This window comes from Aphelocoma coerulescens, chromosome 1 (genome assembly GCF_041296385.1).
Source record: "Aphelocoma coerulescens isolate FSJ_1873_10779 chromosome 1, UR_Acoe_1.0, whole genome shotgun sequence".
Lineage (NCBI taxonomy): Eukaryota > Metazoa > Chordata > Aves > Passeriformes > Corvidae > Aphelocoma > Aphelocoma coerulescens.
Genome location: NC_091013.1, coordinates 116698460 through 116770548, shown reverse-complemented (window position 1 = coordinate 116770548; position 72089 = coordinate 116698460).

Genomic DNA, 72089 nt, shown 5'->3' with positions numbered 1-72089 from the left:
TGAGCACCTCTAATTACACATCCTAGGTGGGGGAGGGGGAGTTTCTTATCTCTAGAGCTCTAATTTCCACATGCCACACATGTCTTTTGTGAATTGAAGTGACGAATATACATAATTATAAAATTCTCTCTGCAAATTAATATAGTTAAGGCTGAAAATCCAGTAATCAAAGGGTGTTCTTTAACAGACAGAATCAGCACTATTTTCCCATTCCAAAGGCTGTACAACAACATCCAAAATTTTACCAGTGTTGGGAGAAGTAAGATACATTAAAATACAGACAATATTCAGTGCACACAGAGGTTTTGGCAAAGTAACCCTGAGGTGACACAAGAAATGATGCCAAGAAGACCAGGAGAGACAGCAGGAATTTCCTTAGTTTTTGCTAGTTTTTCTTTTTTCTCTCCTGGAAACTAAATAAATCTCCCCCATAGTTAAAGGACATTGAATTTGAAATATAGAAGTTTTATTTTGCATCAGTGTGCCATCACAAGTTTCTAAATTACTTGCTGCCTTCATTCTTTCTCAGATATTTTGAAAAGTCACATCACGTTGTCTAGCAGAGAGCAGAGATCACAGATATCAAAAAAGTGCAAACCAGAACACACTGAACACAGAACTGAATTTGAACAATATCAGTAACTTTGTTCTTTTTCCCCTTTAAAGGGGAGAACACTTTTTCCAGTACAGGTGCCTGATGATCATCCAAAATTCTGCTCTTAGCTCAAAAGGAGGCAAGTCACTGTATCTCCTTTCCTCTGGCATTATCTGACTTCTAGAACTAATCCTCTTATTTGGCACACAATCACATTTTTAATCTAAAACCACCTTATCTAGACCCCCAAGATTTTGGTTTTCAGGGGAAGCTGATTTTCTTCATTGAGATAATACATTGCTGAATTATAAGCTCCACGCAGCTGTCACTGTCTGCCAAACATTCAGAAACATAAATGAACTCTGACAAGTCATTTATCTGGTAATTCAGTGTCAAAGTGTAATAATATCACTGGGCTTTGTGCATTATCAGTGTTAAAGCAGAGCTGAAGTTAAAATGCAAATTGAAAGCACGAGAATAAAAAGTACTGCAGTTGGTGCCCATCCTGTTAATCCTTTAGATTCTCAATAAGGTAAGAATAAAAATGTGTGGATAAACCCAAATGTTACACTCATTAAACCAGGAATTAAATGCTTAATGAATGCAGTGACACCTGTAGTTATTACACTGGCTTTAAGTCTTCAAGAAGGAATACCTGCATCTTGACTCAAATCCCCAGGGAGCTCACATTCCCATCACGAGAGCAGAGTGCCACAGAAGTAAGTACAGTGTCCAGCAGAATAAAAATTCCGAGCACATCTACTGAATTTTCTGGTTTTGCTAAGTAAAGGCCACCCTGCAAGAATTGCCACAATCCTTTCCTCACTCAGTCCTTGCTCAGACAGTTACAAAACACATTGTGAGATGCAGGAAAGCAGAGGCTCATCTTCTGCATGTTCATTCAGCCAAAGAGTTTCCATCTCATCTCCTGCTGTTATAAGCAAACACCAAAATGTCGTGGTTTGGTTTGCCTTTTTTTTGGTGATTCATGTTTTTGTCTGGTTGGGGTTTTGTTCAATTGGTTGAGGGGTTTTTTTCTCCTGGATGTTAAGCAATTGGTAAATATTCCCTTCTCTCCCAAAGGGGTTATAAATTGGAATAAAACAGTGAAATGTATTCCTCATGTTCCTCTCTTGGCTAGTGTTACCAGTTGATCCACCTCAAGACCACCAAGTGGAAACTTGTTTTGATCACTCTGGTATAGTTTATATAATGGGGTAGTACCATTTCAACACAGCCCACAGCATTCCCTGCCAGGCTGAGTAAATTTCTCCTATGCAAAGCCTCTCTGTTGTTCTGTCCAGTCTCACTTGTGATGAATTCAGCCTCCCTTGTTTTACAACACAAGATCAGAGTTTACAGAAATGTTGTTTGTTTCCAGCTGATTAAGATAGGATTGAGACAATCACAGAATATCCTGAGTTTGAAGGGATCCACAAGGGCCATCAAAGTCCAGCTCCTGGCCCTGCACAGGACTCCCCAAAAATCACACCCTGTGCCTGAATGTCCAAAGGCTTCTCTGTCAGGCTTGGTGCTGTGACCATTCCCTGGGGAGCTGTTCCAGGGCACAAACACCCTCTGGGGGAAGAACCTTTACCTAATACCCAACCTAAACCTCCCCTGAGACAATTTCAGGCCTGTTGGGTCCTTTCACAGCCACACAGAGCAGAGATCAGTGCCTGCCCCTCCTCTTCCCCTCACAAGGAAGCTGTAACTGTGTGGGGTCTCCCCCTCAGTCTCTTCTCCAGCTGACCTTGGCCACTCCTTGTATGACTTCCTCACCATTCCTTCACAATCCTTGTATCCCTCCTTTGGATGTTCTCTAACAGCTTTACATCCTTTTTATATCATGGCACTCAAAACCCCACATATAAGGTACTAAAATTCAGCTGGAAAAGGGCCATTATGGATTTAACTGAGGCTAAACCTTAAACAAAAGAAGAAAACAGGACAATAACATGATCTATTTTTTCTGTCATGAAGTTTTTAAGTTAAGTAACAAAGCTGAATGAGAGGTGGTGCAACAGAGCAAGAATCTTACTCTGGGGAAGATGAGGTAGAAAAGATTAAAAAACACCCCAAACCAATAACAGAAACAGCCCAAGCTGTAAGCTATGAGTTTTACATACTATAAATAAGGCATCTACACTGCAGACAAAGAAAAGATTCTCCTTGACATGTCCCAACTCTTCTATTATGTATAATTAAAATTATCAAGATTTATCCTTTTTTCTTTTAACCAGAATCCTGCACTGATATTTTGCTTTGTTACTTCTGCCCGTTAAATTGCTGCGAAGGTCAACAGCTGACAGATGGATTATCTGGAGAAGGTGGAGAGAGTCTCATAAAAGGAGAGCATGAAAACAAAATTATTTCTTTTAGAAGGGAGGGTTATCAGGAGAGGGAAGTATGTGAAACAACATGTAGAGGATGTAAACCCAAGGAGCCTCTTTCTCTTCCTATCTTGACCCCAATAATACCTGGTCTGCCCCCTGATGATACCCAAAAGGTGATACAGCAAAACACACCAGTCAAAAATTAAAGGTAATATCTTACTAGCAAGTTATTCCTGTATTTTATTTTCATCCCCTCCTACTTCAGAAACACCTTCTATATGTCATTACACCCCCATTTCTTGTACAAGTCTAAATGGAAACATTAAATAGAATTTCCCTCCTCTCCTACTCACGTTTTTAACACAGCCCATTGGTGAATTTCCTTCAGCTTGTTTTCACCATGCCATATCAATATCAATCTGCAATTTCTTCAACTCAGCTAATTATCATCTATGCAGTACTTGATACCAGACAGTTTAAAATCCCTAAGATTTCCCATGTCTCAAAAAAAAGAGAGGGTTTATTACATCCACTTCTCAGGTTTTTTTACAAAGATTTGTGTTTAATAAACTGGGGCAGCTTTTTATCCCTTTTCCAAGCCTCCTTCAAAAAAAGACACTCAAGCCTTTCTTGCTGCAGTTGACTAATGGCTATAATCACCTGAGGCAATTTCCCAGATCCTTTAAAAAAACAAATAAATAAATAAATCATAGCCTCTACATTTTCTGTTCTTGAGTTTGATAAAAAAATTAATTCTAACAACAGAAAGTTTAAAGTTCACCAAATGTACAACTACACATTCATGAACCAGAACTGTCCACAAGGAAGAAAACTCTTCCCCACACCAGATTTCTAACCTTTTTTGCCATACCTGCCCCAAAGTAAGCTGAGCTTGCAGAGAGGTTGTCCATAAAGGAGGCATTGATGACTACAAGTCATGTAAAGATCATTCTCCTGCCCTGGGCCAGAAGTGGCCAGCAACAATTTGAGCCTTGTGAAAACTTTACAAGATGTAAAGCATAGCCTGGAATATAGTAACAATAAAGACACTAACATAGGCTTAGTTTAAATTCACCTGGAATTGTGAAGAGCCATGTAAAACTCACATTGAAAGTAGGCTGCTGGTGAATTTAATCCAAAATGGCAGTGTTTTTCAAAAACTAAAAATTAGTGCTGGCAGTCACTCTTTTGGGACACTGTTGTATCTCAATCCTGCATTTCATTAGGCCAAGTATTTTCTAAACCCCTGGCATGATTTAGATATTTACCAAACATCTTTATCACATCAAAAGTCACATTGCACTGGGTGCTTTTTCTAAACACTCTTTTGTATTTTTTACTGACGAAACCCACACAATAAAGCGGCTGTTTTCCCTTCTCTATCTGTGGACACCATTATCATCACATCCTGAGACACCATTAAAAGAATTGACTAGAAATTAAGGATTAGAAATGAGCAAACCACATGGAGAAAAAATTTGGAAAGGAAAGAAAAAGAAAGAATAATTTTAAGACCCCAAGACTCAGAAAACCAATTCTGGAGAAAACAGGTGCTGCCAGATAGAACAAAATCAGGTGCAGACAAACGTCTCAGAGCATGGTTTAGAAATATGGCTTGGCTAGAAACAGGGGGTCTTCAATAATTGCACCAGAACAATTGTATTAAGGTACATTCAAAAGATGCAAACTTGTTTGTCTTTCAGAATTTAAAAGGGCATTGATCCTTGAACCTCTGACACTTGCAGACATTAAAAGAACCCAAAAAACACCCACCCTCCCCCAGTAAATCTGAATACAAAGCTAACTTCTGTAGAAACAAGAGTCAGAGATCTACAGACAAGAACTGGCCCAAATTTACAACAGTTAGACCATAAACCTTTGATCCATATTCTTTCCTAAATAGGCTATTGAACACTGTGCTGAAATACTCTTGAACACTGCTCTTCATAAAGCCTCTCACTGACACTAAAAAGGGGCAGAAGTTGTTTTTCAGGATCTTTATTTCCTACAAGACAGAAAGTATTTAACAGATATATTTTATTTTATTTTATTTTATTTTATTTTATTTTATTTTATTTTATTTTATTTTATTTTATTTTATTTGCAAAGATTTTGAGTAGAAGCAAAACCTTTGCATTTTCAAAAATGTTTGTTTTCAGTTATCTTCACATCAAACACAGCCCTGGAACCTTTTCCTAAAGCAATATTCCCATCCAGCTCTCTGCCCTCTCAGCAACACCAGAATCCACCAAGCCAAGTGCAAAGTGACACACCATCCATCCTCCTACCAGGGGGTGAGGAAAGGCTGCAGGGCTCTCCAAAAATGAGATAAGAAGGCGAAAGTGCAGCACACAGATGGCTCTAGGCTCAAAATGTGGCTACTTTCCCTCGACATTCAGGCTATACTGACATTATCAGTTTATCCAAGATCATCAAGTCCCTGTTTACGTTTCTGAATCTTCATGGCTTTTCAGGTTCTTCTCAGGAAGAATTAAGATAATTAATGGAAACAGGTTTGTGGTCAAAACATTTCTTTTCATCCAAGAAGCTGAATTGAGAAAATGGTGTCCACATAAAACCAAAGTTCATAGACTATATAACTCTCTCCTTTTAAACATGTATCTCTCCTCCCAAGAGGACAGGAATATGTAATGTGTATTTATGAACAACGCTGATATTATAAAATTCCAGGACATAAAGAACAAATAGGGTTGATAATCTTTCCATACTAAACAAACAGGGCAGGCAAGCTTAGGAAAGCTTCCTGGGCAAATCCGTGACACAGCTTTGTAGGGATGGTTGTTTATCACATGAAAGACCAAGGAACTTTAATAAATTCCCTCCTGAAATTTCCTCTCTGTCCCTAAGGATGACTCATTTAAGTGTACATGCGGACTTCCCAAAATCTCTTCCTCTAACTTCATGTATTCCATTGTAGTATCCTCAAACACGGTCAGTTTGCTCTGGAAAGAAACTATTTCAAAGCTCCTGTGGGATCCCATATGCCATGAGATGCTGATATTTTTCTAGTTTACTATCATTTCATATGATTTTATTCCTTCCTCCCAAGAGACAGCATTTTCCTGAAAGGCATTTTCCTCATAGTTTGAAAATACTGCTCTCCAGAGGTTTAAAAAATATCCTTCGAGCAGTAGGGTTTTTTTTCTAAATTTACCCTTCTGAAACTTTTCACACAACCAGCAAATGAAGCACACACTGGGACATGTCTGAAATGCAAAGTGATACAGGTGATGTGCCTGGCTTGTTCCAGAAGCAATGACAAGCCTCATTTATTTTTAACTAGGTATATTAAAAGAATGTGTGTTGTTGAACAAAACAAATTAGAATTGTATGGTCATAGTGGTTTGAGTTCAGAAAGCAAGTTCTGCTGCAACACTGTTGGTTGAATCAGGTTGTGTAGGTGGATGTCAGTAAATAGTGGTTTCAAATCACAATAGAATGGTTTTTCAAATGGAACATGCACATTTCCTGCCAAAATGTTGTATGAGCCTTTTGATTGGAAATTTGTATTACTCTTCTAAATGCTAGACAGATAACTGTGTCACATGTAGTTTAAATTACAGCAGCTCACAGTCCTGAGGAACAAAAGAAATGTGTTCAAATAATTCACAGCAGCCACTGAAAATGGGATGTGTTTCAAGGCAGAGAAACCTGCGGGGTCAATACCCTGTCAAAAGCACTGTTTGGGGCTGGGGGCTTTATACAGCATGAGGTGTCTGGTTTGGGGTCCAGTCCACAGGTCACAGGCTGTGACAAGGAGGTGCAGGCAAAGCCAGACACAGATGGATTAAAAGATGAAATGCATGAGGTCCAAGATCGACATGTTCAGGTGGCCAGAAAGACAAACCTCCAAGTTCTCCATACTGAGGCCTCTTCAAGTTACCCCTCAAAAGCCCCAGGCCTGCAAAAGATACTTGCCAGGCAGGGAGGAAACATAAAAGATATCCCTGGCTGAACAAAACACCCTGGGGACACAGTGACAACTAAAAGGTAGATAGAGGCAAATGTCCACACATTAACCCATGAAGGCTTTACTCAACCAGTTTGTGTAATTAATGTAAATTTGAAATCAGGAAAAGGAGAAGAGAGCACTCTGACCCTGTAGGTGCAGGGGTGAAGACATGACCTGGCTCCAGGTAGGTCTACATTTTACTTTAAAAACAGCTTTAGAGCTTTAGCAGATGTTCTGAGCGTCTCCTCAGCCAACTAAACCAACTAACAAGTTGATTCACAACTGTGCAGAGCACCAGACAATGAGTCTCAGTGTAGTCCACAAGACCTTAAAGAAACTACCTGACAAACTCCACACTTTTTGGAGCCATGCTGGTATCGATCCCTGAGGTAACTGCTTTAAATGAAACACCAAAAAGCCTTATTCACCATTTGCAACCTGTGTTGGTTCACAAATCTCTCAAAGCTTCAGTAGCAGTTCCACAAGTAAATTTTGTGAGTTCTTTCTTTACTGGTTAAATTAACAGAGCAATTACTTAACAGGATTTAAACTAATGCTTCTTAATAGATGCCATAAAAGCATGGGAAAAAGCATAACAAGTTTGAGTTAAAACAGGTATTTAATGACTTCATTTCTCCAAGGGGTCTAGAATATTAACAGATCTCCTGAATCACACTGCATCTTGATTGTAACTTTTTCCTTCTTCCTGTCATTACCAGCCATTTATCCTTGAAAAATATTTTTACACAAGCTTGTGATTTTCATCAGTTAAAAAAAAGAAACAAAGATGCCATACAATTTTTTTTCTGCCAATCACCCCCAAGCTCTGTCAGCAGGTTGATATGAATAGATACAGTGAATTACTGAGTTTTCTGATCATGAAATAATCTGCAATAAAATTTCCTAAGACAACCCCAATAAAGGTTCAAATGACTGCATTTTGGAAACAAACCCACAAATTTCTGAACAGCAACAACAAAAAAAGATTTCTGCTTTAAATATTAACTGTGACTACAAGGTAATACATTATATTGCCAAGGTAACATATTAACACAAGGTGTCACAAAACACAGTATTGCACAGAGCAACACATGCCTAGACAAATACTTGTAAGGAATGTGGAATAAACTGTAGCTTGAGCTCGACAAACCAAACTCTATTTTGATGAAAGACAAGCCTTAGGTTATACAGGAAATATTTAGTAACCTAAAAATGTAACAGATTTTGTCATTTTGAAAAAAACAAAAAAGAGAATTCCTGGTGATTAGCGCCTTCAAGGGATACACAGGACCTAGGACTGTAACATTTCCACAGGTGAGGTGCATCACACAAGAATTTAGGTTCTCCATTTCACTTCTGAGAAGGACAAGGCGGCCTTTAACCTCCTGTTTGCCACTAGAGTGCTGAAAAAGCAGTGCCCTGCCCCCTGCACTCAGCACTGGTGTACGTGACAGGCCCAAAGAGAAAGCAGATGCAGAAGGCAGATAAATAACAAGGGCTTCTCTTGGTACTGTTCAGTGGAACTACTACGTGTCTGCATCAAAGAGAAACAGAGAGATTAACGGTGAAACCCAAGCAGGCAGCCAGAAAAAGGACTGAGAAAAGTCTTTCTACCTCTTCCCCTCCTCTCGTGACTTCCCTGAAGGAGAGCTTTGAACAAAAGTACTGAGGAGAAAAGAGTATGGAGTTCCTGTTTGATGGTGGCAGTGTTCAGGGGTGCTGTGAGAATTCTCTGCACATTCTCCACTGCTGAGGCTTTGCCCTTCCAACCGATTTGCACTTCATACATCCCTCACAGAAAATTCCACAATGACAACATTATCTTCTCCTAGCAAACAATCATTTGTGCCTTATGTTTCAAAACGAAGGCAGGTGTAATGCTACAAAAGCTCTTCACCATTGGTCAAAATAGAAAAGCACAGCATTTAGAAGCTGTGGTCTCCAAAACGGCACGTCAGAGAATTTTATGTCCTTTTAACACACTTAATTCCTATTAAGAGTAATAGGAGCTAAGCATGAGCCAAAGGACACCATGATTCAAGATTTAACACCGATTTGCCATTATGGATACAGATACTACATGAAACAACTGTCAGCTCCTAGATTTGTTCCAGAGTATAAATCTTTTCTGTTAGTATGCATAAGGCATAGCTAAATGTGTCTGCTCAAACAGAAAAGAACAGGCCTAATCAGAGACAGTGAGACTGTTTCTCATAAAATGCAGGGGACCCTTTGGATTTTGCCAGCTATCTCAGACTCGAGATTTTTTTTTAAACAGGCAAGATATAAGTCTATTGTAGACATCCCATGCAACTGTTATCTCACTTTCTTTTCATTGATTTAAAATAAAATAGTAGGCTTTGGTTTTATCCTCACAGCAGTTCTAAAAATAATAAGTCAGAATAGGAAACCCAAATAATTTTATCTTCTATCTAGTTTTGTTACACAGAAAAAGAATGACAATAGCCTCTCAAACACTAAAAAAGGGTCAGGGATTGTTTATATGTTTTCAAAATTATTTTCAGAACATCGCAGTGACTCTGAAACCCTCAATACCCTCAACATCAGTTTATTTCCCACATCCTTAATCCTTTACTTTGGAGAATGCATCTAAGTATGAGCAAGGAAAGTGGGGCACAGCTTTGCTCCTCACAGGTTATACAAGTGTTGCTGTGCCCTCACTGTTCCCGTGTTCATCTCCAGGGATAAGCATAGCCCGTGGTTCTTGCTGTCTGAGACATTTTGGGAATTTTTGTTCAGCAGTTCAAGTTATGCAAGATAAAACTTTTTACTCACAGGGAGGCCATTCTTTATCTCTGAGAGGTCTGTTACCTTGCCTACACTCTGCTCATTAGTTCTGCTGTGATATTATGACATGGATTTATATCTTCCTTCCTTAAAAATATTTGAGTTTCATTTCCTTCCATTGCTGTAGTTTCTTCCTCAATCCTTCCTATGGTTCTGTGATCCTTCCAGATCCACTTAGGATGTTTTTCATTTAATCAAGTACTGAGATCTAAATTTCTTTGAGAGTAAATTATTTTTCCTTTGTGTGTAGCCTCTTTAGTAGCAATTGATTGCTAGATGCAGCAATTTTAATCATCTAAAGACTTCAGTCTAAGTGGTCTCAAATTGCACTATATGAATTAAGGAGATGGGATCAAAATCTCTATAAGCAAGTTAGTGCATAAATGCAGAAATAACTGGATTTTATTTTGAAGGGAATGTTTCTATTGGGGAAAGGTTTTAAAAATACATAAACATATTACAAAGGAAGTGTAGAGATGGTGAACTGGGAACCAGTGCACACCATTTCTCCCAAATCAATTTCAGGGAACATTTTATGAATGCTAAAAAGTTCAACCAGAGATTTTGATTTTCTCCTTTGCTCCTACCCGAGGTAACGTGTCCAACAATCACTTGCTGATTATATTATAATTAATCCATTAAAAACTCCCAGTAAACCACATGACAAAATAGACAAAATTTCTTTAAATAGAAAAACTTTACAAACTTGGGCCATCAGAATGCCACCAGAAAATGGAAGCTAAAGTTATTAAGGTGATTATTTTTTTACCTGTCTCCTGTTATCTCAGGGAACACGTTTGCACCGTGCTTCAGCCTGCTAGGATTTGAAATTGCTGTGAAATTTAGCCAGGCTGTATAATTAAAGCAGCAATTAACCATGCTTTTGAATAACTCAAGAATTATATTTTGATCAAGAGGCATACAGCAAATCTCTGCTTCCAGTACCTTTTCTTCTCATTGAGGAGATCATGCCATAGTTATTGAAATTTTTGATAACCTGGTCCATTCTGCTTGGAAGTATCTGCCTACCTGCTACAATCCTACAGCTCCAACCTGGGAATTAAATGCTGTGGATCTGGGCACAGAACATAGCAGAAATAATGATAACTGTTTTAGGGCTGATCAATTTTGCAAAAAATCACAGTCACGAGAACCATTTGTGAGCAGATCATGAACAGTTCCATGTTCCTTATTCATAACTCCTGGTTAAACAGCATCAGACAGCCAGTGACCAAACAGACTCATCTGGAAAATTAACTGAGTGCTCAGAAGAACCCAACCACATGTTCTGAGTGAAAGAAAAACCTGGTGTGAGGCTGATGCTCAAACCAATGCACAGATCTTTGTAATGAATAAATAAAATAGGAACTAACAAGTGAACAGGTCTCAAAACATTCTCTAAGCAAGTGACGCAACAATGACTTTACCAGGTGGGAAGAAATTTTTGGTTCCCATCTGTACTGTCATTCACTGAGAACTTGACACATTAGACAGTAAAATCAAGAGCTTGTAATGAAGTCTTGATTTTATTCTGAACTGAAGTAAAAATCTATGCATAGTAAGGACTAATTTGTGGCACAGCACTCACCTGCTAATTAACAAAGGCAACTAAGCTACATGAAAGCTCTTACGCCCTGTTATGAAGGTTTTGCCCATTTCAACTCAACTTTAAAATGGCTTTATTTTGCTATGCTGTGTAATGTCTGGAAATTATCTCCAAGTCAGAACTGATGGGCTGTAAAGAAGGCTCAGGGAAGGGAAAGACAATGGATCAGACACATCCACAGTAATATGTTGAACAAATTTCAGTAACAATCCTCATCATGGAGTTGGACCCATGATGGATCTAATGGAGATAGTGAGCACATGACATGTACCCAAACTAATTTTGCTCCTTTTCCATCAACTTATTTCACTGTCATTTTCAAACAGAACCATGGAGTCACTTTGCTCTCAAGCTCCACTTTCTTGTACACTACCCACAAAAAAAGTTTCTTTTCTTTTTAATGCAAAGAGATCACTTTCTTGGCCACCTTAAAACACATACTAATAAGATTAACAAACCTCAGAACAGCCTCCAGTTGCTTGCAGGCTGAAAATTCCCCCCCCAAGACATCAGTTTTGTGTGCAGCAGTGTGGCAGAATTCAGTGGTCTGAGCCTCACTGGGTGGATAGCGTGCCAGGAACCAAAGTTAAGAGCTGATGTAGGAGAAAGCTTCTTCCACAGAATTCCTAAGAGTCTGAAAAGCCAAAGTGCAGCCGAAGGTTATCGCAGAGGAGCAGTGTGTTGCAAGGACTAAGAGCTACAAATAACACACAAAAGAAACTGTTTTACATTTGTTTGGTTTTGAGCACACATACAAGAGATGGATTAGAGGTTTTTCTTGTGTAACACATCAGATTAATTCAACAACCCCTTTGCCAAAGAATGCTCTTATGGGACTACATGTTCCTCTCCTTCCAGGACTCCTGTTTCCTTTGTTCAAAATAAGACTATTTAACAAAAGTTTGACTTCTGAGATCACACCTTTTGCTTTTGACTCTTGATAAGTCTCTAGCTGCTCCCTGAATCATTGTTCTCTCTCAAAATGAATCCAAACCTCTTTACTCCTCCTTCCTCCTTGCTGCCTATAGGGCTTCACTCAGCAAGCCATTCCCTCTGGAGCACAACATACAACACCTTCTATCCCTTTTACTTTCCTATGCCCTTTCCTTGTCATTTTTTTCAGCAGCTCTCTCCCCATGCTGTCCTTCAGAAAGAACAGGCAATCTTAAAACACCACCTGAATTTTAGCTCCACACCACCACGTGTAACAACTTCAAGAGCAAAACCACAACTTCCATAAGAAAGAGAACCATTTAAAGCAGCCCACTTAAATTGCAGCCCTGGCTGGAGGGAAAAGAAACGAGGACCAAATCAATGCTGTTTTTCAGAGGGAACAAGAGCAGCAGCCTCCTTGCTGACTGTGCTGGACCTACACCAGCCACGACTTCAGCAAAGTGTGTGACCACCAGAAACCTGGGACACTGAATCCCTGCAGTTTGCTCTCAAATCCATCCTTACATGAACCATCTTGATGGGCTCCTGCCTACTCAAACAGTTTAAAACCAGCAATATGCAAACAATTTTTCTTCTTCCTTGCATATTATTAGTTTAACATTTTAATAGTCTCTGACCTGCAAGATCAGAAACTAATTCTATTTCACTTCCCTGGTAACCCCTACCTATCTTGTGGCAATGTCCCATTTTTAGTACATATCTGATGCTCTTATTACCCAAGTAATAAAGCTCATCCATGGCAAAAACTTCACAGAGAAAAAGAATATGTATGAGTGAAATCTAATGGCAGTGGATGCAGAATCCTGGCAGCAGGAACCAGCCATTTTTGCCAGTAATGGCAAAAGATTTTACCTGCCAAAAAGGAAAAACCAGCAAAGTCTACTCAGAAGATGTTTTCTGTGGTACAGCAAATGATGAGTGCCATTGCTCAACCATGATTAAAATTATCACCAAGGTATCACATTAAGATTGAATTAAAATTTGGATTGCATTAGAGCACACAGTCTGCATACTGTTGGCTAGAGCAGCTGTATCCAAAATTTGTGTATAAGACAAATTGTTAATGCTGCTAGAAACTTCTGTTAAAAGCACTACCAGGCTAAGCTCAAAAAGTGCCCACAATTTGTCCTTGTTTCTGAGATAACAGCTCTTACATTTGCAAATGTTAAAGTAGAATATGTTGCATATCACAAACCAACAGCCTTATGACTGTCTTCTGTTAAAGGGGAAGAAAAAAACCCCAACATTTCCATATGCATATATTTTATCAGGATATCTTGCTGTCCCAGCTGTCTGTGAGAGGAGTGGAAATCCTGAAGGGCTCCTCATCAGCACGTGTGGGTATCAGACATCCCTGATCAGAAACCTGCTGGGGTGCCAGCAGTAGCCAAGGGGCCTGCATGATCCGCCCATATGCTCCCTCTTTACACAACAGATTGATGCCAAAGCAAAGCAGTTCAAATGTTTTCAGTGCTCCTTCATCACGGCCAGCAATCTGCAAACAATCTAAATTTGCTTTATTTAGTCACGCTACAAATGCAGGTTTTAGCTTGAAGCACAGCTCCCCATTCAGACACGAAGTGCTTCCACAGAGCTGAAGATCTTCCGTGCTTTGAGGAAGCCTGGATGGGAATCTGGGATTGAATTTTTCAACAACCTTTCAGCATTAAGGGTAAAAAACAGGCAGTAGAAATTAAACCAAATAAAAATGCTGATTAGCTCTTATTTAGAGAAGCTATTAATCAAATATTATGTTTGTAATGACGGTGAGAAAGGATTGAACATGCACTGGGGACCAAAACTAGATCCTGGTACCAGAAAAATCCAATAGCATATAACATCTTGAGACTCCAGTTTTTAGTGTATATGCTGAAATCAAACATCAGGCACTTGGAAATATTCTTTAAAAAATTGAAAATCAAAGCCTATTTCTCAGTATAAAACCCTTCACAGAAATGTATACAATACTCAACAGCAGTAAAATGAAACAAAGTGTAGCTGGAGAAGAAAAAGAGCTCAAAGTTCAAACTTCATAATCTGACCTAACTTTTCTTTGTCAGAAGGCTACTAAAATATTTCTCAGGCTAAGGAAAACTTCCTTAATTCAAGATACAGCCTCCTTGTATTCAGACCACCAAAAGTTCCATCACATCAAATATATCCCAGTTTATTCTTTACCTTCAATAGGCTGGATCTCAAACTTGCTAATGTTTGTAAGTGTTGTAGGTTTTTTTTCCAAACTGCAAGTGAAGTAAGTGAGGTCAGCAAGGCTGCTTTGAAAATTGGAAAATCCACTTGCCAATAATCAATCAATCAAACATCAAACAATCAATTTATGGCTTTTACCCGTACAGTCTGACATTATTTCAGAAGTGGGATCCTAACATTATTCCAGTTTATCATAACACTATTTTGGTGTCAAAAGTGAGAACATAACATAGCAATATAAAGAAGTTTTAAATCGCTGAAATATACCCAATAGGAAAATACTGCTGCCAGAAATAAGTGTGGTGATAGAAAGGACAAACTAATAATCAAAACCAGTTAATGAAGAATTTATATGCCCTTACATCCTATTTTGGCAATTTTCTGATCATCAGGGAAGCAACCACTGATCTTGATCTACTTTTGGTTAAAAAAAAAAAAAAAAAAATAGTTAAAAAATACTGTGCTTCTCATTTGTGGTTTCTGCAGTAACATTTTGCTGTAGCTAAATTTTGGGAATGTCATTTTACATAATAGAGTTGTTTGCCTGGTTTAAAACCTTATTTATTATTGATAATTGACAATTGCTTCAGATTTCCCTAGGGCTACACTGTATCACTTAATGGGCCCTAACAGAAAATAAAAGAAAAACCTTTCTAAATTGAAGAAGCTGAGTTCAAAGCAAGAAAATTCCACAGAAGACAGAAATTTTCTGTCCACTTTGGAGTGGCCGTTTCTGTGGGAAACTCTGGCTGAGAAGTCCTTTTCACTTTGATTTAGGATAAGCTGAGATTGCCTTACTCACATTTCCGTGGGTTACAGTAAAAACCTAAATTATTGAAACCTAACAAAGCTACAGTGGTTTTATTTGTCCCCCAAATACAGTAAAGAACTACATTACAGAACACTTTTCCACAGCTGTTCTGGCAGCAACACTCATAAATCACACCCAGCAAATATAACTGATTGCAGAGATGAATGTATCAACTTCTACAGGATTTTTTTTCCATGCAAGCCTTTCTGAAAACTTTTTGCTACAAGAGACACGCTGTAATTAAAAAAGCAGCAATGAAATCCCAAACAATATAAAGAATTATAGCACCAATTAATTACGGTGCTTTCAAGCTGAAAAAAAGCAATTTGCTAATGAAAACCACGATTGCTTAACAGCAGCGTTAACAGCAAAAAAAATTGTTGCAATAAATCACTCTTCATAAACATGGACTTATATTGGAAATCTTCCTAATCCAAACATGTTACACTCAGCAAATTAGCCAAGATGTTCACTCCTCCAGGATCCACTGTCCATATCCAAAAAAAAAAAAATGGTGACATAAGCACAAGCAATTGCTGAGGGTAGGAGATGCTCTGCAACAAAACCATTCTCGAGAGAGGACAGCAGGTACCTGAGGGCTCCCAGTACTCCACTGGAGAGGAAAGGGCTGGGAACACTGGCTGGTTTCAGGATAACAGGATTACAGCAGAAACACCTCTGCAGGAAAAGTCACAGGTCTTGAAGAGCAGAAGGAACCACAGGTTTCCCAGAGAGGTAGTGGAGTCACTGTTTCTGAAGATCTTCAAGAACCATCTGGATGCACTTCTGAGTAGTGTCCTCAATGGAACACTGCTTGGACAGGAAGGTTGGAGGAGCTCCAGTGGCTCCTTCCAACCTCACCCATTCTGTGATTCCATGATCTATATCTGGGGATAAATGGCTGAACAGTCAATGTAGTCCCTGAAACAGCAAAAGAACCCTTATCATGTGTCACACATGAAATCTGCAACACAAAAAAAAGCAGTTTATTTCTTAGCTACTATGTTTAAAGCAGATGATGGGTGACACAATATGGGGATGTCCAGTTCCAGAAAATGCCAGACAAGTCCATTAAAGCATCAACAATTATATTGAATAATTTGTATCTTCTGGGCACTGGCTAAAGGTGATATCCTAATTGGTCTAATATCCCATGGAGCAAAAAACACACAAAGTAAATAAAACAATATAAACAACACAAAGATCTGCAAGGAAAGAGATAGTTCAACTGCATATTTTTTTTTTTTAGTGGACAATTATACAGCTACATTTTACAAAATCTCAGGGGAAAAGAAGAAATCACATGTCTAGATACCAAACAATCTATGCAAAAAAACCCTTTTTAACTGAAAGCCTCCTCAAAGCAATCCTGGGGCACAACTTCAGTTTCCCTCACAGAGAAGAGTTTGTGGGTTTGGTTTCAGTGAAGGGCTGAGGCAGTGTGTGATCTGTGGAAAGCAATATACATTTAACATAAAGTGCAATTTAAACTATTCCCATACACAGTAAAGGTCCACAGATGAACTACTTAAAAGGCTTCAGCTGCAGAACACTTCTGGAGTTCAGTGCTGATCTTGACCCTCTTTATCCAAGTATGAGTATGCATTGCTTTTATTACCTGCATTTACCTCTTGTGTATTTATTTAATCTTGGCCCTATTTTTTGTCTTCTATTTCCAAAGCAAACATAACAATTTCTGGAAATCTAACTGACCTTGTTCAGCCAGGCACATTTTGCATACATATCTTCATGGATTATTTTTCTGTTCAAAGTTTCAGAAAAATGGCTGAAATTCCTGTTTCTTTAGCTTTGTGAGTCTTTACCCAATTAAAAAGTCAAAATCACTGCTGAGGAGTGCCATGGTGCTTTCACCAGCCATGGATTTTTTCTACATTAAAAAATTAATCTGGTTGTCTTGAGTGTTTATCAACTGTTACTCCCTCAAAAACACACGTTATAGATCCCTGAGACAAGATTCATGATATGGATTAGAGCATATTGTTTACAGTCCATACACACTTTTTATTATAGTTTCATCATAAGGTAATTCCATTCTGGGGAGTAAATTAACATATTTTCCAGGGCTCATTAATCCTCATTTAATCACTCTGTGAACATGAACCAAACCCATTAAAAGGAAAATCAAGACATGAACTCTAATTTAAGCCACTATTTTAACTAATTGCATTTATCTTTAGGAAATCCTTATATATAATACTAAAACTAGTTTCCCCTTCTTTATATTTAGTGTATAAAAAGTTCTTGGGATATAAAGCATCCTCTAAAAACCCTATTCTCCCTGTTCCTTGATTGCCAACAGTGCCAGTGGATTTGTAGGAGTCAAACCAGGATTGCTCTGTGTATAACAAATTTATTTTCTTATGGAACAGCCACAAAGTACGTGAGAAAGGATTTTTTTGCATGTTCAAAATACCCAAGCTATAAACAGGGCTCCATTGTGTGAGTTTCTCATGCTGTTACAGACAAATCCCACTGAGAACTTCCAGGAGAATAAATGGACAATGGGCACACACAGAGTGATGCATGGGGAGCACCAGAAAGAAACTCAGTGCTGGAGTCACCAGAAGAGCACATGAGAAGATGTCACAACCACTGTGAATTTTTCAGGCATCAAAAGGAAGGAGGTTTAAGAGGAGCAAAGACTGAGGGAGAGAAAGAGGAGTAATGGGAAGATGAATTGAAAAGTGACCTGAAGCACAGCCCCGGAAGAGCCGAACTCCCCGACAAATCCTTTTGCTGCTGATGATGTACGTTCCTCACTCTCACCTCTCCTTCAGGTACTGGGAAAAATTTGCAACCATTTTGAATTCAGCTGCCCCCCAAACCCAAACAAATATAATTCCCTCTCTAATTTAAAGAGGAAACAGAGAAGTTTGAGCATACCAGCTCACACACCACCTTTCATGAGCTCTGCCCAACCTGCTTCCATCACAATTCCTCTTTAAACATTTTTCCAGGCTTAAAGTTGAAATCTTACAAGAAACAATAAAACAATGAACAAGAAGTACAAGCAGTACCTTGAAACTTGTGCTGAGTAATACAAAAGAAATAGCAAATATTCAAGGACGGAGAACCAAATATTTCCATAATTTCCCAAGGTAAATATACAATTCCACTTGAGATTGGCAGGAAGAGAGCACAGACAACCCAAGATTTTTATTTATTTTGGTTATAAACCCTTCCTTACATCTAGAAAACCTGGGATGGAAACTGAAGAGGTTCAACCAGATTCCTCTGACTTTTCCAGCTGTCCCACTCATTTCAAACAACAAGTTAAAGGCCAGTGATGACAAAACAGATGTCAAAAGAAACTGTATAAAGAAACATAAAGTGTTGCTGAAGAGGGCTGCTTACTCTGATAATTCTGCAACACCTCAAACACACCAAAGTTGCATTGGTAACTGGCTGGTTTCGTTGTAAAACAGCAAGGAATCATTACCATGCCGAAAGTGAGGATTGCAGCTATCGGTTAAGAAGTCGCTTGTGTGGAGTATTTCAACAGCTGCTAATTATAAAATTTAAAAAAAAAAAAAAAAAAAAAAAAAAGGAAAAGCCACAAGCTGCTTCTGGACAGCTAAAAAGAAAGTAAATTAATTAGTTTTTCACACACACTTTAAAAATGTTTTAGTATTTAAGGTTTCTGTGCTATTAAGAGGCCAGTACACAATGCAGAATGAGAGAATTAATTCACTCTCTTCTAGCCAAAGGCAAATATAAATAACTACCAAATAATAAATTAAATGAGGTCTAAAATGGGATCTATAATTAATGACATTTCTGCTGACCGTTTCAGTGACAGGATTATTTTAAAAGCTGCTTTCACAGAATGTCAGCCTCTAAGATAAGATACATTAAGTATGAAGTTAATTGCACAAGAATATAAATCTGGCAGCATTTCTTACCCACAGAAAGGAAGCACTGCCAGACAAAAATTACTAAAATGCCTTCAATATCTCAGTGTTGTTCTTTCCCATGAGTGTAAGGAACCAATTGCAAGTACTGTTATACAAACCCAGCAGACTTTTAGTTTAGAGTTAGACCTGTTTCTGACAGCATTTTCAAGCAACATTTGTCTGCTATCTATGGAAATTAAAGATCTCAAGGTGCTGACTGCACCAGCAAAAATGCATTTCCCCACCCAGAGAAATGAATTTAAAATGTAACACTGGATGTAGCTACTAAACCCAAACCTGAAACATGAATCATTCAATACTTCCACTGAAACAGTAATTGGTAAATTCTTTGGGGAAGAGATCAGCTCCTGGTTCAATGTTTATATAACTTGCAACACACTGAACTTCTGATCCATAGCACTCTAATTTAAACAATAACAATCCCTTTAAAATGGGGGAAATTGTGTACTCAGCTTATTGATGATCTAAAAGGAAAATACAGAAAAACGTCCACCTGAGGCTAATGTAAAACATTCTCCTCTGGTCATTGGACTTGACACAAGCTATAATTTTGTTATATTTGGGTTGAACATTATGTATCTCAAAAAAAGAAAATAAAAAGAAGCAAGAGCAATGGTGGTTAAGAAGGAATTTCTATTTTTACCACACTGGTTTATTCAACTTAGAACAAATCTATAAGAGAGTTTTATGACCTGGTATTGCCTTTTGTTGTAATGAAGATCATTTTGGCCAAATAGTTCTGCTTCACATTGCTGCTAATGCATTTTCTGGACATGCTGAAAATGCCATCAATATATGGTTTGAGAAGGTTTAGGCTTGCCTTATATAGTTCTCAGTCTGGTCAACTCGATATTCTGTTTTCAAAATGGGATTCTTATCCTCAGTGCATCACAAATATCACCACGATGGATCAAGCACATAACCAGAAATGCCTGATGAGCACATGACAGAAATGTTTACACAAATTTACATCAGCACTCCAAAGAGCCCCTTTCCATTCCACTCTGAAAACAGGAATTCTGGCTAGGAAAGGGAGGTGATGCCTCTTCTGTTGGATTCAAAACCTTGTTCTGTCAACAACGTGGAGAGCAGGTACAGAAAATTATCTGCCATGTGACCTTGCAGAATAATGCTTTGGATGGGTTTATTTTCTGCATGGTGCTTTGCTGAGTTAGCACCAGTGAGCTATCTCAAACAATTCCTTTTCCTTCACAAAATTATTTTGGGGAAAGGATCTTAAAAAAAAAAAAAAAAAAATTAGCTACAGAGGCAATGAAACAATAATAATATATATGAGGTTTTAGAGCGATCAAAATACATCTTTGACCTGTAACATGGTGTATTAATAGAGAAAAGAGCACTTCTCTCATCCTAAGGAGCAAAGGCAGGGCAAGAGCTGTAGGATACAGCACTGGGACTCCCTATGTGCCCTGCTGCTCAAATGTGACCAGTTCCACATCAGGAGTTTATGTGTTATTCACAACAGCTGCCTTTGAGAAAAGCACTAAAGCTGCTGGGACACCCTCATCTGTCAGTGCCCCCCCTGATGTGTCTCCAGGAATACAAACACCCAACATCCACCAGTAAGAGTGAGGTGGCACAGGAAGAACAAAAATCTCTGGATAATGTATTGGTTACTAACATGCCACGTCCTTGGAGCATAAAAGCCAAAATGAATTCTTGATGTCATGAATTATGGATGCTGCTGAAAGGCTGTGCTGGAAGAGAGGCTGGGAAGCCACTGTGGGGTTCCATGTTCAGGAGGCAGTGACAAAGCCTTGAAGGACGGGGTTCTCTCTCTACCCTTAAAAACTTCTTTGGCCATTATATTAATCATTATTGTGTCTATTTATTTTCAAATAAATAATTTCTTCAAGAATCTGAGCCAGTAAGAAACCTACAGATTTGGCAGTGAACAAACCTCTAAAAGCACAAAGAATTTTATATCTCAAAGGGAAAAAACACCCTGAATAAAAATAAATGTTCAGCATTCTTATGTTTCATGGACAAAAAGCAATACACCCTTATTCCCTTATTTTTTTTAGTTCACCTTCAGTACCTGTTTTCATTTTTTTTTTTTTTTCCAGGTGTTTAGAGCCCCTTTTGTAATTCTGTGCTGCTAAACAGAGCTAGACATGGATAATTCTGCCAGATTTCTGTGAAGGGTTCCAGGAAAAAAAACCAGAATAAAAATATCAACCTGGGTTTCTCGTGGATATGCTGAAGGCTGAGATTGTTGCTTCTTGGGTGTCCAACTTCAAGATAAATGCAGCTCAAACTAGAAAAAAATCTTCCAAGAGAAGATACATGCAGATAAAAAACCTTGCCTTCTGGACAATGCTATTGTTAAGTTGATTGTGCCTTTAAAAACTGTCCTGTGAGTTTATAAAACTTAAAAATATGCTAAAAATGCATGAAGAAGACAGAAAAAACTCCAGTCTGCACTCTTTGATGATCAAGCTCTCACTAATCTTTGAGGAATGAAACAATCCTGTTATTTCAAGAACATCAGTATAACCCTTTCTCCAACATATTAAGGAAAACTGTTATTATTTTGGCTATTTTTAATTTTACCTTACTCTACCAATTTTTCTTTGATTAAGAAATTAATCCACTATTTGAAAAGAAGTAAAAAATAGCAATACAAAGCTCACATCTGATAAGTGAGTTATACCAAATTGTTTCAACTTTCTTTTCTTCAATTCAGCAAAAACCAATTCAGAACTGAGTCTTTTCCTTATTGTCCAAATTTCAGAGCCTTTGGAATATAAATTAATCAAGTGTAAACTTTTATATATTTCCTAAACATATATTCATGGTTTGGATTTCCAGGGTACAAAACACTTCAAAAAAGCTGAATTTTTCTGTGTGATAGATATCAGAGAACCTAATATGCACTGAATAACTGGGCAGCAAAGAGAGGATGAAATCCAAACAAAATAAATAGAAGTAAATGCACTTCAGAAAAAAAATAGTCCTGATTTCACTTAGGAAGTAATAGCCTGTACTGGACCATGCAGGTTGTAGAACTTGTATATTTATGATATATGATTATATCCACTAAATATCACCTCAGAACCCAGCAGTGGCTAAAAAACACATGTAGGAAATAACTAGAAAATAAGCAGAGACCCGAACAATTATTATCAGGTCAATCAAACGGAATTCAAGAGAGCCTGCTTAAATATCTTCTGGAATTAAATAAAGATATATGTGCAGATTCCAAGTACCAATTGCTACAGACCCTGCTCAATAAAGCTAAAATCTCAGCTGATGTTTGATAAAATATATTGAAAGTTTACTATGAGCAAAAACATTTTGAACATTTCGAAGACAAAATGGTTCCAAATAGGTGTAGTTTCCCCACGTCCCTGGCACAAAGGATGCCACCCACCTGTACTGTTCAAGAATGTTACAGAGCTTATTAAAAAAACTGGCAAGTTGATCCTTCAACAAAGCTGAGCTCATGAAGTTTTCTTTCACTTTTTGTTGTGCTACTGCTGAAAATGAAAAAATACACCTAGAGCCAGAAATGAACCTGAATTTCATGCCCAACCTTAAAGCTTCAATTTGCTGGTTAAAGCACAGTAAAGAGAAAAGGCACAAAAAGGACAAAGGCACCACTTACACTGAGAAACATCAAGTGACTTTACTCATAGGTACCAGTGCCATAAATGCAGACATGGTTTGAGAAAAATCGAGCCAAAGAGCAACTGGTAAAACTTACAAAATTATTTCATCTAATTAAAAATCTACCAACATATTCATTATGTCAGTCTTTTTCTGAAGGTGCTTTTCCTCAGAGTGCTTCCCAAATCTCCCAGTGCCACACTGCACACATTGTCAGGCTCAGATATTACACCGCAGCTACACAGCACAGCCCCAGACATGCGCACAAACACTTTCCTCCTAAAATATTCAGCTACCAACACTGCTGTCTTTCTGTCTCACGTTGGGGTGTGCAGGCAAACAAAAGAATTCAGATCTTCAGGAATTCCTGCCAACAGCACTCTCTCCTCCTTTTGCTCTGCACCTGTAATTTCTATTAGGGATAGATGAAAACTACAAACTCTGCGTGACTCCGCTGCTTCAACAGCTGCTGTCACGTTCTTTTCAAGCTCTCCAAAGTAATTATTTAATTTAAAAAGCAGAACGCTGCTGCTTATGATGAGAAAAACAGTTATTACTTAACTAAAAGTGAGCATATTCAGTTCCTTGCAAATTTAAATTAAGAAATTGCTTCACCATTGGCAAAGGACTTTGCCTATTTATATCAGTTGAAACTCTCTGCCTGGAAACCCTGAAATGGAAATAAGTTAAGAAGGAGAAAAAAAAAAGGAAAGAGAAATTCACTGGCAAAATTAGAACAATGAAAAACACCATCAAAATTGATGAAATTACTTAAAAATAAATGAGTCTCATTGTTTTCTATCAAAATTCAGCATCCTGAAACCCATTTTGTTCCTATTCTGACAGTACAAAAACCAAGCTATAATGATTTCTTTTCACTGCAGTGTAAAGAACACAATACTTCTATAACTGTTGCAATTTAATTTTTTCATTCTGTTCTAGATTGCATATTGTGAAACAACTTTCAGAGTGAGAGATCAGCGCCACTTATGTCTGAAACTTGTTAAAATATTGTTTCAAAAACAATGAGGCTGGAAAAGATTTCTAAAAGCAGAATCTCTCAGCAGAGTCCCAACTCACTACTTGGATATTTTGCAAAAGAAGGCCACAACAGATTTAGATTATAAACAATATTTTACTACTGCTCCTACCTTACCCATTCTCCATATCAGTTGCCACTTTTGTGCTAACAATGGGCTGTACACATCTCCCACCACCTTTAGGATAATTCCTGACTATGCATTCCTCCATCTGCCCTAAACAATTGACAGTGCCTCTTCACCTTCTTTCAGCAACGTCAATTACATGTGTGCTCAAAGCATTATCTGTATGATGCAAAACGAATGTGTCAGAGACCTGGGCACAGTATTTGAGAACAAATAACTCTGCATTAGTGGCAAAGTATTTGATCTGGGGTGGAGGGAAAAGCACATCAACAGCTTGGGAAAGGGAAACTTGTACTGACGAGAGACCTTGTAAAATTCACCTCACTGGTATTTTGATAGGAAATTTCTGTGGAACATTTTGACACTTTTAAACTATTATGGGTTTGGGCAGAACACCTCATTACTTTCTCCCTGGAGCACGTAAGTAAATGCTTTCAAATTTCATCTGCCTCTTCAGCTCACTGATCCTGCACCATCTTATCCTAATTTGGAACAGCAAATAACTATGAATATAAGACCGGGGAGCCCAAAGCCTGAGACACTGATGCTTTACTAGACTGAAGTAAACTTAAGTGTGCATGGAAAGGGAATTTGTGAATCAGAGCTTTAGATACAAAATTCAAGCAGCTCCTGGGTAACACTGATATCAACCTGAACAAAACCCTTGTGAACATCAAGTTTTCCAGGGTTTTTTAGCATGGTTTCCAGTGCTGTCTTTGTGCTCTGGCTATTGTTAGACCTTCTTCAAGCAGAGACCACATAAATCTAATCACACGCTGCTCAGGCACACACCACTCTTCTGCTCCACCTCTTTTCTACATCCATTCGAGTCCCCAGAAAGGAAAAGGGAAGAGGCAAGGTCATAGAATAACTAAAAATCATTCAAAGGTATTAAGTGAAGAATCTCCTCCAAGTTTTTCAGCAAGATACCACGAAGATGTACTGAAAATGGTAACAATTTAAATAAAGCAAATTTAAAGAGCAAGGGAAAAGAGTCCTATGATATCATGAGTAAAGCTGGAGGAAAGCACTGACCCCTAAACTCACTCAGTTTCTCCCTGTAGAGTAAGGCTGGGGGAAGAAATAGAAATGGATGGATGAGTTTGGGATAGCAGGTTAACAATGGAGCTGAACTTCTACCCAAAAATAGCCAAAATTAACCTGTCTGTTTAAACAGTTATGGAAACTGCACAGGAATCCAAACTCTCACCACTGCTCTGAAGCATGTCAGGAGTGTCCTGGCAAACTCTAGTGACAGTAAAACACTTCACCCACACCCCCTATCCCCTCCTGCACTGCCTATGCACTCCTTTGCTGCTTAGGTACCATCAAAATAGGCATCCACCAAAGATTAAATACCTGCAAGAACAGAATGACTCACTGCTTATCAGAATTGCCTTCAGTGCTAGACAAAAATTTTTAATGAATAACAGAGGAAAATGTTCAAGTAGTGAAAAAACCCGAAATTATTTAATAGCAACATATTCAGCTACAAGAATCTACTTTTCTTACACTAACAACATTTTAAAACTGTAAAATGTAGACAATTTCTACATAAAGGAAAAATGGAGGCTCACATCTGATTGACTGAAACACATGCACACTTTTAGGAATTGTTTTTAAGTTCTAGTCCTAAATTACCATGAAAAGTTCTTTGTTTGACTACGTAGATATGCATGAGAAGTGAGAGCTGGTAGGAGATTGTTTTACTGCTGCATGGCAGGAGCTGTGATGCAAAGTTCCATTTGGAAAATTTCCCTTAAACCCTCACTTCCATCGGTGTGTCTGAACGGTCGTGCACGTACCAGTGACTCCCAAAAGCAAAGCATCCCTCTCCAAAGGCTCCCAGAAAATGCTACAGAAAGTACAGGCACACTTCCATGGGGCATTGGGAGTTTCTTGTACATCCACTGAAATATTTTGCACAACCAAAGCATGATAAAGGCTGCTGATGCAGCCCAAAGTCAGTGGGGAAAAGGAAGATGGAAGGTGAGAAACTGAGGCACTGCAGAGTATCCCGTACCTGAACCCATGCCTGGGCTGGAGCTCTTGTTCTCTTGTGCTCCCACATTACACCCCAAGGTCAGGTTTATGGAAAATGAGCATCTCAAAGTTTAAGATGAACATCTGCTAGCACTGACAAATATTTTTCTCCACACAGTTGCTCCAGTGGCCCCCATGGCAGCCAGAGAGGAATGCCCCAGGGAAATACACAAAATGCTACTCTTGGAAGTGCCTCTCCATAGCCATTCCTGGCAGCCTAGGGAGGGCTATTTTTAAATGTAAGTCATATTTCAGTATCTTATTCTCTGCAGTACGACTGCTCAATACATTTCCATTTATTATTTAATTTGGGATGTATTCACAAAAAAGGACTTCTACAATCTGAATAACACTTTGTGCATTACTCTGGTACAGAACAGTTTTTCTTGTAATCTGATTTCATTCTTTCCAACTTGCAGATTGAAAAAGAAAAGCTGTCAGGGTAGATCATAGTTGGCATGTCACTTTCCAAATATCATTTACATTTTCCTCTTTACATACATCTTTAATAGTCAATTTCCTTTTTTCTATACATATTTTAGTGTGAATATGTTTGCCATCAATATTAAAATATGAATTATCTGCATAGCCGTGTACATAGCTTACAGAATTACCTCAAATCCCATCAATTACTCTCATATTTAATAGCCAATATCCACTTTTGTTATGATATTTTAATATTAAGTTGCTTCCTCAGCTGTGCACAGAAAGAAACCTTTTTCTGTGCCAGGATATGTATATCCTCCTAAAGCAGAAATTAAAAGAAATCTTAGTAAGTTTGGGGATGTTTAAGAATTGATAAACTAAAACTCAAACCCACAGTCTAAAATATAAATAGTTAAATTTAGCTGCATTCCAAAATTAAATACCTTGGAAGGTAATTTAGAAATCCCCTTTAACTCTAAAAAAGCCACAGTTGGAAGTGGCAATCAAATACTTTTAACTCACTACATGCACATTTACAGCTTCTCAGCTTGGCACTGCAGCAGAAAACCCATACAAAGGATTGTGTGTTGATCCAGGCAGCTGGTTGTGACTCCATATTCTCACAGCTGAGATGACTCAGACCTAACACAGATGAAAAAATTCAACCTTGCAATGATGACCAAGCTGTGAGACATTCCCTTAATGAATTAATAAATGGTGGCTCTTTTCCTTTACTATCCTACCAGGCCATACACCAAAGAGTATAACAAATCAGAAGACAAAAGCAATGAAATTATCCTTAATTTTACAGGCTAGGGACTAATAACACTTCCCACTTGTCTTCTCCCATGCAGCCCAGAGTAAGAGTCATCACCCATGGCCCAGCAATAACTGTTCATGCTGAGACCCAGATCTAAAAAGAAATTTAAAGGACAGCACTACTTCTCTATCTGACATTTTAAACTGAAAGCACTGTGCATGTGGGTTCTACCTAATCCACAGATAAAGCCAGGCACCCAAAATGGGGCTTAGAGAAGGTCATTACACTTGGCAGGCAGCTGCCTGATCCAGCTTGAAGCCAAATACTAAAAGAGTCTCTGTATGCAAATATTACACTTTAAATTACCAAGCCTTGAAGAACACCCTCCATGTAAGACATCGAGGCTGGAGCTTGCCCTGAAGATGGATGACACATCCTTTAAAAAATAACTCAGTGAAATGGTGCTGGTTGCATTTTCAGGCTGAGGTAGTGACAGTGCTGCTGCTGCTTCTATCCTTGTTTGTGAGTGTGTTTTTCTTCAGCAGCTCATTGGTTAGAATCAGGCAGTTTTATCCCTTTCAAATCCCAAAGCAAACCCAGCCCGCTGACTACAACTATTGCTGCGTCCCATGCCTCAGATCAAGATTATGATGCATTCTGAGATTCAGAGTTGTGACCACTCCAGTTTCTTGCATGACCTAGTGGATTTTTAAAAAATTTGTGTTGTCTCCCAGGAGAGAGCAAGGATCTCAATTTACAACACAGGGTAATGAGTTGGTTCCTGCCAAAAGTGAGAGGTGGATTTGAATGTCTGGGTTAGAGGAAGGAAGAGCATTGTGAGCACTCTTCACCTGGGAAGAAACCTGAAACACCAGACTGCAATAAAAAGCAAAACACAGCCTTGCTGCTCCTTCAGTCAGACACGAATTACTCACATTGCTACATTTGCCCTTCCCTGGGAAACTGTGAGGGGTGGGAAAGAAGCAAAAACGCTGAGCCTTTGCCAGTGCTGAGGTTCCCTGGGCTTACAAACAAACCCCAAAGTTTTGGTAGTCAGGGGACCTACAGTTCAAGTGCTGAGTAACCCCTCAGTCTGATGCCTGCAAGGCTGTGAAAGACTTTGTGAGGATTTCACACCTGGAAAAACCTGCCTGCATCTTCACTGTTTTGGAATTTTTGGAACATGGCAAGAAAATACAGGGCAGAGTCACTTAAGGTCATGGAGTCCAACCTCAAAAATCCAAAGTTACCTGTAACAGATGCCAAGACCAATAAATACAGCAGGAATAGCCACTGCTGTCTGCAGGATTAAACGTTTTACCCCAAATCTTGTAGGAAACTTGACATCAGTGAAAGAGACCGAACCCCTCTATAGGAACCAAACAGAGCCCTGGGAGAGAGCAGGATGAAACCAAAAGTACAAGTGCTCGTTGTGGTAAAAGTGCTGTAACAATGAGCTACTTTCCACGTTAATGAGCAATTGTCACTGCATTTCATACTTTTGATTAACTTCCACTGGTGAAGTTCTCTCCAGGTCAGGTGCTTGCTTCGGCAATTTTAGCTCAACCCTTTGACCACTTCAGGACATGGAAGGTATCTGGTCCCAAGTTTTTTGTGTGCTGGTTCATCCAGTGTATATTTAGCAGGTACAGGAATTTGCCCAAGCACAGTAAGAAGGAAGGGTCAAGAGTTTAAGGAACCAATGCTTATGAAGTCACATTTCAGCAGATTTGCTGTGCACAGACAATTTTTGAGCTTCAGTCTTGATAAAGATTTTAAAGGGAAGCTTTCAAAATCCACAAAAGAGCCAGAACCTTAAAAATGAGACTTGCAATCTTAACTTTGTTCAAATGCTTTTGAAAGGCCTAATTATCCACAAACCAATCTGAGTACCAATACATGATTTAAAGGTCTGAAGTGAGACAATACAGAAAACATATTAAAAAGTACACTATAAAGACTGAAGAAGTTGCAAATAGAGACATAAAAGAAAACACAAAAGATGCAACAAGGAGAGGAGGATGAAGCTGACCAAAAAAAATGTTAGGGAAGATATATATTCTTCAACCTTCATGCCTTTTCAGTGTTTAAACACATGGCTGAAAATGACTTACTAGGTTGGAAAGGCTCCAGCTTCTCTGGTGGCATGGCACTCAAAGCAGCAGGTGGTTTATGGTCCATTGAGCAGAATGAGGGGCAATGTCCTCCTCCATTTCCCTGTATTCAGACTCTGCTTCCTGATTATGCACACGTTCAGTCTTGGAGTAAAATTCCACACGCTCCATAAATCTCAAATTAGCTGTTGTACTGGAGGGGCTTTTTTATTACTGTTAGAAAGCTCCCAACAAAGCTGTCAACAATAGCAGGCCACCAAAATATTTCTTGTTATAAAAAAGGCAGGAGAAATCCAGAGGCATGACTGTCTGGTAATAATTTTGAGCTGTGGCTGTAAATTGCTCCATTCATTACACTGAGTTGAAAATTGCCCTGACTAGATGAGATCTCAAGAAGACTCCCATAGAACTTGCAGAGAAAAATGGACCATGGGATTCTCATCAGTGACTAGCCAGTAACTTCCAGTGCAGGGGGAGTTATATATGCATAGGTATATATAGAATAAAAAAAGAAAAAACTATAAACTCAGACATATATGTGCATATTTTATAATCTTAGACTGCTGGGCTTTCACAAGAATATTATTATAGCATAGATGGCTCTGTTGGCTGCATTCAGACATCAGATTCACATCTAACAACATAAATTAATTCAACACAATTCATGCCCTGTCATTTTGTATTTATTAGTTATCACAATATAGTGAGAAGGAGTCTACAGAAATGTGGGAGAGCAGTTATTTGTTCTGTGAAATATGAATGGTCATTTCCTATGAAATTTGCTTTTAAGGATTTCCAATGAACTCTATACATGCACACACAGGTCCTCTTGATGCTCAACTGAGAACTGACAGGCCCAGGGAAAAACGTTCTGTAGCATCAGACACAGGAAAGAAACCCAGACCCCATGAAGCAGCAGAAATGAAAACATTTAATCCACAAAGAGAGCAATAAAGAAGTAAAGTCAAAGACAGTGTCATGTTTATGCAGAAACAGAAAAGTCTGTTTCAAATTGGAAAAAGTCCAAAAAAGACAGCTAACCTCATCTGATAGATTCAAGCAAAGGCAGAGGAATTTCTTTCCCTTTTGGGTTTGGAGTGATTTACCAGTAGCACCTTCAACAGCTGTACACTGTGTTATTAAAAAAGCAACATCTTCACGGTTCGTGTGCACTGTGCAAGGGTTCTGCTGTAAAATAGCCTGCTATCCAAAAGGGAATGTCACTGGGAAAGCAGGGAAGAGGCAGTGCTACAGTATTTAATTTACCTGGCTGTGAACAAACACTGAAAAGTCATGGGGAAGCATCAAGGACCCCAACAGAAGTCAGGGTTCAGAGAGTAGGTGCCAAATTCAGAGCCACAAAACCCCAAGGAAATTAACTGTACCAAGTTGCTCTGAGCAGCAGAAAGCTGAGCATGACACAGATCCAACGAGAAATATCCGTGGTGAACAAGACGTGATCAGAGGTGAGCCCCCACTGTCAGTCTGCCAAATGGAAGGAAAGGAACCTGTTAGTTTTACCTGGGACATCCCTGCAATCCTGGAAGCAGCATGAGAAGACACAATGAGCTGTCTGAGGAGCTTTTCTCACAGGTTTCTCTGTTCAACAGAGAAAAAGGAAGTGCAGCAATTTGTGATTTTGAACTTGAAAGAAAATGCAAGAAGATGAGGGGCTGCAGAACACTGAATCTTTGTTCATTTTTCAAACATCCATGACACCCAGATTCTTGGGAGTTTGCATGTAAAACTTCCCTTTATATAATGTTTAAAGCAATGCAAGGAGTTAAATAATTTATAATTTTTAAGTCACAAAATGCGAAAAGTAGGACAATGTTCTCCTTTGGTAGTCTCTCTCTTGCCTTTATTTTTTTCCCAATGGCACAACTCACTTGCACAAGGTGGAACAGAGAGAAATTCCCTCCCTTCATTTTCTGCTGAAATTCCCTTTTCCCCACATTTTGACTACAGAAAAAACATTTAAACTCAAATGTAAACAAGATTATTTACCAGTAAAGTGGCATTACCCATCAGCACATTCTGAATGCTAATTAGGCTAGGAATCATCCTAGGGATTGCTTAAAAAGAGAAATCAAGACTTGAAACATTTTTAAGACTTTCTTGTGCATGTCAGAAATACAAAAATGTGATGAATAATAGCCAGGCACAAAAGATGACAGCCTGTCCCCTCATACGTGCAGGAAATCAACTAAGAGCTACTTCTTCACCACAACCACTTTCTCCCACTTTGAGCAGCTCTAGAAGAAAGGGATTTGTATTTCAACAGTGAAAAGTCATGAGGATCAGTGACTGTCTCAACCCTACGGTCAGCTGAGTCCCTGCCCTAAAAGGTTTTGCACCTCAAAGGGCAAGACAAAGTGCAGCTGATGGAAAGGAGATAATTTTAACTTCACAGGTGGTCAGCTGAGAGTGAGCTGTAACATTTCAGACTAAGAGGTTTCACTGGGATTACATTACCCAGTCTGCTGAGCAGGGTCTCAAAAATCCAGTAAATTTTTCACACTCCATTTTACAAATAATTATGACCCTCACAAAGGTAAGGCAATGATCCTCTCAGTTTTACTTGGGAGATACCTGAAAATGTTAAAGTAGATTTGAGAAGACACGTCATGTTACATCTAAAACCAAATTGCTTTTAGTCACCTCAAAACATGGAAACCTGAATACAGGAAACTATTAAAAATCCAGGCTCCTAGGAAGCAGAACTCTTTGTCTTGGATATGTGATCTCAAAATAAATTATTTGCCTCAATTCAGTAAACCTGGATCCCCACAAAAAAAAAAAAAAAAAAAAAAAAAAAAAATCTGGAATTCTTTAAACCACCAGAGTTCAAACATTCCCTTCATACAATCCAAGGCTTCAACGTGGTTGGTCTGTGCCACCACAGAAAGCTGACACTGCCATTTGTTTTCCAGTGCTCGAAAGATCTTTCGGACTCTTGACCAAGTTTATAAAGCAAGTAGAAGGTATTTAATGAGATGGTCTACCCAGGTGAGAAATTCACTGCAAAGCTCTGGAAAAAATCAAAATCAAAATCAATAAAATGTTCAAATATACAAGACTACCAAATGGGCTTTGCCCTTTTTGTAAAAAAAATCATCTTAAGGTGGCTGCTGTACATATATACAAATATACACTTCAATTTTGACTCCATTGTCTGAGCATGAGTCCTCTAAATCAAGATCAGCATTCAAGAAGAGACTCTCAGTGCTCCACATTGTCCACAGCAATGGATTTTAAAAGAACACTTGGGACTGAATTTACTACAGCACATTTCCAGCTGTGCACTGTTTACAGGCAAGTTTGGGCACTGCCTTCATTCCATTTCCTGAATTACAGCAAGTAATACATTATATAACTAACATTTCTCATCACATGAATATAAGCTCCTCATTAATGTTTCTGTATTTTTTTTTCTTTTTTTAAAGACTTCATGTGCTTGCACAGAACTAAAAATTAGGATCAGGAGAGCCTGCCAATAGTTCAGTATAGAGATAGAAGGGGAAATGCAGAGGTGGACTGCTTGCCCTGGAAAATCATCTGCCACCTGTATGAACTTGAAGGAACAGACACAAATTCACATTTATTCCTGTGCTCAGCACAGGTATCATGACTGGCAGCAGAGAGGTAAAGCTCTCTATATAAGGAGTCATTTGAGCTGCTGTTCTCCAATTTGAGGTAAACTGCAAATATACTTAAAACCATGTAAGCAATGGCAGTCATGTCAGTTAATTTTTGCAGTGTCCAAAAGCCTGGAATTTTCTTGGAACAGAAAAGAGGCCCTAGGATCTGCAGTCACATCATCTTATTCCACAAATAAAGCTTTTGTTTCGGGGAGTGACACATTCCTATTCTACATGCAGCTATTTTGCAAGTCTGGAAAATTTAAAAGCAGAAAATATTTTTTTAATTCTCTGCTATGCTTTTCATATAAAAAGAATTTAAATAAAAGACCCCTAACAAATGGAGTTTTCTTCCTCTGGAAATCACTGCTTCAAATTGAATCATTAAAAAGACTTTAGCAGAAACCATTATCAGTCTCACTGTGGCAGAAATGTGCTTACCACTGGTTTCAGTTATGCAGATAAATGATGGGCACTGGCTCTGGAATTGAAAAGCTCATGACAAAATGGCCTTGGCTATAACAATATAAAAGATGGTATAAAACTGTTGGAATAACCATTGTTGGATCTAAATAAATGTGATCGATTGCTGCAGTCCCCATGACAGTGTGGAAACAAGAAGGGTACACAGCACAAGGCAGTTGTTACATCCTCAAACTCTTTAAGCTATCAGCAAATGCTTCCAACTCATCTTTGACACAGAGATGTTCAGTTTTGGATACACACATACATCGTAATGAACCACACCAGAACTTTTACAGTTAAATAGTCCCCTTTACCAGACAATGCACATTCATTCAAATGCATATTTAGTTCATTGACATTTCAACAAGAAACTAAATCCCAAAGGGCTTCTATGCATTTACTCATAAACATGCAACAGAGGGGGTGTTTCAACCCAGTGACACCAGCTCAAAGGTCAGTAATGGTCTTGCAGAAATTGAGTGAAAGGAGTCATTTCCTCTACAATACTACTCCTACAAATAACATCCCTGCCATATCTTAAGAGCATAATTTTTCCCCAAACACTTACTTTTCACAAAAAACTTCTATTAATTGGCACATACAAGAGACCCTACTGCCTAAACCTGATGTTTTTGACATCCTTAACTGGAAATGCATCATTTCTTCTGCCAGGGAAACCTCCTCATCTGCCTGGGGGCAATTTGCATATGGAAATGAGTGTTCTCTTTTTATTGAGCTCCCTGTTTTTAGACACATGAATTCAAATTATTAACAAGTCTGAGATGCTAATAACGAAGTGACTCAAGATAAGAAAATACAACACTGGAAAATCATCTCCTCCAGGAATTTGAGGTTTTAAATGAATATTGCTATTCATCTGGGCAATGGAGACAGCACCAACCACATTTTAATCATTACTCGCCAGCCCCCTTGTTCTCCATCACAATTACTTCTTAACCTAATATGAAATGGTGGGAGCTCAGTTATATTTGAACAGGAAGCTGCCTGAAAATACCTAGAAGCAAAGTAACAAGTGCTTGCACAGATTCTCCCCTGTATTATTCCATTTTACATTGTGCCAAAAGCAGGATACAGTATTTTCCCTTCTGTAAACCTTACAGAATTAAATGTTGATATCTCCAAAGATACACTGGAATTTCTTTTAATATTTTACAATATTTTTGATATTTTACAATACAAAAAATATTTTGGTATTCTACTCTAAAATAAGAGGGAAGATTTATCTCAGAACTAGGGAACATTTTAGAGCTTCCTTCTCTGATATGATATTACCCTTCTCCTTTTTTCCCTTCTGTGCCAGAGGTACTGGTGAGTGAATAGGACCAGGACACTGCAGAGCATCCCTTGGATCCAGGGCAGACATCCCTGTAAATCCATTCTGCCCAGCCCTGGCTCATGACAAAAACCTGAACACATTCTAGCACATTTCCCATTACCTCCACACTTGTTTCTCCCTTCTAAAACAGAAGGCAAAAACCCCAACCAACCAAACCTAAACAAAAACCCCAAACACACACAAATAAACACCAAGAAAACATATCTGACACACAGAAAGTATACAAATAAATAGTTACCAAAATTGTTTCACAGACAGAGTCCTGTGAGGAAGCTTCAAATACAAGTCAAGAGTTGAGAAGTCAATTGACTGAAAATTCTTAATTATGATATTTATCCTCTTTGAGTAACAACACACTAATTCCTTTAGGTAGGAAAGGCAGATAGAGGCATTCTCCCAGCTCAAGTTTTCTGCAGCTGTAACTCTGCATTCCAATGAGATCAATGGAGACTCTTAATCAAGAAACAGAGCAGAAAATTTTAATTGCATACAGAAAATGGTTAAGAATGTGGCTATTTAGTCTATTATGTGGCACTTTAAGAACATGAACATGTGAGTTGATTTATCAGGGGCCAAGATATGAACTTAATGAGCCAAAGCAGTCTATATCACATGCACACGATGCTATTTACTGCTTGCCTCACACAAATACTTTCAGCTATTTTATATCAAATGCACACAGAGCAACACTCTTCTGAAAGCAATATGCCAATTTGAGGTTCAAAACTACAGCATCCTCTGAGCACCAGACCTAAAGTAACACAGCTGACACCCAGAAAGGTATTTTTACAAAGTGCTAACTTACACACACCTGTATTCAAATAATAGCATTTCAGTCCTGAATATATTTGTACCCTGAAAGCACAAATCTGCTTCAAAAATCTGAATATCCTTAAACTTAACAGCACAAACTCTCCAACTGCAGTGAAAAAACCTCAGTGCAGTTCTCAGGTTTGTAACATGGTTGTTAGCAGAACCAGGAAATTCAGAGTATCAGGGTGAGTATTAGCAGCAAAAAGTCTGTCTATAATTTCACCTTCATTTTGCTTTGCAGATATGCCAATTGACTACAAAGGGAAAATAATAAAGCAAATGCTGGATATTTCCAACAAAAAAAACCTATTCTGGATGCCCAGCACTCCCTGCAATGACTATGAGCTGATTAATGAACATAAAATTGTAAAACACAAAAAGAAAAGCCAACTTATCCTCAAAATTGAAAACAACAACAAAAAATTTATTGGTATGAGTAAATAAGCAGAACTGAGAAAAAAACATATAGCTCCTTGCATCTGTGATCAGCTAATTAATAATTTAATCAGTTCATTCCACAAAGACAAGACCCCGTTGTGAAAATTTACAGCAGCCCTGCTTAAAGACCAGATTTGCAGAACAAGTTCTAAGTCCAAATAAGTCCCTGCATTTTTAAAACTTGGTGACTCCCTGGAAAATTACTTTTCAGTGGCTTTCAGTAGAGCCATTATAATTGTATATCTGCAACATCAGTTGTTATTATTTTGCAAAAGTTGCAGAGATAAAGTGTCATGTGTACTTTGTGTAATGTTAAGAGGTGCTCATTGGAAAAAAGCAACAGCAAAAAGCTAAAAAAATTACCAAGAAAACCAAAGAAAATTGTTTTTCTGCTTTGATTATTCTCAACAGGGTAACTTGTATAAGGAGGAGCTCTTTAAGGAGACAAATACATCTTTAAGAATTTACAAATTCAATTTCTCTGAATGCAGAAATTTATAAATTGCTTGGGAGGCCTCCAGGAATAAGCAGTCTCCTATACCCGGAGGTATAGGAGGGGTCAGTTCTTCAGACTCTCATCTACCACAGGCTTCCACCAACCAGAGCAAAATCTGGTTATCACCTACTTACACAAGTTTTAGCTTTCAAGAGCTAACTTCAGTAACCCAGTTCTGCCCTATGGTACATTTTGGGTGGTAAAGCTCATCAAGCCTGGCTGCTTAAAGCCAGATCTCCAACTTTGCATCTAAGCAGGAGTTCCACAAACATCTTACATAGGGAGGTAATTTTTCCAATTTAAAGACAATACTGTGCTACCAACAGTAATACCCACACAGATATTAATCTCTTCTCTTCTCTGGAGAGGTTATTTTCATTTTAATGTTAAGTAACTGGTCCTTGATGTCAATCTGTTGAACAATTATAAATGCAAGAACATAATTTTACCTCAGGGAAAAAAAAAAAAAACTGCTAAAAATTGGCAAATGAAACAAGAAAGGAGGCTAAATATTCACACAGATCAGTCCATAAGATGCTTTGAGAGAACAATATTTATGATAAAAATTAGTAACAACAACAAAACTGTTGTTTTCTATTGAATGAGAGCAGAATGTCACAAGCCACAGCAGTGACAACAGGACATACAAACAATCCAGGCAGTAAATTATTTATCGCGGATTTATGGGTTCCCAAAAGATTCTGTTCGAATACATTGGTAGAAGACAGATAGTATTATTTAACAGAGCTGGACTAAAATTAATAAGTGCAAACATTCCTCACTCAGCATTTAGCATATATATATGTACATATATATTTGCATATTTCCATTCTCTTAAAGAAATACGTCAGAATTTTTGGAGTGAGGACAGAAAGAAACCAAACAAAAAAACCTAAAAAAACTAATCCAAAAGCCACAAAAGAACAAGCTCTCTTTCTTCTCTTAAACAATGCTAACACAAGGTTGGCAGTTACAATGTGCAGAGAAGAACCCAGCAGATTTACAACCCATTCAAGTCTGGCTTACCAATTTTACCAAAGTAAAATTGATGTTTATTAAAACAAATGGACTATAAATACATTAACAAATGCTATCCTTAAGAAGAAGGATCTGCAATTAATGTAATAGAACACGGGATGTTCGCTAATTTACAGCCAGCAAAGACATTTGATATCCATAACATACGGCAGCAATTTCTTGACAACGTTTGAACAGCAGTTTGTCATCAGGATCCCTGCATGGGAGGACTTGAGCATTGTCATTTATGTTCTGCACCACTCAGGGAAGTTGCCACCATATTTCCACAGCAGAAAAACTTTAGCACGATGAAAGAAATGAGCAGTTAACGCAAATATTTTTCCATTGTCAGCTCCATTATGTCAAGACAAAGAATGGGTTGAAAAAGCACAGCAGGCAGATGAGTACTGTGTTAAAAAACTGCTCTACAATTATCAATATTGGAAAACATCTGGGTTATCTTGTAGGACTTTTGAGATTAAAATTGCCATTGGGTTTTTTGTTTATGTTTGTTTTGTTAAAAATCCATAAAAAAAAGCAAACACTGCATACAAATAAAACTTGGGTTGCCTGTCTCCCCCAATACAGATGATGTAAAAAACTCATGCTCTAGATGAACTAGAGCTAAAAACCAAAAATTAAATCAAAACCAGGCACCCATTTAAGGAGAACTCAAATGGTTCTCTCTCTGCTCTCCTCTCACAAAAACAAAAAAAACCAAAAAACAAAACAAAACAAAACAAAAAAACCCCAGAGCTGAATAAAATACTATCATGACATTTAGTTACAATATTTTATTTTGTTGACCGTGCAAAGAAACTCATCGTATCAGTGAAATGCTTTGTGGATTCCTCTAACTGTAACTAGAGGAAATGCCAACATTTTCAAGTGTTCAGATTCTATTTTCACCTTGAAACACTGGCCAAATATTTAAAAAATTCAGCACACAAACACACACCAATTCAGTGACAGGAACTATTCCCAAATAAACATGAGTCCTTTGGTTCTCCAGAAGACTGAAAATTAGGAAGACTCAATAATATCCTCACAAAAGAGGGGCACATTACCCTGTGTTTTTGGTAAATGGGTATGACAGATCTGGACATTTTTGCCATGCCCATTACTAAATATATTTTTGGGTCTGGCTGCAATAAGAAGTCCTTGCCTTGTTGGTGTTGGTCTTCTTAATTTCCAAGTTTTCAGGATTAAGGGTTTTTAAAAAATGTGGAAGGTGGGAAATATAATATGATAAATATATATATGAAGAACAAAACATATGATATGTCTTGTCATATAAATCCACATGCACTTTGAACATTCAGTCCTACAAGCTGACATGAGATTGTTGGCTATAAAGCCATCAGATTAGTGACAGCAGTGAAAGACAAAGTGAAGAATTTGTGAGTGTGCACTGGAACAAATGTAAGGATGCAACCACGCTTCCCATTTGGTTTCTTCAGGCATGCTTCTTTAATTCTGTGATTACACACTTTATTCTTGGAGAATGCATTCAGTCCGCCACTTGAATGTCAGGTAGCGGAAAAAAATACAGGCAATTATCATTTTAATCATCACTCTTCAAGTGATTAACTTTTACTTAATGAAAGTATTTCTGAAAATCTCTTCACGTGATCTGCTGGGCCCACTAAGGGTTTAAATTATCCCTTTCTTACACAGGCAGCCTTTTGGATTAACTCTGCATTTTTAAGTCACTGCCTAATTTCAGCTAAAACCAAGGCATCTCCTTCCAGAAACATTCAGGTGATTTGTCTTTATCCCAACTTCATTCACCTAAGAAAAAATACTGCTCTAAAATAAATTACTGAGAATGGAACAGAATGCACCTGAAGATCAATATAGAGAATGAATCCATCTGTATTAGAGATAGAGGAAAGCAGCATCAGATAACAGAGTTCTGAATTTTCTTTGGGATCCCAGACACTGATAGGAACTCCAGTCACTTCTGCCATTAATTTTGCTAAGCCCCAGGACAAACCAGCCTGAAGCAGGAGGGTACTTGAGATGTTTTCCCTGACTTAATTTTTGCCATCTACCAATGGTTGCTCTCTCTAATTCTCCAAAGTCAAAATAAGTCATCTATGACAACCACCACTCCTGATAGCACTTTATTTTGGTCTAGCTACCATTCTACCTTTCAGAAAACAACCTTCAATGTAGCTGTCCAAATAATATGAGCAACTGGTTCTCATTTTCCATTATGCACAGAATTGCCACAGAGATGATTTAATATGGAAAAAATACTTAGTAAAAAGTCTCCAGTCCATATGAAGCCAAATTAATACTTCAATAACCAGCACTGTCTCATCAAGTTATGATAGGAGAACAACAACTTTTAAGTTCAAAGCAATTCATTGTATTAACTTGATAATTTCTTGGGTAAGGATGGAAAAATACACTAGTGTGTTCTGCAGGCCCCTAAGCAGCATTTCACAATGAAATTAGGCAGTACATTAACATGGTTTGGCAGAGTCATTATTTCAACTGATTCTGACCCTGGAATGCTAACATTTAATCTAACTTATAAAAATATGTTGCACAGTCAGAAAATATTAAATTGTAAGACTTGGCTTAAAATGCCTTCAAAGAAGCAGCATGAAGAAACGAAGGTGAAGTCAGCACTTTTATGTCTCTCAAATCAGGAAAATAATCCAAAAATAGTCAATCTCTCTAGGCAGGAGACAACTCTTTTCATTCCTTTGACTGGTTTATTTCTCAACTACCAAGGCAGGCATCCATCCTTGAGACACTTCCACAGCACATCCCTCTAAGGGCAGATCTGGTTCTCATTGGCACAGGAATAAAACTCCACTGCTGCTGTGGGCCAGCACCATCCTGCAGGGCAAAGCTTTCTCAAGAGGGCTCACTGGATCAGGATCTTTGGGATCAGACTCATGACAGCAGCACAGTTTGAGGGCACTGCCCCAATACACACCACCCCACTAATTGCAGCTGTGAGACACCTTCATCATGAGGAAAAACGTGCTCATTTTAGGAAACCTCTATACGGTTCAATACTAACTTTATGAATATAACAAAAGACATTTTATGTGATTCTAAGTACAGGATCCCATTTGAAAAATTAAAAGCAATATTTTAAAAAAAACTGCAAAATATCCCCCAACAGCATCGCAGCCGCAGAACCCAAACTTCTGCTTTGTATTTCCACAAACAAGGTGGAAGTGGCATAGTGAATTTTGCTCTTCACATACATATCCTAAACATCCTTTTTCTGACAAAAGGCACAATGCCAAGCCCCAGTGACAAACTCAGGGGTGTCATTTGCAATGGGAAAATAACAGCCACTAAGCCACTCACAACAGAGGTGCGAAGGATCTGCTCACTTGAGTCTGGGATCCACTAAACTGCAGATGAGTGTGGCCATTTGTGCACACAGTTTAATTTTGCCTAGAAAAAAGTTCACAACATTCAACTGGAAGTCTTGAATTTCAAAGAAGTTGCTTTCTTTTTAAATTTTTTTTTTCTCATCCAAGAAGGGTTGAAATAGTTTACAGCTGTTGATATTGCAACGTGCATAAAATCTCATCTCCTGTCCTTTTAGGATATTGCATACCTCCCAGCAAATGTTACAGAGGATATTTTAGTTACCTATATAAATACTGAATCACTTTTAAATCTTCCTAAGCTCTTGGCCTGGCTGATGCCTTCTGCAATGAACTCCACAGGTTATGTGCTGCATAAAGACATATCTGCAAGTGTCAAATTTAAACGTTTTGCTGGAAATTAATTTCTAGTGACCACTTCATACACCTTTCCTCCCACAATTAATGATAGCTACTCTTATTAGATATCTGCTTTCTCTTTACACTCAGTTAAAACTACTCTGCTTCTTAAGGTTGTCTCTATAATCTTCGTATTCAACTAGCCTCACTGTTACCTGCAGTAAATAAATTAGAGCTTTCAGATGTATTTACCACCTTCTTAAATACAGAACTGCTTTATGATTCTGTTTAACAATGAAGTGCAAAGTTCTATGTGAGCAATTTAAAAAAATAATTTGTAAAAGTAAAAAAAAAAAATCTGTTCTTTAAAAGAAATTAAGTGTACTGACCTTCACATATTATCAAATAACATCAGTAAGCAGATAAGTTTGAAAATTCTCAGGCTCTGTTTGAGGTCAGCTAAAAGCATGAAACAACCTCCCGAGCACACTTTTCTGAAAACGGTTCTAAATAAAAGTATGGTTTTTTTTAATTCACTGACCCAAAGTCACAAAGCCTTTCAAGAATTTCTGTACAGACTGAACAACTCTGTCCCTGTAAAAGCAAAAGGCATCAACCTTAGTTTGCTAAATAAATGATCTTATTCCTTTCTGGACCCTCAGCAACCTGACCTCAGGGCTGCACTGCGGGGGTGAGATGCAAATTTTTCAACCCTAAAAAACTAATTTGAGCTTATGATCCTTTTTTCTCTTCACGATTAATCCTCTGGTACAACATGATTCAGTGCAACTCTTAGCTGGCCCTACCAGAGATTAAAAATGAGTTTCAACTGGATGATTTAAAAATCTTAAAACAATGTATAACAATTTTCAAAGAGCTGTAAAATGACCTGGCCTCTACCACAGCCTCAGAGTGACACAGGAAATGATACTCAGTGATACTGTAAATATCAGGGGTGCTTAAGAGGGGTGTCTGCACTAGTTCTCACTGCTGCTAGCCAAGTATCTGACAAAGCACAGTGTATGGCACTGGTTAAATGCTGTCTTCAGCTACAGAAGTGAAAATTCAGTTGGGCATTTTTGTAACTGGTAGCACTGTTTCAGAGTCAAGGACAGCTGATGTTATGATTTTCTTGTTCTTCGCACTAACTGCACTGAAATACCAAAGTAAATTAAGAGTATTTTTCTTTTTCATAGCAATAAATAAAATTCAGTCTCTTTCTCATCATGTCAGCTGGCAGGCTGCTACTCGAGCCTTTTCAAAATCTGGAATCAGAACCTTCATCCCACAATCACAATGAAATTTTCCATACTAAAGAGAAAGCTGGTTTTTAAAGACAGATTTTCCTCTTTCAAGGTAAGCTCAGGACTGTGCAACAAAACCCAGTGATATCTGAAGCTCCCTGAAAGCATCAGAATTTTGTTTCCAGCAGCATAAATCACCCTCATCTCACCTCTGTGTTCTCAGAGCACCAACGCAATAAAATCATCCAAAATCACACAAACTTTCTCCCCACCCTCTTATGGGCCAAAGAGGGTGTGGTATCCAAAGTTCAACAGTAATGATTCCTGTCACATCAGCTACTGCACTCCATGAATGCTGCCTGCCTCTGGGATTTTACCACGTCTGACAGGAAAGCAGCAACCGCAGCAGGAAAACATTACTTCCAGAGGAAAGGTGACAAGGGCAGCTGCTCCAGAACCTGCAGGCACAAGGGAGATCTCTCGAGTTATTTCTGAATGAATTCTCTGCTTAGCACCTGTATTTGGAGCCCCACAGACTTGATTCTGTTTTCACTTCAACTCAAGGAAGCTTTTGCTACTGTTTGGGGGGAGAGGAAATGGCAAAGTAAATGAAACTCTTCCAAGCTAACATAGACTCTACATGAAAATGTCAGATGATTGCATTTCATTTCACATCTAATCGGCTGATTACTTCAGCAGAGGGTTCTGGTTTTTGTTTTGAGGGTTTTAATGTGACTTTCTGTGATAACAGATATTTCATAACCACTGAGCAGTATTGAGAGCACCGAAATACCTGGTTTACATAAAAAATAAAGTTTAGCCTATTTACCCACTCCAGTGCCCATGGCGAAATTGTGAGCTGCTACACAGATCTCAAAGTCCATACCTACAGGGTAGTGGATGTATCTTGATTTTAATTGCTATCAGACTTTTACTCTGATTACTTATCTCAAGTTTACCCAAAACCAAGGTTATTCAGTTCCACTTTAAATTAAGTGATTGAGATAAAGAACTAATTGCAATATAATTAGATACTTATAGTCAGTTAAATACTAATTGAAGGCCTTACTTGAAACTAAATGCTACTGATTTTTTCTGATGAAAAGGCAAACAAAAGTTAAAAAAAAAAAAAAAAAAAAAACAAAAAAAACCACAGGCTTGCCATTTTTTTAAAGCAGCGATTTTGTACATTTCTCTGTGACCTTCTTTCTAAAAAGAACCTTTTATCGTATTTTCTCACAGAAAATATCTACTCAATGAGCACCAATGATTTAAATAAGAGATATCTTCAAGTTACAAAAATTGCCTCTAAGGAAAGTACTTGCCCTGAAGAACTTTATGAAAATTAGACAGTACTATGATAATGAACTGAAAGAAGAAACATGTGGAGTCAAGGTGTTCCAAGAAATAACTATATACTGTGTAATTTTCTGAGTAGAGCCTAACTGCTTTTCTTACCCAAGCAGATGCAAAGAAGCACATGAATGGCTTTAAACTGAAGAAAGGCAGCTTTGGATTAGATATGAGGAAGGAATTCTTCCCTGTGAGGGTGGGGAGGCCCTGGCACTGGTCGCCCAGAGAAGCTGTGGCTGCCCCATCCCTGGGAATGCCCAAGGCCAGGTTGGATGGAGCTCTGAGCCATCTGGGATGGTGGAAGGTGTTCCTGCACATGACAGGGGGTGGGACTGGATGAGTTTTAATGTCCCTTCCAACCAAGGCCATTCTATGATTCTGTGAAAGAAAGGCAAAATAGATTACTCTATTAAAGAGTGAATATTATTTCCCTTGGAATCACTCATGAAGTTACTCAAATTAATGAAGTTATGTACCAAGCGTACCTCTGACAGCATTTGTCTTTTCCATGAGTCAAGAATAATATAAACCATGCATGTCATTTTGTTTGGCTTTTATGCCTATGTAACAATAAATCATAAAATTATATACATAATACATAAAAGACTTTTATTTCAGCAGTAATCTTCACAAACAAATATCAGTGTATTTTTTTAAATGCCTACAAAAGTTTTGTTACCAATTTGAGAGACAAAAAACAACAAAATGAGAATGGAAAAAAATGTTATTCAACAGACCAAGGATACATTCATAGAAAACTAAATGATTCTGAGAATTAATCTAGCATATTATTCACCAATTTACTTAATCACTTTTGAGTGAAAGGACACTCTAGATTTATTGGTTTATTGTGGTCCACAACCCAATAACATATTTACACTCATAAGTCCTCGTTATTTCTCATCTGTTTTGGAATTGAAAGCACTTATTCACATTAGTCTTGCAGAATACAGATTGGTACCAGAGCAGATCTCACCTGGGTCACAGTAATAAAGTCCACGGCTCTGCTGCAGAGTTAATTGCCTGCTGCATCTGGTATTTCTGATCTAATAGAAAGGCAAAAATAATTCCAAGACCAATGTGCCTAATAGACAGTTTGATCCGTTTCAGGAGTCTCAGTCTTTAATTTTGTGCATATCAAAGCAATACTCACTCCAGCAGAAGGCACCTAGATTTGGGGTTTGGATTTCAACTTCTTTCTGACCTGATATAAATCCATAAGCTTTCAACAGAAAAGGGTGCACACATCCATCAAATGGAATAAGAATCTGGATGAGCAGGCATCAGTGGCTTGCTGGAAGCACCCAGCTGTGTGCCTGTCCCTGCCAGCAATGTGCAGTGGGGTGTCAGAGTTTCCAAAATCACAGCTTAATCATTAAATGGAGAAAGGACAGGAAATCTATGCTGTGCTGACACCAAGGGTCTTCTGCTATGAAGGTAACACTCAATCTGCTCATGCCAAAGATGAGGATGATCAAACTTTGAGGGAAACAAAGAGGACTTTGCAGGAAGCACTGCTGGGCAATATTCCTGACAGCTCCTGAGTCATAAAAACTCCAAATATCTTAGGCTATCCAGGCGGGTGAGAAAGTGCACACTAATGTGATAAAGAATTTCAGAGGCTAGAAAGTTTTTATCAAAAATACCTCTACACCCCTTTCCAGATAGCTTTCAGTACCAGACTGCAATTAAAGTCTAAAGCCTTATTCTATTTCCCCACTCATAAAAGATAGGCATACCATCTGTCTCAAAAAACCAAAAAAACATGATTCTTGTTCCACATCAGCAGTCTTCAAGTATTTAAAAAAAAAAATCTTACTACAAGGTAGTGAATTTTCTTCCAGATATGTCCAATATCAAATTAATAAAATTTCTATTATCGTATTTTTATGACATCTCTCCCACCATAGAAAGACAAGAGACAAAGCGTAATGGAGCAAACATAATGCAAAATATTTCACACCACATTACTTACATGTTTTTAAAAGCAAAGAATAATGAAATTGCCTTTTGCCCTCTTACCTCCCACAAAGCACTCCAGAAATAACCAAAAACCAGAGACACCTGAAAATTGTATAAATCCAAATGGAGAAAACAAACACCACAAAAACCACATTAAAAATCTCCCTATTCTTATATTGCCAGAATTGCAGTTGTTGGATGGTGCCTAGATACATCTCCAGCACCATTTCAAAATCAGTGCCAAGCAAGGCACTGGCAAAAACCACTGTGTTAACTCCTCCATGCTCCTGACAAAAGAACAATTACCCACAGGATAGTTTTGGCCCAGACCACCACATCTGCACACAAACAGAGAAGTCCAAGCTGACTGAAAAACTTCATCAGGAAATCTCAGGATCAGTCCCTCATTTTACTCAGTCCTTTTTCAGTCAAGCCTTCAACAGCCTCTAAGAAACAAAGCTTAGGTCTTTAGGATCTGGTTCTGCCTGGTACCTAAATTTAAATCCTGAAGTCACCAGGATTCACTACAGTTACCTCAAGAACCAGAAAATTCTGCTTCATTCATGTCTTGTCCCTGCAGCTGGGGTTAGGGATCCCTGTAAAGGATTCGTTTGTCACCCTACTCCCTTTTGGTTTTTATACTCAACAAGAAACAAACCTATGAAAATTAATCTCAACTTTCTTTTAAGTTGCCCTTTTTCCTTCTTCCAAGAGGAAATTGGAGCCAAAAATCCGGTTGTGCTATGTCAAAATGTTTTGCTCTGTGTTCTATCAAAGCCGTTTGCAAATGTATGTGAATGTCTGCCTTCAAAATGGGGTGGGACCAATAACCAAGCAGCAGAGTGTTAAAGGTAGCTTAAAACTGTGTCAAGTGCTGCCAGCAAGGTACAAAAGAATCTTTAAAAAACTCAATTTAGTATTAGCATAATAGACCTCTTGCATTTGTGTAACTCAATAACATTTTCATTTTAAATATTTATTAAGAATTTCCAAATGAAATGAGGGTGATGTTTTCTCTAAATAATCATCACCTGTTATGACTTATTGCACTCTCTCCTTTACACATAGCTTCACAATAAGCCCAGTTTTTGGAAAGGTGATAAGAGCAATGCTAGAAGACTCACTCCCATTCCCATGGGGTATTTCTTCTCCCCAGACTACAGCACAAAGAATTCAGAAAAACGCAGCACATGGCTCATTTTTATGTGGTGACTACTACCACAGTCACCTTAATGCAATCACATTATTTACCATCTGTTTTTTGTTTAGTCAAAATAGATTTTCCACACAGTTCATTTAGACACTGCAGACAAATAAGCTATTTTTTCCCATCAGTTCAATGTTTCAGCTACTAGAATTTTAAAAAGAAAATCTTTTCCACCAGAAAATGTGTTCTCATATATTCTCCAATGTAATAAAACTCTGAATAATGGTACCTTGGTTTATTGCCACCTTTTAAAATAGTAACTACTTAAGTGTTTTGCTCTTTTTTTAATGTCTTAGGTCATATACAAGAGCTGTAAAGATGTTTAGCACTGCAATTCAAAATTAATTCTGACAAACAACTTTTCCACATTGACAATTTTCTTGGATTAGCTTGGATTTCTCAGATTTGAGAAGATAAACTTTCCTTTCAACTAAGTATTCATCACATTAAAGGAGAATGAAGACCCAGAATACACTACAAAAGAAGCTGCTATAGAAAGGCTTTATGCAGCGTATTTGACATGTTTCTGTGTAAAAAAAAGCAGCATTTTGAATAAAGTGAGCCTGATTTGACATTTTCCAATTGAAATAAAATATAAAACATCAATCAATGATGATGCAATTGAGGGGAGGGGGGCAATTTGTATTTAAAATAATAAATACAGATGAAAACAGAAGAAATGGAAAAGAGTAACAAGAGCAGAAAATATTTTTGCTGATTTACGTGAAGACATTTCTATCACTGGACATTAGATAACTTGTAAGTTATGTTAAAAGGGATAATATTATTTTTCATCACCACTTTGTTATTTAAATAAAATGATCTATGCACACATTTATTAAATGCATGTCACATTACAGATGCACCATTTTACAGCATACAGGTGTTGATTAACATCATCTATGCAATCCAAGTGTTGGACTTTGTGTACAATCATCTTGAAAAAGAAATTTCCCCTCTGCACGTGGAGGTTTTGTCAGAGGCATGCAGGTGTGCTGCACTGTGAGCACTGCTGAGCCCAGACTGCTGCAATCCCATCTTGTAACACTCAATCACCTCTCTTGTCTGAAGAAATAGATGATACAACGCTATCCATACATACAGAAAGGTTCATTATCACTCCCATTAACCAGGGCAAATTAAAATGAGAATTAAAATGCAGGCTATGCATGATCATCTTAAACCTGCACAGCTCAAGAGATATTGAGAACACGTTGAGAGTGCATCAACTTTATTCAGGCCAAACCTAGTGTTGAGTAAACCATAGGCCAGCAGATAACATATATTCATGTATTGCTTTATAGTGCCTTTTGAAAGAGTCCTGGTTTCTGTGAAGTCACTCAAGAGCTTGCATACTCTGCAGTTTGCAGCATATTCCATTGTCCAACAGTTTTATAACTTGAAATAAAGGGGTTTTTCTACATCAGGGCCAGCCTGAATGGCAGAGAACAGATTCTGAGAGTGAATCTTTGAGAGAGTCTACAGAGATCTGATACCTGGTTTTACAAAAGTGATTGTATCGCTCTGTTCTATTTTATTATTATTTTTAATAAATGCAGGAACTATATAAAATTTCTTGATCAATAAATCTCTTACCCTATCATTAAAAGCAATATTCACTCAAGATTTATTTTGAAGCTCAATCTATGTATTTTATGTTTTTTTTCCTTTGCTTGAGGTGCCATTAGAACTCTGCTGGATAGGCACTCATTTTCCTTCAAAGCCATTTAAATTGTATTATTAGCACCATTAACATGGATATTTAGCAATTACAGTATGAAAATTGTTTATCTTAATAGAGCTTCATTAGAGCAGGCAGGTGGTGGAGAGACCATCTTCCAGTTTCATTTATGTCTTCTTTGCTCAGTTTCCTAAGCACTTTCCACTAAATGTTAATTTTTTCCTTAAATAATTTATGCCAGATATTTACAATTATGTTACTAAGCTGAGGTAAATTCAAAAGGCAAAATAATTGCCATAAATTGCTGTCACATCTCTGTTTTATAAATTTGAGGCTTGGTGTATTGACAACCTGCTGAAGTACCCAGGTCTAGAATTTCCCCTCCAGCTCACTGAGGGTGAGCTGCTCCTTGTAGTTATTTACCTGAGAACATCAACCCAAGCACAACTTGTGTGCACTAAAATCCTCTAAAAACCTCACTGAATGCTTGATATTGAGGGACACACAAAAAGTAAATTAAGAAAAATCAGACATCACAGATTAATGTGGGAGAGATTAAGAGAATACCCCGTACCCTCCCCTTCATTTTGCAAGATAAAATCAAGAAGTTGCACAGATGACCACAACCTGCAGAAAAACTGAGTCCCAAGCAAAGAAATCAGACAAAATGTGACAATAGTGCAAATGCAGCACTTCACTCTGGAGGTCATCTGGAGATCTGAACCTTCCGCAGAGTTTTAAAGGAGCTGAAAAAATCTCCAAGAGATCAAAGCAGCCAACAAAAGTTGTTTCCTGACCTTTGCAGGCTTCTAGAAGATATCTGAAGCACATGGTTCACTCAGTACAGGTTATGATGAAACAAAGAGGAAAAAATGAGGAAATGAAGAAAGACAACTGCTTGATGATCTGACTTAAGTGGCACATCCAGCTTGCAGTGGCTGAACTATTTCAGAGCTGAGCTTTTTACGAAAGATTCCTACTTTATAACCACACTTTGAAGATGCACAAAAAATTATCTAAAACATCTGGGTTTTTTTCAATTAAATCAAGTAAGGAGCATCAGATTCAGTGGTTTTGAAAATCTTTTTCCCCTTGAGGTCTATCTTGAAGGAAATCTAAACCCTGAAGTTTGCACTAAATTAAACTAACACATTGAAGATTCCTATGAACTTGAAAATCAGCCAGTTCATCTCAGTCCCTATTTACACCTCTAGACTGAAATCTGGAGTTGCAAGAGGTGGGGATGACATTAAGGAACATATGCTGCTGCCTTTTTCTCCTTCAGTTTGACCTAAGGGATTGCAGGGGAAAGGGGTGTGGAACAAACCAAAAAAACCAACAGGAGGATAATGGCATTTTCCCAAAAATTGAGTCCAAAGCACTCATTGCTGTGCAACCACAATAAAGGAGGTCTGAGGATGGAGAGAGAAGAGAAAAAAGTAATATTTGTCTGTTAAAATTGAACTGAACCTCAAAACCCTACCACAGTCAATGCTGTAACAGTGATCAAGCTAACCAAAATGCTTCATCATAGAATCCTTAAGGGACTAACATTACGCTGTTATATCCATTAATTAGCTAATGATTGAGGAACTTTAATTGTTCCTCATAAGAGGACAGGAATGGGGGGGGGGGGGATAAATGTGTTGTTGGTCCTTATTTAGTACTGTGGTAGCTTCACACGATTTAAATTCCCTGCACTTAGCTAAAAACACAGGTTCAGCAAGCCACACATGGAATAAATAATCCTTTCAATATTTCAAAAAGGAAAAAACCTAAAATGAGGTATCAGCTTGGTCAAAGACAGTTTCCTTATGTGAAAAGGAAATCTACTACCAGCTACTCAACTGTGTGTTCTTACAGGAAAAATACATCCATCTCTACAAAAAGGAATTAAAATTCACTAACAGTAAGCAAATTTGAGGTGAGGATGAAGAAAAAGAAATGCAATACCTTCTTGAGTTCAGTGTGACTTTCAAAACTGGCAAATATTAGGCTCTTGTTCTGTCCTCCAAGACCATTTTAATATCTCACTGACATTTGCCTACTGAAACATTTTCTATAGCTGACATTTTCTCAAACACCACAAACCTTACCTTGGTGGAGACACAGTTTCTCCGGCAGGACTGTAATAGGATGACACAGCTGTTGCCATTTACAGATATAAATATAATCGACTGTTATAAAGGAGTAGGAGATCTCCCGAGCATGCAGAAAGAAAAGGCTTTTTAAAAAAACCCCAGTAATTCCTTTTCAGAGGAACTTTCAATTTCAAGCATTTGTCACACTCCTACTTCAAACACACAATACAGAGTTCAGGCACAGTAAGAAAATAGCATCTAATCCTTCTATGACTTACTCAGAAATGCAAATAGACTTAACAGGAGGTTTTAACAAAGTAAGAAGAAATGTGATTAAAATATATTTCTCGGTTCACGAACTTCAGTTTAAAAAAGCACATTAAAAACTGAAAAGCCAAATTGTTCACAAGTTAAAATGCTGCACTCACTCAAGGGTTTTCTTTTCCAAGATCTTTCTGCAGTCCCAGTGGTTTGTGGGCAGTTCTGAAACACTCTGAAGTGGATCAAAAGACCCCACAGATTTGTAACTATTCCAGAAACTGTTGGCAATGCACAGGGGGAAGCACTTCAGTGCTGGGCTCTGTGCATGGACATGGCAGAAGACAAACTTCACCCTAAGGAGCTTTAGCACAAATACAGAGAAAGTAGGTAAAAGTCACCTAAAGATAAGGGCTATGACAAAGTTTGAGGGTCTTGAAAGGTTCCAGAGAAAGTTTCTGAAATTGTTCTCAGGCCCCGTGATTCCTTCAAATTCTTACACCTCTTCTTACTGATCAGATTGTTTCTGGAATATACAATAGGTCTTACCCCTTCCAACATAAATTTTATTTAACTTTCAGCTCAGATTTAAGGGAAAACTTTTGTAGAGTCTTTGAGCAGCTACTGCAAAACCAATTTGGAGCTGGGCAGCAAACAAAGTAACAATTAAAGCAAACAGCAAGTATTTCAGTTAACTTAGAAATAATACACAATACCTAGACATACATCTTGTGCTAATAGCTTCAGAAGTTGTGGAATAATTTTTAATTCAACCAGAATTACTCATTTTTCCCTCATGTTCTGTCTTCCAGGTTTTTTTCCATGTTCTTTCCCAAGAGAGAAAAGGAAGCTCCTTTTTCAGGTGCAAACAGTGACTGGTCAAGCAGAAAGATGGTGAAACAAGAGCCATAAAAGCCAAACGAATCTTAAGAAAACTTCAAAACAGGCATCTGAAATTTTAAAACTTGATAAGTAACACATTTGGAAACCATTGATCAGCTCTGTTATGGACTATCTTACCATTAGATGCAGACAACAGTTTATCTGATGACATTAGAATACTAGAGATACCAGAAAAAAAGAACAAAAGAATAAAACATATATATGTATAAATCTAAATCTAAAATCCTTGCTACCATTCAAAGTAATGTTGCTCATTTTCATTTCAAAAGACATATACCAAGTACCTCTGGCTTTCTTGCATTACAGAAGATACAAAATTCACACATTTTTAATACAAAGTAGAAAGAATATCTTAATATACAGCCATCAAAATTTATCACCCTTTTTAAAAAATAAAAATCTCAAACTCTTGTTCCATGTAATTCAGTATTTAGAACAGCATTTATAGCATTTATTCTCCAAACCATTTATTCAGAGCACACCTTACATATACATACACTTTCTCATGTCACACTGACTGTTTATGTAAAGTTTTTGTTCCCCAAAAACTGCAGAAAAAGATGAAAGGTGATATTTGCTGAAATAAACCACACTGTTCCAAAGAACATCCCCTTTCCTGTGTGCATGTGTTCCAGCACAATGCCAGCCTTACGTAAAACTTCCCAAATAGTCTGGGCTTTGCACTGATCCCTGTCACCTCCTAGCTGGATACAAGTGGCCCAGAGCTGTGTCCCACCCTGCCTGCTAAGGCACTGCTGCTTCTTTTTGGTGCTGAATTCCACGAGGATAACACTGCCCACATGGCAGCCCTCTTGCCCAGGAACAGCATGAGAAAGCAAGAGGAGAACACAGACACACATGAGAGGCTGGAGAAAAAAATCCAGAATATAACAGGCACACCTTCTAAGTTGTTCTAAAAATCATATCAGAGCAGCAAAAATGTTTCAGATAAATCTTTCTCAACCATTTCACTCAGTGCTTCATTTCTGACACCTCTTCATAATCAGTGTCTGTTGGGGTTCCAACTAATCCTTCACACTTCACTTGCTGTTTATAGAGACTGCAACTGAAGCTCCACATTTCAGCGAGCTGGCACCTCCATTATCAACTTCTCTTCTTTTTTTTGGTTCAGCTAATTGTACAGGGGGGAAATCGTTCCAGACTGAAATCAGGAACATATGCACCTAGTTATCCTTTCCAGTATTTGAAACATTTACACATGATTAATCTTTGCTAGGCAGCACTGCTTTTTTGTCACACTCTCTTGTTTCACAACAAATTGAATGCAAGTCTGGAGTTTCACTTACCAAAAATGTACCAAAAGATCAAAGCTGCACCATCACGTGCTTGGGTGATGCACACATTGCAACTATCATGCAACCACAGCTCACAAGTCACTTTCCCCTCCCCAGTTAATTTTTTTTCCTTAGGGATAAATGATATTTCTTTAATTCCCTATATTTCAGAGCAGAATTTGGAACACAGCAAAATCTGAAGACAGACAAAAATGACAACACTGGCAGGAAAACAAAATTATCAGTGCACAGTGCAACATACCAAGAGGAAGGTACAAAACATTTTCCTCATGTTCCTGTAGTTCTTAAGTTTTCCATTGACTAAAACAGGACAAAAACAACACTCCCTGTTCTTCACAGGGAGTGTGCTTGGCTGATGCTCCTGGAGGCTGATACACTCCATAGCTCCATCATGAACCTAGTAAGAAAGACACAAGTGACAACTACACCTCAAATTCCTCCTCAAAATGCCACCTTTATGTCACTAAAGGTTCCATACCCAGTGCCCTCACAGCTTGGTGCAGGAATGGTCAGGGCATTGCTCACAAAAGTCTTCAACCTTTCCCAAAGACTACCTGAACAGCAAGGAAGGAGTCCTGCAATGCCCAGTGACTTGTAAAAGATGAACTATGTCATCTGACACAAGAGTCCCCTCAAATAAGGGAAAGGTTTGGGTAATGATGATAATCCTTACCCAGATCCAACATTTGTGGGCACCAAAAACTTCCAAATTATTTTCCTGTGACAAAGCTACCTTTCTTGTGCTTGTTTCTACAGTAAAGACCTGACTTTAGCCAATTTAAGAACATATAAAGTCTCATATCACTCAAAAATCATATTGTAAAAATGACAGGATGTTAATACTCCATACCAGAATCCAAGCAGTGAATTTGCCAGCTTAGCAATGAAACTTTTACCAGCCATAAATATCTCATGTGCAAGAAAAATAATGGAAAAAAAATTAATGAACAGTTAGAAATTGTGGCATGAAAAATACAGAACTGTGAGGAGGAGTTAACTTTATTTCATCAAGAGAGCTCTTTGATGTGACACAGGATAGGGAGGACTTGTACACTGGCAGTAATTGTTTTTCCTTCATTTAATGTTGGGGTGAAAATAACGAAGCCATGGAGGATCCAACACTACATCAGATAATTTAAAGGCTTGATAAGGATCTTGACAGCATCCAGGCCTTTCATACTTCATAGTGTTCTTACTGCTACACTCACTGAGTGGATATTAAAAAGTTCAATGTATAGAAAATGTTACAAACCACTATAAATACAGGAGAACAGAAGCAAAGATTATCTTAAATAATTAACTTCTTCAGCATACCAGAAATACTTGAAATTAAGTCAGGAAAAAAAAATCAAATTATTGTGATCATGACAATTCAAGATTAGCAATGAATTTAAAAAATGTGAAAAGAAATAACCTTTCAGGGGTTTTTTTTTGTCTTTTTAGACTCTAGTTTAATTAGCACAACTTAAAATTTTAAAAATAACATCAACTTTTAACTCCGTTTCAATCCACCTTTCTCATAGCTGCCAACCCTTGGGTTACCTAGGTCCTGTTCAGTCTGGTGAGGATACTGAACACTATCAATTCCAAAGCTTGGAGGAGTCAAAAATACCTGTCTTCAGATCAGGTCCTTATTTTTGTCACATACGATTTATATTGGGTTTTGTTCAGGAATTCAACCACACTTCCTAATACGATTTCTACAAGGACGCCTACAGGTATCAGGGGTTTCCTAACAAAGTTATGTGGAGAACACTTACAGCTTTCCCTCTTTCACCAAATGAGGATCAGGTGGTGTGTAGCCCAGTGAGAAAACTTTTGGAGAAAACCTTGATTTTCTCATCTAATAAAGCAAGAGTCAAAAAACATCATATAAGGGGAAGAAAGAAACTCCACAAACACTTTGCTCAGAACATGAAAAAGGTGGGCAATAAAGGGAGGTAAGGGTGGAAGGAGAGGAGAAAAAACTACAGAAAAGAAAATGAACTTATTTCCAGAACTAGAGATGATTCTGTGTGATGTACTCCTGCTACATTTTTAACCTTGACACTTTCATTAGTTTGTGACATATATTAACTAAGGATGAGCAGCAGAGCATGACATGATTAAATACTTAGCAATGCAGTATTAAACTCATTAGATTGTACCTCTCCTACCAGCAATACCACCCTCTGCAAGAACAACATTGACAGAAATGAACAACTTTGAGAGAAACGAACGTATTTTCATGCATTTCTCAATTCGTCAGACCTGAGCTAAACCCACATGTTCAACATAAATGGAGCAACATCACATTAACTAAGGGTAGGTGAGGCTATGTAGATCTGCACTGTAAAAATGAAGATACATTCATCAAAAAGCCACATGCAAACCATCTGAATTCTCTGTTACATAAAACTACACCTTCCTGTCATGGAGGCGTAACAGGAATACTCATGGATTAATGGAACACTTGGCAGATGGGCACTGCTACCAGGGAGACCACCACCATATGCCATCTTCATGCCATTCCTAATGTCTTCAAGCCATGATCCTCCTACTCTTTTCTGTTGCATGAGAAGATAATAAATTTTGAAAGGCACAAAAAGTGAAACCAGGCATTTCCAGCTATAGCATCAAGTCAGTCATAAAACACTTCAGCCCTTCTCCTCTCTTTGCAGCAGCCAAAAGAAAAAGAAGGTAGACAAAAAACAGCCCTTTCCCATTTACTTGTTCAACTCTGGTACAAACCTTCTGTGTGCTGCATGTGCAGGTACCATCAACTTTTTCTTAATGAAGTTACCTGGAGAAGAATAAAATTACTCTCTTCTGTCAAATGGGGCTACAGTAGAACAGTCTCATGGCACTAAGAGAACTCGTCTACTGTCCAAAGGAAGTTGGAGGACTGAAGACTACAAGATATCATCACTTAAGGACATATTTATGAATATCTATTGTGTCTTTGTTAGTCAGCCATCTTCGGCTTCCTTTCATTTCCCCCTGGCCCTTATACATATGTCCACAAAAGAGCCATTTTTAAAATACTAAGAAGAAAAATTGGCAGAGTTCCTTTTCTTTTTACTTGGGTACTTCAAAACCCTCTGCTGGTTTCTCCAGGGTTCTCCATTTTTCTTTTTAAATCCCCAATCATCCTGTCACCCATTACATCTGCTATTTAATAATTAAACTTGGCACTTGACATCAATAAAGTCATACTGCTGGGTATCTTTGTCATAGTAATAAAAACCCCAAGTTTTGTTACCTTTTTTTAAGAGGTGTGTTAGAAGTGCAAAAGAAAAGAGGAAGGCTTTGGAGATATTTTATTGAATCAGAATGTTTGGGGTTTTTTCAATCTATATTTCAGAAACTGAATTACAGAAGAGAACTATTTTACAATAACTTCATGCTTTGATTCTGACTGTGTTCTTTCTTCTTCTTGCACATGATGTGTTTCTAAAAGATGTGAGTAAAATCTCATTCATTCTTTACCATAATATGCTTGCTTTATGTATGCCAGCTTCCTAATGAGCTGGCACATTAGTCAAATGCAATCAAGGTAATAACCTAATTCACGTTTAAAATATTATCAAGATGTTTTACAAATTAGTTCTGTATTTAGCTATTCAACATACATTTAGAAAGTACCTTTCATGATGAGAATCACAAGGCATTGTATAAAGAGGGGAAGGAAAAAAAACAAACCAGCAACAGAAGAGACTTCACAGTTGTGCCAAGCTGCCTGAAACACCTGACACTGGTTGTGTGTTCATCTGGTATTTCAACTCTTCCATTGAACTGCTGATCCAATACCCTGGACAGAGAATCTCAAGCCCTAGGGAATAGATGACAGGGGCTCCAGCATCTGACATCTTCAATTTGCATTTGGAGATGATTAATAAATGACTATCTATTAAATACATGGCACGAGATGACATGTGGCGGAAATGAAAGTTTAGCTCAGCAGGACTAAGGTCATGAAATATCTTCAAGATTAGGAGTGTGAAGTATAAAATGTGAAGTGAAAAATTAAGCAGAAAGCAATATATTTAGGCAGTGACTGGAACATACTCCTCAGCTGGGAATTAACCAGAAGCACTAATACGTTCAGTCCTCAAACTATTAAAAACCTGCTCATTCCTAAGAGAAATCATTTATCCTTTCATGTACACTGAATAAATCCCCTTAACCTAGGAAACAGCAGTTACCTAACTGCCTGTGAAATCAATTGTTGTCCCCTTCAGGCTCCCAGGGCAAAGTGCATGAAGTGCAGCAAAGATCTACTGCTAAGATCATCAGGTGCCACTCTTGTTAATTACTGAAAGAGTATGGAGAGAAAACTCCTCTTTCACCATCAGAAATGACCCATGAGGTTCAGTTTTAGGCACATTCAAAGAAAAAACCCACCCTGTATTTAAGAATCTGAGTTTTATTCTGGAAATTAACACTCCTTGTCAAGCCAGATCAGTTATACAAATCCAGCCATTCTGATTCAACACCTCCAAAACTTCATTTCAAGCAATGCCATCGGGAGCTAAGATAAGCATCACCTATATGTGACACTGGGCAATGCCTGAAAGGCACCCAAGTTTCACTGTGACACCAGACCCAACTCAATGTCAATATTATCCTCCTCAACATTTTCACTACTACATTCTCTTCATGTCACAGATACAATTTTCCCCTTTATTTCTAACTGCAGGATGTGATAGACACCAGACTGAAAAAAAAAATCTATTAAGTTTCTCTATGAATTTACTCATCACATACTATGAGAAAGGTTATATTAGGTCAGGACACTAATGCTGTCCCATCTCTTGTTTTAATCATAGAGACCACAAACACCTGGTTTAGAACTAAGATATTTAAGTGAAAAACTTCAGCATTCCTGAAGATTGAACTTTATGTTTGCAAAGTACTTTATTGATCAGAAAACCAAATGTTGCAGCATGCTGAGATAAATAATATATCTGCATGTACCATTGGCATGCAGAGAAATAGATATTCAATGCCATCATTGCAGCCTCAGATCTCTCAGATGCATTTATTTCCATTGTTCTTCCAGATTATTTTTATAATCTCTAATGAAGCTACAAAAAATGGGGTTTTTTTGAACTTAGGAGACCAAAACTTACTTTTTATATTTTTTTTCCTGTTCATCCATCTTTTGCTCTGCTTCCTGTTTCATATAAAACTATTTCATCCTCTGACATTCACAAGCAAGATAAATACTAAACTGAAAATATTCATGTTAAACTGTGAACATCTGTAAAGACATATGGCTGTCATAAAACAGCACTAAAATACCCAGGGATTGGGTCAATACCCATGAATCCCATCAATGACTGCCATTGATCCTTGGATTCTTTTGGAGCAGGGATCTTCAGACTGTTTAAATTTCTGGTTTCATTCCAGTGCTTCTCACACTGTGCATTTAGTATTAACATTGCCTCTGGGGGAACTGCTCTTTGCAATGCCTTCCAACTCATGAAGCACTTTGAAGCTTCAATAAAAATTATGGGTTTATAACAAAATAATTAGTCACAATAACAAGCAGAGCATGGGAAAAACACGAAACTGAAATTTAAAAGTTAATTTTAAAGTCTTATCTCCACAACTAAAGCATAGTTTAATAGAACAAATAATCCTCCTACCCAAGCAGGGAAAGTGACTACTACAGATTTTATGGGACTTTGTATAGTAATGCTTCAAATAACTTTATTTTTGTTTTGTTACTAGCTAATATTAGGTATATGAAAATGCAGAATAAATCTGGCTTGTAAAAATCAGTGTATTGACCCATTTTGTTTTACTTTTGTATCAGTAACTATAGTGCTAAAAGGCAAAGCTTAAGTAAAAACATGTTTGTGCTTTTAGAAGGCTACAGGTGCAGAAGAACTATGCCCTTGTTAATTTTCAGATGTATCTACCTTTTGATCTGGTTCTCTTTTGCTGATTTGTTTTTTCAAATCTAGCTCTAATACAGAGGGAAATAAATTATGCCTGAAGCTTTTTTTTAGCAGGGAAAGGGATGGCAGGCTGCTGTGGGAAGGGGAAGAATACTAAAAGGTATTTGGAAAATCCTAAAGTATTCCTTGATAGTACACCAAGATATTAACATTAATATTACTTGTGCTGTGTTTATTTACTTTCAAGACCCTTTACTAAATCCAGGCTGTAGAAGGTCAACATTGACTTGAAACTTTGGGAAAACACTCCGAGTTTCTCTAAGAACATGACAAAATATTTGATTAAATTTAGAAGCATCATAGCTTATAAGGCTGTGAAACACTAAATTTTTCACAGAAATATCAATTAGCAATTAAGTTCAAAAGACCAAAAGTCCTTTAAGTGCCTAAATATTAAGAATTAAGCTCAAAAGCAGGAGTTTGGAAGAATCCACTCCCAAGAGAAAATCTTGCATTCTTTTGCTCCTGTTTTTAATTATGTATTGCATCTGAATGCCCCTTGAAGACATTGGCTGAGTGTTGCTAAAGCCTTCAAAGTAAATTTTAAGTCACTCATGGCGTTTGCACTGACCTTATTAGGAGTTCATGTAATCTCTATGAATCAGGTGCCAGATTAACAGTCCACAATTAAATGCAATATTTCAGTTCAGAAACAGCTGAATTTCATACACAGAATGACTGGACACTCCATGGGACTTCCAAAGCTCTATAAAATAACCTGCTTTAAACATTTAGTCACTCTCCAGACTATAAGCATTATCTGACTTCAATTTGGAGAATGAACGAAGTCTGAAGTTTTATACGTCCCATTGTAGTATTACTAATTTGACATTTGCTAGGTGTACTCTAAACTCCTTTTTTAATAAGTAACAGAATTGTGAAGTACCTATTAAACAACTCTAAATTATCAGTGCTAATAGTTATCAGCTGCTTGTTGTTGCTCTGTTTGCAGTTAGTCATATATGTTCCTTTTTCACGCCTTGGTCCTACATGAATAATGCAAAAATCCAGAGCATAAATCCATGTGACAGCCTTTTTGTCATTGCAATACCTGGTGGGTTTTTGTTTTAGTTTGTTGTTGTTGTTTTATGTTTTGGGGTTTTTTTTGAAGGCAGGACTCTGTAGCTATTTGTAAATAGGAAGCAAGCACCTCCACAGATACCCACAGGAATTCACACTAAGGAATGTAATGTGGTGTTGGGTGTCACTCATTTTCACTTCTCATTGGTATTCACCTAACCCATGAAATATTACTTAAGTCAGTGTTGTAAAACATTCTTATTTCTGGTTTTACCCAATTCTTTCCCTCATCCTCCACAGTGTCTGCCAAAAAGAAACTCCTTTTGTCATACAGCATCTTCCCCTCCATCTACCTACCTGACCCAACACAATCCCTACTCAATGAACTCTGTCTGTACCAGTCTTTTGTGAAGTGGAAGAAAAAAACCCAAACTTCATACTCCATTCTAAGTGCTGGTTAATCTTGTACCCCACCACTAATTTTAAAGCTCTGCTCCCAACAACTTCCAGTATGGCCAAAGATTTGTCTGAGGGAGGAGACTTTTCTCCACCTTTCCTGTCACAGAAGGTGGATCTGCTCTGCTGCCAAGAACCTGACTGGGACACCCCAGGCTTCCTATGAAACCTTGCTCCATTCCACCTTTTTAGGCTGTTTCTTCCATGCTGTTTAATACCTACACCTGTTTTTGAGAATTATCCATCCCTGGCATGACCAGGGATAAACCCACAGCTCCCAAGGAGTTCAGAAATTCATCACTGTCTAAAACTCACAGACCCTAAAAGTACGTTACAGTATTTTCTGCATACCCAAAACCAACAGGGCTGAGCCCAAGACAAATGTGTGTTCAAGTTTAACCTGCTGACAGAGCAACTCAGGCAAACAGTGTCAGAAAGTCTCCAGGATTCAGGTATTCCAACAGCCACCACAGACCCAGTTTCAGTGAATGACATTTTACAAATTCCAGAAGTCTTATTCATAAAAAAGGATCTTGTAAGAACAAATAACAGGTCCTCAACTGAAAGCAACACATCAGGCCTGTGCTATTGTGCAGTACAACACTGAATTTTCTTCAAACAGGTCGGGGAACCTTGATCTCAAAACAGAAGATGGACAACCAAAGCCCAACACAGGATATTGTTTTGCCTTTATAAATAATGCAGATTTTATTTTAAAAAAACCCCATGCATAGAAAATAACTGAAAATTCTGGGGTTTTTTTCAGCTGTGAATAGGGAGAAATAATTAAAATTGCCTCTACTTTTTACACCCGTACCATAAAGGCTAACAAATTTTTAAAGTTGTAAAATTCCTCTTATCGAGAAATACATGCAGTGTCAGTTCCAAATTCAAATACTGTGCAATCTGAGCTCAGGTGAATTTTCAGAATGAATAATCTCGTCACATAAATCATTCCCAACCAAAAAACAAAGAAAAAAAAGGCATTACTCTACCAAAACACAAAAAAAACCAAAACTCACAGGAGTACACCAAGACTAGGCCACAATGACAGCTTTAAAAACACTCATCATGGAGCAGGTTCAGAATTTAGAATGAATTGCTAGGGCCAAATTTGTTTGCTCTAAAACATCCTTATCTCTCCTTTGTCCTATAAAAAATATAGGCAGCAGAACTGGCAGCAGGGTGTTATAAGTAACATTATCTTAGAAAACATTTGTCAAAGAAAAAAAACATTCGCTGGTATAATACCAGAAAGGAAAGAAAGACCAAAACAAGCTTCTGGGTTTATAATGAAAGTCTTCCTTGATTCCTTTTCGTGTTAGAATTAATAGATTAAAAATTCAGCATCTGAAAGACTAAGCCTCTGTCAGATCTTTTTGAATTCAAAGGATTTCTTTATATTAATTTTGTTTTGGCAAAATTGATCAAAAGCAAGTAGAAAATATGCAGCTATTTGATAATGCAAAGAAAATTCAAGGAAAGAGAAGAATATATTAAGATTTTCTTGGATGTATAAGCATTTTTATATTTACAGCACTTTTTAGTATTAAGTTGTAAATAATTATGTACATATGAAAACATGCTTTTATCTTTCATCATCATTATCTTTCATCAGTCTTTGCAATCCTTACTCTCTCAAGCCAAAGATGGATACTGGGGAGAAAAAAAAAGTCTAAAGTAGACTGGAAACATCCAGTGCTCTGCTATGCACTTGGTTCCTTCTGCCAGCTGTGCCAGCATCCAGCCCCAAGGAAAACAACACCAAAGGGACAGAGGGAATAATTTCTGTACCCTACAATGTTTTTAAGAAATACATTTCTATAAGTACTCAAATTTTGGGGTTCATGTGCTGACTCTCTTTTATTTTTTGTCTTTGGATGCAAGCAGGGCATCACTTCCATCACTCCCTGCTGTTGTCAAACTATAAGTGCATTGTCTTGATAAGTCTCTGTTATTGAAAATGATAATTTTATTTTTCCTTCAGTTTAATTGAGCTCAAAATTCCCAGTGCTCCAACAGCTACGCAGGGTAACCATCCACAGGGTAAGCATCCACACCAATCCACAATTCATGTACTTTTCCTTAGCATTTTCAGAAGGACTTTACAGAAAATATTCAGTACCTTGTATCATAAGTGAACTCTTTGATTCACCCTCACTTCTTCCAGTACAAAAAAGAATACAAGATAAAACAAACAGGGATACCAGCAATCCATGATCTTGCATCCAGACATCAACAAAAAATCTCTGTCCATTCAATAACAACAAAAATTATCCAACAAAACAGGCATGACAGGCATCCAACATGAACCAACCATCACCACTGAGGGCTTAATAGGGTGCAATAGACATCCACAGGGATTTTTCCCCCCCCCCCAGAAAACACCTCCTTCATGATGCTTCAAATGTATTTACCAAATTAATTGTTAGTGATCAGCCTGTGCTATTTAGAGTACTCTGTGTCACCTTTTCAAGTCAGGAAGACTTGAAAGCAATTCCAAAAGGTTTGTGCTTGAAGGAAGAATTAATTTCAAATTTTAAAAATATATTCACGGTATACAAAATACAGGAAGAGAGGTACCAAGCAAAAGTACTTCATTAACCTTTTTGCGTTTGGTTTACCTATAAGTCCGAGAAAGATAAAGCAAAATTCAATATTAGTTATATCTTGACAATCTCTGTCCATGTAATAACTTGGCTTTCAATCTGTAAATGTGTTATTAATCTCATATACAGTACATTAGAAAATCTCAAACACTATTTGCAACTGCCTAATTTTCTCAGTCATCAAATAGCATCATCTCATCTCAGCATTTTTTTTTCCTGGGATTTAGTCATTTTATTGACATGATCATTTTCAAGTACAAAAATATGCTATTTTCTAATTTACATTAACATAACCACTAATTGAATGGGTTTGATCTGACTGAAGTAAATGGGAGAGTAACATACAAGTTGCTTCTTGTCTATCATGGAAACATCCAGTGGTTTATTGCAAAATGAGCTATCGAGTTTGCAAAGCAGAACATAAAACCTGCCACAAATGGCCATAATGCAACTACAAGACAAAGTGCAGTACCCAAAATAAATCAAGTACTTGAGGAAAAAAGAAACTTAGTTCCCCTGTGTAACTATGTCCTAATATTTGCACTCTTATTAGCTGCACAGAAGTTAATCTGAATGTATTTCTTTCCTCTCATGTTTTCAAAGAGGAATTAATTTTGGTTGATAACCAAACAAACAAATTATCATTTGCCTGACTGTTTAGAAGAGTAAAAGGAGGTTTTTGCATGAACACACTGAATTAAGCCCCAGTTAGCACTAAGGGTTATTACCATGTGCTGCTCAGAAATAAGAAAATCTTACTGTCTTTACTGTTTTTATTCACACTGTCTTTAGTACAAATTCCAAACACAGCCCCATTCCAGCCACTGGGAAGGAAATTCATTGTACCCCAGCCCAAACCAGCACAGCCAGAGAGACAGATGAGCATAGATGGTTCCCCTTTTAGCATTATTTCTATGAATAAATTGTCTCAGTGGCATCTCTTTTTTTGTTGTTTCTCACCACTGAAGCAACAGGACGTGGCAGATCCCTTCAGAAAAAGTGGCATTTGAGGTATTAGTGAAGAGATATTTATACCAAAAGCCTAAACAAAATGGGTTTTGAATTGTCCTGTAAAGGGACATATTTCAGTTAAAGTCACTTAAATTCATGTTCAGATATCAACCTGCTAAGCTGTAACATCACTAACTTGCTTTTCACAGAGACTCTTGCAAGTACTTGGGTTCTGATCCTTTGCTTTATGTGTTATAAATCTCATTTATTTCACCTATAAAACTATCTGCTCACTAATCAAAGGCAGCTTTTTCATGTCAAGCTTGGGAAACTCAATTTAGTAACTTTTAAATAACATCATTCAGGTTCCTAAGGCTTGAGTTTGTAACTTAAAATTATCTGCCTATTCAGACAGCATTAACTACCATCACATTCAAAGTAATATGCATCACACCTGCCTGTAAATCTATCCGACTACCCCTTTGTATATATAAGCTTAATTTTTGTTGACAAGGTTAAATTGGAATTTAACTTGTAGCAGGAGAGCATTTAAATGTAAATTTACTTTTTTTCTAGCATCAGATTTTCCAAACTTTGCATGAGAAACCTGAATTTAATCAAGATATTTGCACACACAATTTCCTGTGAAAAACAATCATGCAGGCAAATTTAGCAAGCGAGATATTTCCATTTGGTTGTAAGTGTGATCATCCAATCTGTCTGGGTAAAGCTTTGCACATGCATACAATCCAAGTAGGAAAACTGCACTGAAAACTGACCAAAAGATTAGGTTCAAGAGTTAAAACTGTTTGAAAGATTAGAATACTACAGAAAATTATACTTCAGATGTGTGTTTCTTATACAAATTTATTTCATTACACATTTGTATCCACATTAAAAAGCAAAAACCATGGGGCAAGAAGAGTAAAAAGATAGCGAGGTTTTTGTTTCCCTTTGTTAAAGATATTATTGTAGCACTGTCAGTGTGGAAACCAGCATCAAAGAAAGAGAAAGAAGCTACAGAGAAAGCACCATTTTATGATTCAATGTCTCTTTGTAAAGTCTATTAGCAGAGGAGATAAAAACCTGTGCAGATACTTGCAGTATCTGGGACATGTAAAAAAAGTTATTTGTCATGAAAATTCTAGTAATGTGTTTTTTTCTAAACCAATCACCTACTCTGAGTTTAAAATAAGGTTGTACTTAATGCAGTGTTAATGTTCATGAGTAGCAAGAAAGTCACCCGGACAGGCAAATAAAGTGGGCAGAGCCAAATTTCATTCCGGAAAACCATGGAAGCCCGTGCCTCATTTCACATCAGCTTCCCAGAAAGTGCTTGACAGGCCTAACAAAAGCAGCAGAAGAATGCTGATAAGGAGTGACAAAACTATAATGGATCTTCAGGTATTTAGACAAGTCAACTCTCCTAAAGAGCTGCTTACAAACTAGGAAATCATTAACTAAAATGGAAATGAATAATGACATTAAGTTTGTTGCCTCTCTGCAATAGCCTCCTAGATTTAATGCCCAGGAAGATGATCTTTCTGGTAAATCATTTATATCCTTTCTTCGCTTTCATTTCTGTATGAAGACTCCACCATAAATATTAAGAGTGGAAGCATCAGTGTCACAGGTTGAAATGAAAATGTGGTTGCAAAAAGACATTATCATCACACCAGGGCCATAAAATGCATGGTGGGCTTTTTCCACCTGAATCTGAGCCTGTAGTTCAGAAAAAACATGTAGGTATTACCTTACTACTAAAACATTGTCAGCACAAACCATTCCATACTCTCAGATGTAATTAAGGCTTTTTAAGTCCTTGGCATGCACTGAGGGTGGGATCTTGTATCATATTTTAGATATAAATTAAGATACTATGAACTCAAGTTTTACCATACAACAACTCATCTCCACAGCTGCAGAGAGTGACCCTAAACATCTTTCTCAGCCTTCTGCTTATATCACCTTGTTCAATTCTAATGTATTGAGTATCTTCTTTTCTTTCTTGATTTAGCTGCTGAGTTCTGGAAAGCCATCAAGTGTAAATTGTTGCAAATTTCACTCCTTTATATCCTTTCCTTAGCTCTTTTCCTTTAGAGATTTCCAGAGTTAAAACAACAGATAGCCAAGGTTAATAATTTGTTTCACTCTTGAGGGTAACCAATGATGACGCCAATTTTGCTATAAAATTAGACCAACAACATCTGAGACACTGTCATGAAAATCTGAAGTTTTCATGTTACTTTTGCAGCATAACAGGTGCTGTTTGCAAAAGAAAGAGGTTGAATGCTTCTGGTTTGTTCTTTTGTTTTGGAACAGAACATAACAATCCCCACATTCCCGAAAACTTGACCGATTTCTCCATCAATACCAGTTTCAATTACTAAAACTGAGTAAATCTTCTCTTTCCCCTGGCACTCTCCTCACAACTCCACTAAATGCAGGAATCCTAAAGAGAATGAATAAAAGATAGTGGAGGTTCTTGAGATTCATGCTACTCTGGAGGTCGTAACACCCACAAAGGGAATGAAAAGTTGACTTAGCCAACGTAATACACTCGAGTTCAGACACAAAGCTGAAAGTTATCAGCTGCCTTACAAATAATGAGAATTTTCATGCAGGTAGAATGGCTGAGAATTCAGTAGCAAAGAGTTCATGATATTGAGTCATGTGCAGTTCTGGCAACAGAGGGGCCTGAAATAGAACTGGCAACAAAATTTTGCAAGGAGGAAAAGTAAAACAGTGAATGTATGCAGACAAGGGATGAAGATGTATTTGTTTAATCATGTTATGAACATGATTATGTTATTACCACAAAAAGAGTGGTACAGTAAAGCAATAACATCATCCCTAACCATACAATGGTATTAGAGATTTATTTATTAGACTTTAACTGTAGCCAGTGAGCAAGAGAGTTCAGGCCTTTAAGCATAACTACCAAACACACTCATTCAGCCATTACATACTCAGAAAAGAGAATTCAGAAGGAACCTAATGTTTAGGACCTAAAATACACATAAAATGAACCAAGACAGATGTAGCATGACCTGCAGAAAACCTGCAAATTAGACAGCTATGGATCAATTACTGTTTGGAAGTAAATGGGAGATTATCAGGGCAGTATAGACATCTCAAAGCTTTTTGATGCAATAATACAACAGAATAAGGACAGAGGAGTGCCTTTTGTCTAATTTTGACCTGAGAGTCCAAAATAAGAATGATCAATGCTTCAAGACACACAGAGGCAATAAGGCTCCAGTCCCAGATGATGGTGACAAGGACAATGCCTATTCCAAGCAACAACCATCAATAAGAGTGGCTGAGAAATTTTTCTTCCTCAAGGAAAAGCAAACCAAAATCCACCACAAAATTGTCAAATACTTAAGAGCTCTAAAACTCAGTCAGAATTGTGAACACTCACTGTCTCACTCTGCGCATCCCTAATTAGAGCAAGGCAGGACAGCATCTGTACAAACTACAAGAAAATATGACAACTGCATCTTACTGCACCTCAGGCTCCAAAATAACACTGGATATTTGGCACACAAATGGTGACTGGAAGCAATATCTTTGAGGAATATTGTAACTGTGAGTAATGCTTGTTTAGACAGAATACTAATAACTAAATACAAAAACATCCAGTCACAGAGTGGGAAATTAATTAGATAGTGATCGCTTATTAGAGTCCCTGAAAAAATTCACAGAAGGACTATCCTTTGACAAACACCCTGCTTTAAAACAATAAAAAATAATCTATTCATTGCAGGAGAGAGAGGAACATGGTAAAATAGCCACCTTAAAAGTACAATATAAAATTCTACTCTAACAGCAGCAACAGGAATTACATCTCAGTGATGTATTAGAATTGACCTGCAAGTAATTTCTTCCTCTGTATTTGCTTTCTCCTCACTGTTGATTTCCCCCTAAAACCTTTTCCAGCATTTTTTTTTTTTTTTTTGCCTCCAGGCTGCTGTTCTCATTGTTTATTTCAGCATTATATTCAACACATGTAAAACTTTGAAATCCTGGGCACAGGCAGTGCTTGTTCTATTACCTCACAAGCGGGCTGCTCTCTTTTCTAGGTCAGCATTACCTAAGAGATGACACCTCCTTCACAACAGTATTTACTACCCAGATGTCCAGTGGCAAAGCAGGAACAGCATTAACTCAAACTCTGAGGTCTGAGATGATGCCCCATCTCCAATACTTCTCTGGTCCTGTCTTTTAACATTGCTTGATCTTTTGGTATTGATATTTTCCAAATGAGGACAGATTTGCTCTGGTTGCAGGCATCTGGAAGTCCAGGACATCTTTGGGTGCACCAAGCACATCTCATCACCTGATTTACATCCACATCACCTTTTTGTTCCCAAAAGATTTCTCGTGGGCTCACAGCTGCAAGACTTCTACAGTCTATGTGTTTATTTTTCCTCTTACTGTCCGAACTGAAGTAGAACTTGAAAAGGGAGCAGGCTACTACAATGAAAATGGTGAGAGCTAACAGAAAATATGGTTACATAACATAATGTTATCCAGAAAACTCTTACCCCTATATTAAAATGTAACTCATAGATTGCTTAATATACAGGAATTAGATCTCCCAGTAAAGGCCTGAGAGTAGACCTCTGCTCCTTTATTCCTAATTTACCCCTGCAGGAAAAAACAAAATAGGGGAACACACCAAGAAGAAATCCCCAACACCCATAGGTAATGTACCTGGATAATGACAAAATTATTAGTTCTTAATTACCAAGCTCTAAGAATAGCTGCTATTCACACAGCAGGTTGGAACAGCCATTCAGATTTGCCCATCAATTCTAGGTTTCAACTCAACAGAAAAATATAGAGATACATACACACACATCCATACATATCCACCCAAACACATATGGATAGATGGATATATATATTTAATTTAGGACAGCATTCACTTTCTAAATCTAAAGAAAGCTGCTCAAGTGTTCATTGCATTTTTTAACTGCCTTTTTTCCTCCTGCTTTTTCTCCCTGGCTTAGAAACTACCTGAAACTTATGCCTGCCAGGCAAGACTGAAGTATAAATGGCTGTAGCCTGGCAAAGATCCAAAGAACTGAAAACAGACTTTTACTAAAGCAGGTGCTGAATAACTTTGTCTGCACTCAATGATTGTAATGCCACCAACAATAATCATGAAGATGTATTAAGGTTTCAGAAACAAATGGATAAACATCCAGGTGCACTGCTACAACACAGCAGTACAAATGGCAGGGTGCAAGAGCTCTGTTTAAGTACTGGCAATCATGTGAGTAACACAATAGCACAGCATTAAATTTGGTATTTGCAACATCAAATTTAAGAGTGGCTTTGAAAGAAATTTTTTTTGTAATAAGCATCTACCCTACAGAATATTAAACTTATCATAACCAGTTATTTATAACTTATACTTTAGCATCAAAGAATAAAAACATTTAAAGATTACATTTCAAAGGGTCTTTTTTTCCCTTCAAATTATAAAGCTATTTTATGGTCTAGGTTGGAAGAGACCTTTAGGATCATCTATCCCATCTCCCTGCCATGGGCTGGGACATCTTGCAGTAGATCAGGTGGCTCAAAGTCCCATACAAACTGAGCTTGAACACTTCAATCGTGAAGAATCCACAAATTCTCAGGGCAACCCCTTCCATTTCCCTGCACTACCTTTGTAGTATTTTTTTTCTTTATTTGCAATCTAAGTCTACCCCCTTTTCAATTATTACATTACGTAAGGGTGTAATTGAATTATATGTTTAGATAACTGAGTGTTCTGAGAAAACACAAATTTAAATTTCTGTATTTTATGGATTATTTCTTATGGTTTTGCTTATGCTGACTAAACCCTGGCAATAAGAGAAGGTTAAGTTATACGCTTCATTGTAGTTATACATAAGCTTTCATGTTACTACATAAACTATTGTCATTGCACACTATTCACTATATACTATTTTAATATATATAGAAGGCATTTTTATGTAACATACAATTGCAACAAGGTATTAAGCAAAATTCAAAGGTCCTCTTGATCTCTCAAGTCCTGTGCATGAACATTTTCAGTTCAGTGGTAATGAATAAGCACTGACTACACTACTTCACATGCTACCTCCATTATAATCAAGTTGATTGAAGCCAATATAACAACAATTAGTCATTTTCTGTGTCCACAACATTGCTTACATGTACATTTTATATGAGTCTACCTGCACAGGTATGTGTTAATATCAGTATCACAGATTTCAAGGTGATTCTGTCTTAATTTGTTCCTCTTCCAAAAGAGTTTAATCAGTGTCCTTGGAATTAGAGCCACTTTCCACTACTAAGCAACATTATCAGCCCACTGAAAATGGCATTTCTTTCCTGTTAAGAATTCACAGGGGTAATTTTTGATTAGAAATTCCCTGCTGAAGACCAGAGATGAAGTGTATCACCAGGCAGTAACATCAAATCTCACACTGTTACATCACAGTCAAGATCTGGTTATTACTGTGTTAATCCTTTCTCAGTACACATTGTTTTCCATTTGAGATCTCTACAAATAAATTTATTTTGCTTGTCCATTGTTAGATCTTAAAAGACACCCTGCATACTAAACACTGGGTGCTTAGCCCTTTCCAAAAATGAAGTCATTTCAAGGCATTTCATTCAGAACATGTAGTGATACGCTAAAAAAAAAAAAAAAAGCCACGACATTCAACAGCTTTTTCTGCCCTCAAGACTAAACATTACCATGAATTTTTCTGAGAGGAGCTGCAAACAAGAAGGGCACTTGATTACTAACGGGACTGGACAAGGGGGGCAACCCAAGTAGAACTGAAGGTCTGTAATGAAGTTTTTTGGGGGTTGCTTTTCTGTTTTTTCTATCAAAGGCAAAAGGACAAGGAAACTCTTTGTAGGGTTATTCTGGAAACTATACTTTTATTTCCTTGGGGTGGGCACTCTGGACCCTGGGACACAGAACACACATGATTTTGAAAAGATACCTCTTTTTTTCCCCTCCAAAACCCAATTGTCCAAAACCAAAGAAACACATGAAACAGAGACACACTCTGGTCACTTCTGTACTTAGTTCTTAATTAGATGCTTCTACCAGTATGAAGAAGATCTGACAGATTTGAGAAACTGTAGATGACAAATGAAGAAACACAAAGTCTAGTAGTAGATTCTTGATCCAAACTTTTTTCTTGGCCTTTTGATTTGTTGTTTGGGATTTTTAACAGTGACTACATTTTTAGGGTAGATAGAAAAAACTTACTTGCATGTTTTAGGACCATTCTTTAAAAAAAAACATTCATTAAGAAAATCTGCCAAAGCTGTTTGGAATTTTACCTTTTTTTCGGTTTACACCACTTTAATTGTGAAGTTGGCAAGAGGATACAATATTGTATGACCAAGACCAATCACACAGGAGCATAAACAGAATAGCTGAAGACAAAAATTTGTGAGGATGCCAAGTGTTTCTCATGCTATTTTGAACAACCAACAAATGCATTAAGCTGTAACAACAGATAATATACAGTAAGGGAGAGAAGAAAGCACAGTGAATAAACAGCTCACAAATTTCACAGAAACTGAAGGAAATACCAAAGTCATTCATTCATCCAGAAATAATTCAGATCCCACAACTGAAAGTGGCTAAGCCAGAGGAGGGCCAGAAGATGCTTTGGGGGCTGGAGCCCCTGTCTTGTAAGAGCATCTCTCCAGCTTAAGAGAATTTGATTTCTTCAGCCTGAAGAAAAGGCTCTGAGGAGACCTTATAGCAGCCTTCTAGAACCTAAAGGAGGCCAACAAAAGAGGT